Source organism: Aulonocara sp. 'chitande type north' Nkhata Bay, linkage group LG13, assembly GCF_057382095.1.
Source record: "Aulonocara sp. 'chitande type north' Nkhata Bay isolate Kocher_YH1m ecotype deep benthic linkage group LG13, A_spYH_male_GT1.1, whole genome shotgun sequence".
In the NCBI taxonomy this organism is placed as follows: domain Eukaryota; kingdom Metazoa; phylum Chordata; class Actinopteri; order Cichliformes; family Cichlidae; genus Aulonocara; species Aulonocara sp. 'chitande type north' Nkhata Bay.
In genome coordinates, this window is record NC_141356.1 from 2,257,197 (window position 1) to 2,327,953 (window position 70,757).

The 70,757-nt window shown below is 40.1% G+C and overlaps 5 protein-coding genes and 2 long non-coding RNA genes across 8 annotated transcripts in view; 1 reads left to right on the forward strand and 6 right to left on the reverse strand.

Annotated features, from left to right (window-relative positions):
- Positions 1 to 13,545: 13,545 nt before the first annotated feature.
- On the reverse strand, positions 13,546 to 18,006 carry LOC147315432 (uncharacterized). The gene is made up of 3 exons (XR_015124307.1): positions 17,928 to 18,006; positions 15,259 to 15,418; positions 13,546 to 15,066 (listed from the first exon to the last, which is right to left on the reverse strand). It is a non-coding gene; the product is annotated as an uncharacterized LOC147315432 (long non-coding RNA).
- Positions 18,007 to 22,145: 4,139 nt separating this feature from the next.
- On the reverse strand, positions 22,146 to 23,674 carry LOC147315433 (uncharacterized). The gene is made up of 4 exons (XM_086257993.1): positions 23,632 to 23,674; positions 23,334 to 23,427; positions 23,060 to 23,147; positions 22,146 to 22,946 (listed from the first exon to the last, which is right to left on the reverse strand). Exons 1-4 carry the CDS (start codon positions 23,672 to 23,674, stop codon positions 22,563 to 22,565), a joined length of 609 nt encoding a protein of 202 aa, XP_086114119.1. The 3' UTR covers positions 22,146 to 22,562.
- A 1,812-nt stretch (positions 23,675 to 25,486) lies between these two features.
- On the reverse strand, positions 25,487 to 34,280 carry LOC147315434 (uncharacterized). 2 transcript variants are annotated; one of them, XM_086258245.1, is made up of 5 exons: positions 32,826 to 34,265; positions 28,226 to 29,241; positions 27,828 to 27,983; positions 27,437 to 27,529; positions 25,487 to 27,003 (listed from the first exon to the last, which is right to left on the reverse strand). In XM_086258245.1, the coding sequence occupies exons 2-5, from the start codon at positions 28,397 to 28,399 to the stop codon at positions 26,680 to 26,682; spliced, it is 747 nt and encodes a 248-aa protein (XP_086114371.1). In that variant the 5' UTR covers positions 28,400 to 29,241; positions 32,826 to 34,265; the 3' UTR covers positions 25,487 to 26,679. The 2 variants fall into 2 exon arrangements, 1 of the variants encoding a protein (XP_086114371.1); XR_015124347.1 differs by lacking the exons at positions 25,487 to 27,003; positions 27,437 to 27,529; positions 27,828 to 27,983 and adding exons at positions 29,768 to 30,238; positions 30,360 to 32,456 and having other exon boundaries at positions 28,402 to 29,241; positions 32,826 to 34,280.
- A 1,493-nt stretch (positions 34,281 to 35,773) lies between these two features.
- Positions 35,774 to 37,193, reverse strand: LOC147315435 (uncharacterized). The gene is made up of 2 exons (XR_015124348.1): positions 36,879 to 37,193; positions 35,774 to 36,042 (listed from the first exon to the last, which is right to left on the reverse strand). It is a non-coding gene; the product is annotated as an uncharacterized LOC147315435 (long non-coding RNA).
- Positions 37,194 to 40,754: 3,561 nt separating this feature from the next.
- LOC147315436 (protein TANC1-like) lies at positions 40,755 to 58,197 on the forward strand. The gene is made up of 7 exons (XM_086260157.1): positions 40,755 to 40,831; positions 41,300 to 41,742; positions 50,304 to 50,426; positions 52,839 to 53,120; positions 53,412 to 53,566; positions 57,589 to 57,820; positions 57,931 to 58,197. The coding sequence occupies exons 1-7, from the start codon at positions 40,755 to 40,757 to the stop codon at positions 58,113 to 58,115; spliced, it is 1,497 nt and encodes a 498-aa protein (XP_086116283.1). The 3' UTR covers positions 58,116 to 58,197.
- Positions 58,198 to 64,874: 6,677 nt separating this feature from the next.
- On the reverse strand, positions 64,875 to 67,675 carry LOC147315437 (uncharacterized). The gene has a single exon (XM_086258246.1). It carries the CDS (start codon positions 66,337 to 66,339, stop codon positions 65,122 to 65,124), a length of 1,218 nt encoding a protein of 405 aa, XP_086114372.1. The 5' UTR covers positions 66,340 to 67,675; the 3' UTR covers positions 64,875 to 65,121.
- A 1,849-nt stretch (positions 67,676 to 69,524) lies between these two features.
- LOC147315438 (uncharacterized) overlaps positions 69,525 to 70,757 on the reverse strand; it is a 2,209-nt gene continuing 976 nt past the window's right edge. Inside the window, exon 1 of the mRNA XM_086258248.1 lies at positions 69,525 to 70,757. This exon is cut by the window's right edge and continues 976 nt beyond it. Coding sequence (XP_086114374.1) covers positions 69,841 to 70,757 — 917 coding nt within the window. The 3' untranslated portion in view covers positions 69,525 to 69,840.

Sequence of the window (70,757 nt, forward strand, 5' to 3'; positions counted from 1 at the left end):
TTGTAAAAATGTCTTAATTGAAAATACCTAAATAAATCTGATTTATCCAGTCCAAATTGTCTCTGTAGATTCTCGAAGGATTTGAATGTTGTCCCGTCTATTAATGTACACATTGCTGTAATTCCTTTATTGACCCATCTTAAAAATGTACTGTCCCATTGTCCACTTTGGAATTTTCGAGAATATGCAGGCCAAATCAGCAATTTACAGTCTTCTATAATTCTATATTTCTTCACTATAATCCACCAGAGTTTAATAGTGAATTCAGTAATAAGATTTGTGTTCGTAGACTGGATAGTTTCTTCTCCCAATCTTGCTTGTGGATGACATGATAAGCAATAATTTATCTCCATATGCTTCCATTTTGAGGTGTAATCCGGTGAACACCAGTAAACAATATATCTCAGCTGGGCTGCATAGAAATATTCCTTGAAATTCGGGAGGGCAACTCCTCCTTTTTCTTTTCTTAATTGGAGTATTTTAAATCTTATTCTTGGCTTTGTCCCTTTCCAAATAAATCTACTAACTAATTTATCCCATCTACCAAATTGTGCATCTGGTATATGGACTGGCAATGAAGTGAACAGATACAGTAGTCGGGGAAGGACATTCATTTTTATTACCTCTATTCTTGAGCTAAGGTCCATGACAAGCGGAGCCCATTTAATCAAATCTTTTTGGATTGTATTACTAATCTTTACATAATTTGCCTCGTATAGTGTACTTATTTCACTAGTTAGAGAGACACCTAAATATTTGATCTTATTTGAGTCCCATTTTAGTTTATTGTGTGGATGCTTTAAGAGAGGCATATTCGAATCGTCATATCTCCTTAACGAAGCAAAGTTAAGACATGAGGCTTGTCCCAGTATATCTTCAGACACTCCTGACGCTCACAATTCAAGAATTTCTTTCTCACCTATTACCGTTCTGAAATGAGTTGGACTTGTTTGAGGGTACGAAATTCGTCCTTCGCTCAGATTTCTTCAGATTTCAAACTCTGGAAATGAACCACTTTTTTCTCTCGTCATAACTTTTTGTTGGATTTCCACAGAGACCTGAAAATTTCCATGACTGTTCACCAAAGCCTGCTGTCTCTTACGGTGAAAGAATGATATCGATACTCCAAATAGATTTAGAGTTACAAAGCGTTGTTTGAGGGCAAGTCAAGGCAGTTTTTGCTTCGCTCTACTCAGTTATGGTGCATTAGAAGTCAAATATCTTTAATAATTCATATTTTAATGATAAATTGTCAACAGTGGAAGATTCCCCCATCTCTTCTGAACAAAATGGTGTAAGAATGACCGCTCTAGCCCCTGCGGTTAGGAAATTATAGTCATTTGTTTGAAGGGAGTCCTCACTATGAGAAATAGACTGCAAAAATCCTGTGTCTCTCTGTACATGCACCTGTTTTGGCGGGAAAAAGTACACAGGCTCTCTGATTGGTGGATTCAAATTCAGCAGCTCCCAGGCTGACCTAGAAACTTACTTCTCTCTCCCTGTCTGTGTGTGTGTGTGTGACAGAGAAAGAGAGAGAGAGAGCCTTTTTATGGGATGATTTGTGCTTAATATAGTATTTCTGCTTTTTATAGGATTTGTGCTTAATATAATATTTCTGCTTTTTATAGGATTTGTGCTTAATATAATATTTCTGCTTTTTATAGGATTTGTGCTTAATATAGTATTTCTGCTTTTTATAGGATTTGTGCTTAATATAGTAATTCTGCTTTTTATAGGATTTGTGCTTAATATAATATTTCTGCTTTTTATAGGATTTGTGCTTAATATAGGATTTGTGCTTAATATAATATTTCTGCTTTTTATAGGATTTGTGCTTAATATAGGATTTGTGCTTAATATAATATTTCTGCTTTTTATAGGATTTGTGCTTAATATAGGATTTGTGCTTAATATAGTATTTCTGCTTTTTATAGGATTTGTGCTTAATATAGTATTTCTGCTTTTTATAGGATTTGTGCTTAATATAATATTTCTGCTTTTTATAGGATTTGTGCTTAATATAGGATTTGTGCTAAATATAATATTTCTGCTTTTTATAGGATTTGTGCTTAATATAATATTTCTGCTTTTTATAGGATTTCTGCTTTTCATAGGATTTGTGCTTAATATAGTATTTCTGCTTTTTATAGGATTTGTGCTTAATATAGGATTTCTGCTTTTTATAGGATTTGTGCTTAATATAATATTTCTGCTTTTTATAGGATTTGTGCTTAATATAGGATTTGTGCTTAATATAATATTTCTGCTTTTTATAGGATTTCTGCTTTTCATAGGATTTGTGCTTAATATAGTATTTCTGCTTTTTATAGGATTTGTGCTTAATATAGTATTTCTGCTTTTTATAGGATTTGTGCTTAATATAGGATTTCTGCTTTTTATAGGATTTCTGCTTTTTATAGGATTTCTGCTTTTCATAGGATTTGTGCTTAATATAATATTTCTGCTTTTTATAGGATTTGTGCTTAATATAATATTTCTGCTTTTCATAGGATTTGTGCTTAATATAGGATTTGTGCTTAATATAATATTTCTGCTTTTTATAGGATTTCTGCTTTTCATAGGATTTGTGCTTAATATAGTATTTCTGCTTTTTATAGGATTTGTGCTTAATATAGGATTTCTGCTTTTTATAGGATTTGTGCTTAATCATAATATTTCTGCTTTTTATAGGATTTGTGCTTAATATAGTATTTCTGCTTTTCATAAGATTTGTGCTTAGTATAGTATTTCTGCTTTTCATAGGATTTGTGCTTAATATAATATTTCTGCTTTTTATAGGATTTGTGCTTAATATAGTATTTCTGCTTTTCATAGGATTTGTGCTTAATATAGGATTTGTGCTTAATATAATATTTCTGCTTTTTATAGGATTTGTGCTTAATATAATATTTCTGCTTTTTATAGGATTTCTGCTTTTCATAGGATTTGTGCTTAATATAGTATTTCTGCTTTTTATAGGATTTGTGCTTAATATAGTATTTCTGCTAAATGTAGTATTTATGCTTAATCATAATATTTTTGCCAAATCATGGTTTTTGTGCCAAATCATAACATTTGTCTTATGTTATAGTATTACTACTAAGTGGAGGAATTTCTGTCATGTTACAGTATATGTGCTGATTACAGTATTTCTGCTAAATCATAGTATTTCTACTATATTATATTTTTCTTTCTAAATACAGCATTTCTGCTATATAATTGTATTTCTGCTATGTTATAATATTTGTGCTAAACCAGAGTATTTGTGCTGAAACATAGTATTTCTGCCAAATTATAGTATTTCTGTCAAATGATAGTATTTGTGCTAAAACATAGTATTAATTTAAAATTACAATATTCATAGTTCATCACAGTGTCTCTGGTAAATCACAGTATTTCTGCTATGTTGTTCTATTTTTCTAAATCATAGTGTTTCCGTAATGTTTAAGTATTTTTGGCTAAATATATAGTTTCTGTTATCTTATACTATTTCTCCTAAATTCTTGTATTTTTGAGAAGTTATCATGTTTCTGGTAAGTTACAATATTTCTGCTAAGTTCTGCTATGCTATCGCATTTCTGCCAAGTATTATGTTTCCTCTAAGATATTGCAGTTCTGCTAAGTTATTCCATTTTAGCAAAGTTCCTTTGCTTCTGCAAAGTTTTTACAATTTCTGCAACTTTTCAGCTTTAAAGCATCCACACTGCATTTTCGCAGGAAATGCAAATTTTTCTAGTATTCGTTTTGAATTGATTCTTTGAAGAAATAATTCAGACAGAGTACTTGAGTCTTTACGATATTTAATTTTTTGCCAAAATATTTTAATGCTTTAATCAACCGAGGAAAGGTCGTGTCAGGATCCTGTAGGTATATAATTATATCATCTGCAAAGAGACCTATTCGTTGTTCAATTTTAGAAACTAAAACCCCTTTTAAGTCTGCACTTTGCCGTATATACTGAGCCAAAGGCTCGATATACAGAGCAAAAAGGGCTGGACTCAGGCAGCAACCCTGCCTGGTTCCTCTGAAGAGCTCAAAACTGTCTGTCAGGTCCCCATTTATTTTAACTCTAGCCAATGGCCTGTGGTACAAGGATTGTATACACTCGATGAAGATACTGTTAAAGCCCATTCTCTTCAAAACAGCAAAAAGAAATATCCAAGAGACTCTATCGAAGGCCTGTTGTCAGCAATACAGACTTGTAATTCTTTTTTAATCTCTTGTACCACAGATTCATTGTTAAGAATACCAGTATTTAATTTCCACAATGATTTCTTATTCTGATTATATAAGTGAATAGTCAAGTGTATGGCGCTGTGATCCGACAGATCAGCTATACCGATATTACACTCTATGACTATGTTTATCGCTTCTATTTATCAAAAAGAAATCTACCCTTGAGTGTACCTTATGGGCTACTGAAAAATGTGTATAGTCCTTCTCCAGAGGGTGTAATTCTCTCCATACATCGCAAAGATCCACTTCCTTTATAAGTAAATTAAGAGCCTTGGATTTATTATTTTTGCGTCTTTTTAAGCTTGTAGTATCTTTAGTATGATTTAATACACAGTTCCAGTCACCCCCACATATCAGAGTCCCTTCACTAAAACTAATAATTTTTTCAGATAGTTTTTGATAGAATTTTGGGTTGCCCTCTGGAGGGGCCTACACATTTATCAGAGATACCACATTATTATTAATCCTCCCTTTAACAGCAACATATGTACCATCCTTGTCACAGATTTCCTCTAGAATTTCAAAATTTACCGTATTAGAAATTAAAGTTATAACTCCTCTTCGTCTGCTAATCTTACATGAGCTGTAAAAGGAATTTACATAGCCAAACTTTTTAAATTTTTCATGTTCTTCTTTTGACATGAGTTTCTTGAATGAATATAATCTGCGCCTTGTGTCGTTTCAATTTAGATAACAACCTACTCCTTTTAACCGGATTCCCCAGACCATCATTGTATTTCTTGGTTTGTTTATTCTTGTGTTTTGTTTGCTCTTGTTTTGGTCCGTTTGTCTCTTCTGTTGTTGTTCGGTTTGGTTTTGCTTTCCCCCTCACGGTGATTAAATTGAATTTGTTGTATATGTTGTATAAATAAGAAAACTAATAAAACATAAATTAAAAAAAAAAAAAAGAAGTGTGTGTTTCTGTCGTCATTATTTTACGAGTCGGGAGTGAGAACGGGTTGATTTCACTCACATGTGCTGTACCAGTGTACCTGCACATGTGATGTGACAATAAGTGATTTGATTTGAGAGTTCAAACTCACTGCTGTAATAACTTATAATGATTAATATAATAACTAGAATATTGGCCACATATATTTACACTGACTTTAGTCTCATGAACAACATTAACTAATTGTTCAGGGCCCTAGAGTGCGACCAAATTTATCAGTGGTGCGACTAAAATAAATATTTGGTCGCACCTGTGCGACCAACTGTTCCGGTAACAAACAAAAAAAATCTCTGCAACTCTCCGTGTGGTCAACAACAGACACACATTATGCCCCTATCGTGGAATAAACCAATCATAGATAGTCAGGGGCGGGACCTCTCTGATTGGCCGTGGTCCAGTTGAAAGTGCAGGTGGAAGAGAGAGGTGAGTAGCTTGAATAAAGCGATATTAATTCATTAACGGATTCCACACAAAGACCTAAACACAGAGCGGACCCGACACATCAGAATCAGCTTTGTCTTTCTCGGCTTTCTCACCCGACGGCCCGAACACGGACACGCTGTCGGAGCTTAGCGATTCTTCGGGTCCGCTCTGTGATAGAGCCATAAAAACCATGAAAAAATGTTGCCGTAATATGAAGCGATAGACTTTTTCATATCGTCATCCATATGTGTCGTTATATCGAACAGCCCTATTTTGAACTCTCCTCATCCTTTGAGTGCGCAGTCGCCTTTGTTATATAGCAAGGTATTTAAAATTAATAAATAGATATCCCGTTCATTTCAATACGCATGATCTGAGCATGCGCGGAATGACACGGAGCTATTCTTTGATCCTTTGATCTTCTCAAAGGGGAGACTGTGACGTGACGGTCGACGTCACCATCTCTGCCACATGAGTCCATAAATAGAGGTGCTTTAACACAGTTTTCCTTGGTGCTTTTCAGACATGGCCCTGCAGCAGTTCCAAAGTGAGTCAATGGAGAGAATAGCTCAGCGTTTAGAGCTTCTCATAGAGCAAAATAGAAGGCTTAATGCTAGGATGGACAACATTCAAAGGGAGTTGAATGAACTAAATGAAGAGACTGAGAATGTGAGGCATGAGAAAGTACCACAGAGTGCTGTTGCCAACTTCGTGCGTTTCGTAGGTCTAGGTCTAGGTCTTGCCATAACGGGCACTATTCTCGGTGCAGTTTGGGGCAAGTTGTCTCATTAACTTTGGGGCAAGTCGTCACATGTGACAACTTGCCCCTGCTATGATCCTGGGCCATGTTGGCCCAGTATTCTTAGTTTCTTGTATTTTGTTCCTTATTTAGGCCATGTTTCCTGAGTTGCCCTGTTGTGTTGTTCCCTAAGTGTTTTCCCTTCGTGACTCTTACCCCCTGTGTGCCCCTCTGTGTATTTATGAGCCCTCGTCTCTCTTTGCGTTTATTCCATGTTTCCCCTGCCCGTTATTTCTATGTTCTCCCTGTGCTCTCTCTCTCTCCTCCTGTCTGAACCCCCGTGTACTTCCTGTTTTACTTTGTGACTCTCGCGCCTGTATACGTCATGTTATGTTCACCCCGCCCTGTCTCGTTATGGTTATCTGTGTCAGCTGTGTCCCCGTGTGTTCCCATTTCCCTCGTTAACCCTCTGTGTATTTATGTGCATGTCTCCCCCAGTCCAGTGTTGCGTCGTCAATGTCTCCTCCCCAAACCTGTGTGGCTTTCTGTTCCCTCGGTCTTCTGTTAATATTTCCGCTTTGGTTCTGTTTCATTACAACTCCTGCAATAAAGCAGTCTTTTGAGTTCAGTTCCTGTCTCCATGAGTTTTGCGTCTGGGTCCTCTTCTGCCTCCACACAGCCAGTTCATGACAGACATGGCCCCTGCAGCAGTTCCAAAGTGAGTCAATGGAGAGAATAGCTCAGCGTTTAGAGCTTCTCATAGAGCAAAATAGAAGGCTTAATGCTACACTGAAAAAAGAAAATAGTTGAACCAACTTAATTTAATTATTTCAATTGGTAACACCAAATTTAATTAAGTTCTTTGAAATGAAGTTAATACATTAGATTAACACAACTGATTTAACTCATTCACTGCCAGCCATTGGCAGTGAATGAGTTAAACCCATTGACTCATTCACTGCCATTGACGGCTATAGACGTCAATGGCAGTGAATGAGTTAAGTTACATGTACTTAATCAATTAATTGTTGTCAAATAAACATTTTGCATTAATCCAACTTAAAATTAAGACATTTCAACTTAAAGTTTTCAGTTTTTCCAACCCAATAATTTGCATAACCCAAAAGTAAAATATTGCTCTTTGCTAACCTAATCAATCAATCAATCAATCTTTATTTATAAAGCACTTTTCATACAGAAAATGTAGCACAAAGTGCTTTACATAGTTAAAAGCAGCCCACCCCACCCTCCAACTCACTCCCCACACTCTCATTAACATAAATGATGTGAATACACACATCTTCCCCCACCCCCCACCCACACACACACACACACACACACACGCGCGCGCACACTTAAAGAGTAAAAATTGGGCTGGGTTCACATGAGCCAAGTGAGGAAACACTATAACAGGGAGCCGTCTGCACCGGGAGCCGGTCACAGACCGCAGCCTCCAGGCTGGGCACACAGCAGGAGGGAGGCAAAGGAGCCCCCCAGCCAGGCTGAGAGGACCCCCAGAGACCCAGCAGCCACGGTCGATCACAGCCCCGGTGCAGAGAGCCCCCTCCGAGGAAACACTGGAGATATGACACAATAGGCTATATACAGGGTAAAATGATAAAATAAATAAGAACGGGATACAATATAAATATAAATAGAGTAAGAAGATTAAAAAAATGGATAAGAATAAAATCAATAAATATTAGGTAAAGCCTAAATTAATAATAAAATAACAGGATAGAATAAATAAGCATAAAATAAATAAACGTTAAGTAAAAGCTAAATTAAAAAGGTGGGTCTTGAGCCTGTTCTTAAAAACATGTACGTTCTCTGCGGCCCAGGGCCCTGTGCTTCGTACGTCGCTTACTACATCCAAGATCAAATGAAACATCCAAGACCAAACCATCGCGCTAACCGTGAGCGCGCTAATCCGGTTCCCCGAACACACCTGCTGTTGACGATTAGTACAGCTGGACGCAGTAATGTGACATCACTGGGTGTCGTAAAAGGGGCTACGCATCGATAGTAGAAACATTGATCGGCAACCCTCTGATTGGTCGGCGAAAATGTCGACGGAGCACGCTCGGCTCAGTATTTTTCGGCAGCAGAGCAAGAACTCTTGAGTGAGGGATTTCAGGAGTTTCAGAGTTTAATCAGAACGCAAGGGAACACTGCAAAGGCTGCAAAAGCAAGGAGAGAGGGCTGGCAGGAAGTTGCTGACAAATTAAACTCGTAAGTAATTCAATAATAACAATAATAATGGAGTGGATTGATATAGCGCTTTTCAAGGCACCCAAAGCGCTTTACAATGCCACTATTCAGTCACTCTCACATTCACACACTGGTGGAGGCAGCTACAGTTGTAGCCACAGCTGCCCTGGGGCAGACTGACAGAAGCCAGGCTGCCATATCGCGCCATCGGCCCCTCTGGCCAACACCAGTAGGCGGTAGGGTAGATTTATTATATTACACTATATTATCCAATATTATATTACATTATATTATAATATGTTATATTTTATCCTCTTTCACATTAGAGCCACGACAGGACCCACTAGAACATGGGAACAGGTAAAAGTGAAATATAAGAATATTCTACAGAATGGTAATATTTATCACTTATATTGCTTTTCGTCTCTTGGAAAGAGACCCTGGAATAATCTGTTTGTTTATAACAGCAACCAAGAAAAGGGCAGAGCAACAAAAGACAGGTGGTGGTCCTGCACCCCCTCGTCAACAAGTTGGTTAAGTAAATAATACCCTCACGGGAAAATCGATATCTCTCTATGAGCACACTGTCGCGCTGAGCTAAAGGATCCTGTCTGTCCCGCAATATACGCTGAATTCTGAGGACTCTCCTTATCAATCTTGCACCTTCCGCAATGGGTGGCTCGCGTATACGGACAGGACATGGCTGCGACAGACTTCCCAAATCCACCTTCGCTTTTATAGCCGTGGTCTCTCATCTTGATTACACGAAGTAATTTACAATTGCTACTCTGAAATATGAATTACATCTGTAATAATCACATACATGTAATAGAATGTTAATAGTACATTTCCCTTTTTTAGGAAATGACCTGTATGTATCTGTGTGACATCAATAAAAGGATCAAGTGCTGCATTATCTTTGGTTACATTGATGTTATTTATTTATGGTGAAACAGTGGTGGAATATCGCTGTTGCTTTCGTATAAATGAAGCGGACATACCTGCGTGGCCGCGATCTAATCCTGTTTACATAAAGTAAACCTGCTCCCCAGCAGGTTTACGCTTACGGCTCTGTTGCTATGACAGCAAGTCCCGGATGAGCTTCGGGGAACCGAACGATCCAGGATCACGCAAAATCGTCAACAATCTAATCCAGCTAACTTACTTAGCGAGGTACGAAGAACAGGCCCCTGAGCTCCTCCGGCAGGCTGTTCCACAGACGAGGACCATACCACTGAAAAGCTGCCTCTCCGTGAGTATGTGTCCTGAATTTAGGGACAATCAAAAGGCCAGTACCAGAGGACCTCAGGGTCCGCGAGGGTTCATATGGTAAAAGCAGATCTGAGAGATAAGAAGGCCCAAGACCATTAAGACATTTAAAAACCAATAAAAGAACTTTAAAATCGATCCTGAAACACACGGGGAGCCAATGCAGCGATTCTAAAACCGGTGTAATGTGGGCCCGCCCTCTGGTCTTCGTCAGCACACGAGCTGCCGAGTTTTGCAAAAGTTGTAAAGTTGAAATATTCTTCTTAGGAAGACCAGAGAGCAGGGCATTACAGTAATCAATGCGACTGGTAATAAAAGCATGCATCAGCATCTCCGTGTTGGCCCGAGAGAGAATAGGGCGGACTCTGGCTATATTTTTTAGATGATAAAATCCAATTTTGGTTACATGTTTAATATGTGGGATAAAACCAAGCTCAGAGTCAAAAATAACACCCAGGTTTTTCACTTGTAGTGAAGGACATAGTGAAAATGCCTCTAATTTAGACAAGAGTTTCTCTCTCTGAGCCTCAGGACCGACGATTAAAACTTCAGTTTTGTCCTGGTTAAGCTGTAAAAAGTTTTCTGCCATCCAAGATTTTATATCTAAAATACAGTTAAAAAGGGCATCCATTGGTCCGGTGTCATCAGGAGACACAGAGATGTACAGCTGCGTGTCATCAGCGTAACTGTGGAAGTTCACTCCATGCCTCCTGATGACACCGCCGAGAGGGAGCATATACAAATTAAAAAGTACAGGGCCTAGAACCGACCCTTGAGGCACACCACATGTCATTTTATGGATCTTAGAGGAGCATGTATCCATGCTCACCATAAAAGTTCTGTCTGAGAGATAGGAAGTGAACCAGTTGTGTACAGCACCAGAGAGGCCCACCATGTGTTTCAGTCTGTTTAAAAGAATAGCGTGGTCTACTGTATCAAAGGCTGCGCTTAGATCCAGTAGCACCAGGACTGAGAGCTTTTGGGCGTCCCAGTTATATCTAAGATCATTTAAAACCTTTAGGAGAGCAGTCTCTGTGCTGTGGTTCACCCTAAATCCAGACTGGAATATCTCCAGGATCTGTCTATCATTTAGAAAGTCATTAATCTGAGTAAAAACAAGTTTTTCTAAGATTTTACTTAAAAATGGTAAGTTGGATACAGGTCTGTAGTTATTAAAATCATTACAATCCAAATTGCTCTTCTTCAGAAGGGGCCTCACCACTGCCATTTTAAAGGCAGCAGGGAAGACACCCAACTGAAGAGAGCAATTCATCATGTATAAAAGCTCAGCTTCAAAAAATCCATAAAGTGTTTTAAAGAGTGAAGAAGGGATTGGATCTAAAAGACATGTGGTGGGTCTCACTGTGGAGAAAACTTTCTGAAGGTTCTCAGGATTAACCAGGACAAAGCTGTCCAGTGTCTCCTCAGGTACAATCGAGCCCTCAGATGTGTTTACAAACATATCGCATATTGCCACACAGCAAGAAGGTCCTGAGTTCAATTCCAACATCAGGCCGGGGTCTTTCTGTGTGGAGTTTGCATGTTCTCCCCGTGTTTGCGTGGGTTCCCTCCGGGTACTCCGGCTTCCTCCCACCGTCCAAAGACATGCAGCTTGAGGGGATAGGTTAATTGGAAAATCCAAATTGCCATTGTGTGAATGGTATGAATGTGCGAGTGAATGTGAGTGCGAATGGTTGTCTGTCCCTGTGTGTTGGCCCTGCGACAGACTGGCGACCTGTCCAGGGTGTACCCCGCCTCTCGCCCTATGACAGCTGGGATAGGCTCCAGCGCCCCCCGCGACCCTGAAAAGGATAAGCAGAAGCGAATGGATGTATGGATGGAAGAAGGGATTGGATCTAAAAGACATGTGGTGGGTCTCACTGTGGAGAAAACTTTCTGAAGGTTCTCAGCATTAACCAGGACAAAGCTGTCCAGTGTCTCCTCAGGTACAATCGAGCCCTCAGATGTGTTTACAAACATATCACGATTAGATAAAATATCAGATCTGATGGCGCTGATCTTTCCCCTGAAGTGGTCTGCAAACTGCTCACAGAGTGAGTCTGTGGGGCTTCTTTGGGAGCTGTTAAAATCAGGGTTAAATAAATGATCTATGGTGGAAAAGAGGACCTTGGGATTATTTTTGTTATTACTGATTATTTTGGCGAAGTATGAATTTCTTGAGTTCCTTAATGTATTATTGTACACTTTAAGTTGCTCGCAAATTATTTGATGGTTGATAGCATTTTTATTTTTCCTCCACCTCCTTTCTGCTGCCCTGCAATTTCTTTTGAGTTTTTTGACTTCTTCGTTCCTCCAGGGTGATACATGTTTTACGTTAATATTTTTGGTGGTGAGTGGAGCAACGGAGTCAAGGCTTTTCTTCAGTTTGCTGTTGAAATGATTAAAAATCAAATCGCAGGGTGCAGGTAAAATCACAGGGGGGCATTCGTCTAAAACCCTGGTAAAATTTGCAGCCACTTCAGAGGTTAGATAGCGCCTCCTCACAGTTCGCACCGAGGTCTCCCGCTGAATAAAACCGGTGATGTTAAAAAACACACAGTAGTGGTCAGAGACAGCCAAGTCAACAACAGAGGACACGCTGGTGGACAGCCCATGGGTGATGACCAGGTCCAGAGTGTGTCCACTGTTGTGAGTCGGCTGTGTGACGTGCTGGGTAAAATCCAAACAGTGAAGAATGTTTAAGAATTCTTTTGATGCAGAGTCAGAAGGATTATCTATGTGCAGGTTAAAATCACCGGTTAAAATTATCATATTATAGTTTGAATGTATGTTTGTTAAAAATTCTGAGAATTCCTTGATAAAAGCAGCGCTGTCTTTAGGTGGTCTATAAACTGTGACAGATAAAACTGAAGGGCTGCTGAAAACAATAGCGTGGAATTCAAAAGTGGTAAAATGATCAAATAAAATTTGTTTGGAGGTGAGTGTGTTGTTGGCTAAAGATGCAGTCCCACCACCTCTCTCACCACTTCTAATAGAAAAAGAGAAATTAAAATTTGGTGGGGAGGCCTCAGTGAGAACAACTGGTGCATCCGAACCCAGCCATGTTTCAGTTAAAAATAAACAGTCAAGTTTATTATCTAAAATTAAATCATTAATAATAAAAGACTTGTTCAACAGAGAGCGGACATTTAAAAGTGCCATACTGATTGAGACTGGTGGATTTTTGACAATAGAGTTGAATGGATGTTGATATTTTTGAAGAGGCCGGAGGTTATTAATGTTTTTGGAGTTACTGGATTTCTGATAATTCTGTTGCTCTCTGTTTGTGATTATGACGGGTATTGTGTTGACTGTGGGAAAGAGAGGTCCGAGTCCAGAGTTTTGTGTATTACTGTTAAAAGTGGAACAAATATAGGAGCTGGAGCCAGGGGAACATCAGTCAGTGGCAGACAGATCTGCAGGTAATGTCAATTTGGGGTAGTGACAGGGCGATGTGCGGGAGTGCTGTACGCCAAATGCCAAATTGGCGGACAGCAAACGGCGTCCCCAGGCGTTGAGGTGGAGCCCGTCTGCCCCAAAAAGATGCCTCCTCTCCCAGAAGGCATCAAAATGTGGTTTAGTGTAAATTACTTTTTGTAGTGACTCTAAAATGAAATTTTAGTTTGTTTAATAAAGCTTAAATCAAAATTTTAAGTTGGCTGAAAATATTTTTCAAAAATTCAAAATCCAATGTTTTTTTTTTTTAAATGCTTTATTGTATAAATGTAATAAAGTATTACCTTTATGGCAACCAACACAGCTTTTGATCAAACACATTACACATTTGTCCTTTTTAAAACACATATGCACAAAATGCAAGTAACGCTTAGTAGGACCACAAAGTTGTCATCAAAGTGTAAAGTGCAACACAGTATTACACAAATATCAATCTCAACACATATAGTGTCAACTATGAAAAAGTGCCCCAAGAGTATACAGAAACTTCTCTTCAGCTATAGCCAATGAATAAATATCTGAACAGTGTAGCTGACCAATGGGGATGAAAAAATATAAACACTCCTTTAGAGTTTTAGAATGTCACAACAGTTTGTTGTATAACTGAGCACATCAAACCTGAAATGCAACCTTTCCCTTGAAACGAAGGCAAATATGTCTGAAAATTTTTTTAAAAATAAATAAAAATACCATACAAAGTATGTATAAAAGCACATTAAATTGGGGTTTGAGGTCTCTTGGAGCATAAAAAAGGCCCAACATCCAAAAGAGACTACATATTTTACATGCTATATGTCCAAACACAGTTGTTCCTTCGCATTATCCCAGCCAACATTTATATGTGGGGCCCATATGGTTTGGAAATGGGCTGAAAAATGGGCCCCATATAGGATTGTCCACGGGTTCCGTAATGGCCCCATGTTAAATGCCCATATAGGTGTTATATTGGTAAAATCTAGGAACTAAATGGGCCCCAACTGGGCAACATACACAAAAACCCACCCAGGCCCCATCTTTCCAGTTTTTGTGGGTACCATGTGGGCATCACATAGGCTAAAAAGTGGGTTTTAAGTGGGATTGTCCACGGGTTCCATAATGGCCCCATTTTATAAGCCCATCTTGGTGTTATATTGGTAAAATCTGGGAACTAAATGGACCCCAACTGGGCAAAGTACTCATAAACCCACCCGGGCCCCATTTTTCAAGTTCTTAGTGTGTACAACATGAGGAAAACATGAGCTAAAAAGTTGGAATGGCATTATCAGTGGGTTCTGTAGTTGCATCTTACTACCTGTTTGAATTAGCTAATTTCTGGCACTGGGTGGGTCCCATGTAGAAAAACAGCCACAAAATCAATTTAACAGACAGCCAATACGGCTTCTGTGACACAAAGACACTAAATATATTAAAGCTGACTGCAAATAGAAATCAAGAGGGGACACAAAACACATTTTGTTCACATTAATTTTGTCACACAACTGTGGGTTTAAGTAACTATTCCAAGGAGTGTGAACTTAAAAAACTCGAAATATCAAACTACATTCAAATTGCTTAGAGTTGGAACTGTAGCAACATGGGAAAAAATAAGAAGGGAAACTCAGAACCTTGACTTGAATCAGCAGAGGTGTCTGTTATGTTTTTTACAGAGCCGTTAGTCTATTTTGTCCCCTAGCAGCCCTCAGTCCTCCTCTGTCTCTAGCTTCAGTGAACCATTTGGAGAGAGCTTTCTCTGCTTCTTGCAGGTTGACTTTTGCAGTCAAAGAATTCTTCTTCAGTGCCTCTGCAAATGAAGAAGAAAAATGGGTAAGCCAAAGTAAAGGTAACCGTAGCTTACTTCCTTTCGGAAAGATTTACAAAGAACAATGTTTATTTCACTTTCTTGCCTCAAATATATAAGATGGCACAATAACCAATCTCACTTACACTTTCAAACACTTTATTAAAAAAAGTGTCTCAAGTGAAATTAACTTACCATACACAACATTAAAGAGGCGCAAATCTCGGAACTTTTTCTTCCCATGTCGGCCAAGCAAGTTGTACTCCACGGCAAGCTCGGGTGATATGAGGAATTTCATCATTCTCCTTGTAGCATCATCTACGCTTGTTCCCCCTATATCTGCTACCATGGCAACCTGAGGGGAACATACAAAAAGGACAGATTAGATCATAAGTGTCAAACTCTGGCCCGCGGGCCAAATTTGGCCCGCAGCCTACTTACATTTGGCCCGCGAAGCCATACCAAATTACTATTAGAGCTGGCCTACTGGTATTATACAGCTAATATATATATATATATATATATATATATATATTGTTTAGTATTAAGCTTTGCTTGTTCCATATTCAGTTTTTCAGCAAAATGTGTTTGAGTCCATAAGAAAAGATTCATTCCTATATCTGGAGGAATAAATATATTTCAATAAAAATTAACGTTAGCCCGGGACTTTGTTCCAGTTTTGAATTTTGGCCCACTGTGTATTTGAGTTTAACACCCCTGGATTAGATACTGGCATCTGGGTAGGATGCCTCCCTGGGGAGGCGTTTTGGGCACATCCAACCAGGAAGAGACCCAGAGGAACACCCAGGACATGCTAAAGGGACTATGTTTCTCTGCTGGCCTGGAAATGCCTTGGGATTCCGCTGGAGGAGCAGGGCCAAGAGACTGGAGAGAGCGAAGTCTGGGCCTCTCTACTTAGTACCGGATTGGGTCACAGGGGGAGCAGCCTAAGCTTAAGATAATGGACCAGGAATGGAGGATAAATGGACGCTTTACATATTACTTAATGTTAATTGTGTGGAGATAAGAAATACTACACAGCAAAATCTCCAGTGTTAAATTAACACTGGAGAGTGTCTATATGGGTCCACATCTCTGAGTGTTAAATACAACACTGTTGAGTGTTAAATTAACACTTTTGACAGTGTTATATGTTTAAAAGTAACCTAGTCAGTTTTGAAGATTAACAATGGTTAACACTGAGCAGTGCTGATTTTCTAATACTGGAAAATAACTCAAAATGTTAGAAATATTCCAGTACCGTCATGGAAAACCACCATGGTGGACAACCAAAACAGCAAAAGTAAGAGGGAATTCATGACGATGTTTACGTGAAGCGAAATTTTCAGTGTAGTTTGGATCTTCTTTTGCTGCTGGTTCAGTCAATATTGTTTTGAGAAAGATAAAACCTGCAGCTTCAGAATCTAGCACAAAAAACACAAAGTGCCGTCGGCTGAGAAAGGCCACATCTCACTGATTCTGATCTGTCGGCGGGTCCGCGCTTTGTGTTTACATCTTTGTGCAGAATGCGTGTCTGCTCTCATTTACTTTCTCCAAACTAAAATAGGTTTTATTTGATAAATATATAATCAAAACCCACCCCTATTCCTTACCCCTTTATCATTTATCCATAATGTTAAGCAGGACACCTGTGAATATTTTGTTGTTTTAGCTGTAAAAGTGTCATAAAATCAGCTGTGAGTGTGTGTGCTTTTATCCCAGACAAATCTTTTTTTACACACACACAAATTCTTTTTACACATACAAATCCTGATTTACAAATACAAAATATTTATGACCACATTTTGAGCCCATACAGTGCACCTAAAACAAAAAATCTGCAGTGATTTACATTTGTTGAATGATCAATTTTGTAAATTAACAGTCTGTTTGTGTGCACAGCTTACAAAACTGTACTGTAAGGCTGATTGCATGGGATGATTGATTTTGATTGCATCTGATCTGATTGCATTCTAAAATGTTGTTGCTTAAAAATAAAATCTGCAATACATGATAATTAAGAACATCAGCATAAAGACTTATTAAAAAGTAGATACACAATTTCTATAGAATGGAAAACAACTCAGTTAATTTTTGTTCCCATGAAGACCAGCATCTTAAACAACTCCAACAACTATGACGAAAAGTGCTTTCCTGCTCCCCTCACCATCCGCTGATTAACACTGAGCTGCTGCTGTCAACACCATCAAACTTATTTAATGTTTAATGTTATGTTATTTTTAAATCTTTACCAAAGCTTAACGACTATGGATGCTCACACCTGGTGTTAAAAAAAACTGTTAGAAATTACAGGAGTAATTTCTTCTTTTTTTTTAAAGCGGCACTGCATTTTTATTGGTTACCATGTTTATTACCACTTTTATCAGTAAAAACCTTCCTATAAAGTATAGATTTCAATTCAATTCACCTTAATGAGCTGCACTACTTTACAGTCCTGTGAGCTCTGGTTACTGACAGCAGGTGTGAATGTTTGGAGTCCTAAACTCAGATAGAGATTAGAATAACAAGGGAATGTAAAATGTTTTGATGCACCTGACAGCAGCAGCTCAGAGAGGACTCCAATTGTGAGGGGAGGAGCAAAACTGTCAGAGTTGTGGGACATGTGAAGAGAGCACTGTTGGCATTATGTTAGCACAAAACATTGAAATTTCAATAGATGTCTAATTGTGAAATTGGTCATTGACTCCTGCAGCTAAATAAACATTTATACCGATTACCAGAAGAAAAAAAATAGTAATGCACTCCTTTCACAGATGTCCCATTAACCATCACTTTTCAAAATAATCCGTGCAAGCTAATGAATATGGCTAATAAGTAATACAAATAATATGAAAATGACTTACATGTCAAAGATGGTGTTTGAGATCCCAAAGAATCTAAATGTCGTAAGGAAATAAAAGAAAGTACATGAGAAAGAAAAAGTTGCAAACGTTTCCATTTTTTCCAGGATAATTCAATATAGGAGATTTACTTACTAATCCACAAAATGAACAGTGTAATTATAAGTTTGAAATGCACTGCAAGTGTTTATATGGTAAACTGATCAACTCCAACAGCAAACACTGGCAGTGCAAAAATGTACCTAACTAGCTGACAGACTTTAAAGTCACGGGAAGATATATATATAAATGGTGACATATCCCAGAACAAATCTGAACATAAAAATATTATTAATTGTCTATCTTCAGCAACTGTGTGCTGTACAAGCACTATAAAATTTTAACATGTTTCATTTACAGTTGAATGACACAAAATCACTTAGGGGGGCACATATGACCTGCAGGCTGCACTTTGGACATCCCTGCAGTAGACTGCTACATAGACTACTTAACTATGCATAGGGGGATATTTAGTGAAAGACTTAATTTTATTAAATAGTTAATTAAGCCATCAATGGGAGTTAGATTTAATACTAGTGTTTTACACAGCATTCAGCTATAGTAAGATGTTCTGCATTTTCCTACATCACCATCTGATCTGAACAGCTGCACTTATTTATTAAATTAATAACTGCCTTGGACATTTTTCAGTAACCAATAACTAGATGGAACAGCACAGTATTTAAGGCTACGTCCACACGTACACCAGTATTTGAAAGCGGAGACTTTTTTGAAACTCATGCAAGGGTGGAGATTTTCAAAAAACGTTTTTGCGTTTAGGTGTGGATGAGGGAAACAGAGGAAACGCAGCATCAAAGGTCTGTGCCTTTTTTGACATCACACCATGTGCCAGGTTATTGCTTCGGTGAAATGAATTTCTACAATGACTTAGAAAAAATACCATTACTGTTAATTTTACTCTATGCAGTGTTAATATGCTTACATACACACAGTTACTGTCCCTCCACACATAGGACTCAGTTCTGCTTCTATGCACCATCTTTGTTTACTCTTTCCCACCCAGGCTTCATGACTTCTGATTGGCCAACATTTCTACACATTAGGAATATATCGCCACCTGCTGCTTTAGCAGCAGCGTTTTGGCTTTTACGAGTGGATGGGATTTTTTTTTTTTTTTTTTAAGGAAAACAGAAAATGTCCGTTTTCAAAATTACCCATGTACGTGTGGACGTAGCCTAAGAGAGTGATCCAGGCAGTGTTTAGGCTGAAAAAGCTGTGTTTGTTCCCCCCCCCCGCCCCCCTTCTTTTTGCATACCATAAATGCATCTGATAACATTACCATTTAAGCTGCAGGCATCTACTGCAGTAATTTAAACAATCATCTCATATTTTACACCCCTATAAAGTGAGCTTGCCACATTGCACATGTATGTCACGTGGTACTGTACGACTAACTGCCATTTTGTTTACTGAGTAGTGCATAATGGCCGCATTACCTGAGCGGGAATCCACTAAAGCACAGTACTAAAAAATAAAAAAATCATTACTTTTTGAATTAATTAAAAATAGCTGGTTGCAGATGCACAGAGGGAGAAAAAACGCGGTGTACATTATATTACGTAAATTCACAAACTGCATAGAGATATTGGTGCGATGGAAACAGAATAAGATAAGATAAAATGTACTTTACTGAGTAGAATATAGGCAGTAGGAGTTTTGTGAGTAACTTTTAATTATATTCGCCAAAGACAATGACAGTAAATTAACCCAGTTTCACCTGCTAGCTAAGGATGTTATATGCCTCTCTCCCTTATACCGTTTAGGACAAGTATAGAAAGCAACTAAAATAACCATTGATGATAACTTATCAAACCTTCAGTATTTACCTTGGTGTTAGTTTTAAATTCCTTTAAATAATCGATGTCCTCCAGGAACCAGCAAGTCAAAAATCTGCTCGCAACTGAGGACAGACCACACTAGTCCATAGGCGGCGCAATCTGCTCCTCCCTCATTTCAACAAAAAAGACTGCGAAGACTGGTTGCCGCTCACTTTAAAAAACAACTTTATTTAAAAAGTTGTTTTTTTCATAGGCGGCGCAATCCGCTCCTCCCTCATTTAAACAAAAAATACCGCGAAGGGCTTTGGAGTTGACGTCACGCCGCAATGCATTGTGGGAGCGCAGCGCCATTTTCGGGGTCTACGAATCAAAACAAACACGCTGGTCGTGTCCAAATTCATGGGCTGCATTCTCCTGAGGACCCGGCCTTCGCGGTCTATGTGGGCCAGGTCCTCAGAAGATCGGGTAGGCCGGAAGTAAACGGCCGTGAAATTGGACGGTCTAGCCTTCTCGATCTACTCCCGCCCTTAATTCAAAGTATTTCCGGTCGTCAGCGCCAGGGCACGAAAATGGACCCCGAAATCTTTCTCCGTTTTTTGTGTTCATTTTTAATTATCAACGATCTAAAAAAACTGTGTCGTGGTCGTCATCGCCGGCATGTTTTGTACTCCAGGCTCATCAGAGAAAATCATATCCAGGTAAAACTAGACGCATTTAGGAATTACTTAGCTAGTTTTATGGATAATTTCAGTGACTGAATGACGGCGGTCATTCAAAATATATGAACAAAATCTCTTAGAAAATGTTCTTCTATAAGTTTACATTTATTTTCAGTTATTCATATGATCTGTTACTTATTTTTGTACATAAAATTGCAGTAAAATTGTCAGAAAGCCAAAAACAGCGTTATTTTTGAGTTCACAAAAAAGCTTAGCTACACAGATGAAATGTATAAAATGTTATTTCTCAGTGTTAGTATATTTTACTCAAGCTTAGTAATCAGAATAATGCTTTGATGTCATAAAATAAATGAAGTCATACCTTTCTATTAAAACTGTTTATGCTGTTCTCCACCTTTTCCTTAACCAGAAAAGGCCGTTGTACTGCAGGATTAACCAAAGTGTACCAGTCCTGGACCATTTTTTTAGCCAGGAGGATCCAAGGCCTGATTTTCGGCTAAGCAGGGAGTCTCTGGCAGTGTTGTTAAATCTCCTGAACCAGGATCGGCGGCATGGATGGGGTGCCACAATTGAGATCCTGGTGTTTCTTTTCTGGTTGGCAAGTGGAGCATCCTACAGGGTGGTCTCAAGAGTGTTTGGGATGCCGCGTTCTACTGTCCACTACATCGTCCACCGAGTCACGAAAGAGGTGTTGGCCATTCGCTACCAGGTCATCCACCTCCCAACAACTCCAGAGGACCTGGAGGTAGTGTCCCGTGGGTTTGCAGGGCTGGCACGCCACAGAGCCTTTATGAAAGCGGTGGGTGCAATCGACGGCTGCCACATACCCATCAAGTGTCCAAGTGGCCCTGATGGTCAGTGCTATAGGAACAGAAAACTGTTTCCATCAATCATCTTGCAGGCGGTTTGTGACCATCGGGGCCGCTTCATCGACACATACGTGGGCTGGCCTGGGTCGGTGCATGATTCCAGGGTGCTCCGCCACAGCCCACTGTACAGACAGTCCGTCTACCCTCCTCCAGGGCATTTCATCCTCGCAGATGGAGGGTACCCATGCCTCGGGCGTCCACTCCCCCTCATCACACCCTACAAGAGGCCAGTCCAAGGTGTGGGAGCCCAGCGCTTTAACAGCCATCATTCCAGGGCACGCTCCATAATAGAGCGTGCTTTTGGGATGATGAAGAACAGGTTCAGGGCCATCTTCCTGCAAGCGCTGGAGGTGCACCACACCTTTGTACCTCATGTAAGTGACCACCCAATGTCAAATTAATTGTGTGTGTGTATATATGTATGTATGTGTGTGTGTATGAAAGAATAATGTGTATATGTATATCATTACAGGTAGTAACAGCATGTGCCATCCTCCACAACATTTGCCTCAGTGCTGGTGACATTGTGGCTCCTGAGGATGAACCTGAGGAAGATGGAGCAGAGGATGATGAGGGGGAGGCTGGATTGGAGGCAGTCAGTGGTGCTCTGTGGCGGGACCAGCTGTCTGCCGAGGTGTCTGCCCTGGAGGAGGTACCACCAGACCATGACTACTGTTAACAGGCAAGTAAACATTTATCTAAGCATCTTTTTTAATACCACTTTTTCAAACTGTTGTCTGCTACAGAGTCACAAGTATTATACTAGTAGTGAATCCACTTTCTCTGGTTTGCATATTTCTGAAAAACCTCTTAGTGGTGTGGCAGCCGTCGATTGAGTCAGCCCTGCAAACCCATGGATGGACGATGCAGTGGACAGAGGGAGGAAGCATCCTAAAACTATTTGCACACCACCCTGTGCCATTCTCCACTTTCTGACCAGAAAAGACAAACCACGGGTCACAGTCGCAGCACCCCATCCATGTCTGATCTTCTTTCGGCAAATCCAGCAACACTGCCAGAGATTTTCTGTTTGTGTGATCTTTAAAGTATATTTGAAAAAAAAAAAAAACGGTCCAGGAACAGGTCACTTTGGTTAATCCTGTGTGAAAATTTGTAAATATTTGTATATATTTATCCTTCTCTGACTAAAATTCATGTTTTAGAAATATTCTTGTTTTATTATTATTTACCTTTGAAGAGTTTTAAATTGACAAATTGACAAGTAAGAACATATCAAAATATATTTTTAACTTATTTCGGAACTAATCTTTCTAGTATGGAAAAAAGTCTGTCCATCCTGTCCCTGCTCTCCCGTTCTCTCCTCTCCTCAGCCTCCCTTTGGTACTGCATGTCCTCTTTGATGAGCTCAAGGAGCTCATCCTGTCTTTCCCTTCTCCTCTTCCTTCCCGTTGCTGCTGGCTGACCTCCTTCCTCATCCGTCTCCCCTACCATCTCGCTTTGGTCATCCACTGCTGTACTTGGCCCTGGAGTGTCCTCAGGGAGAGAGGAAATAAGGACAGGGGGCCTAATGGAAGGCCTCTGTCCCATCACCTCATCCATGAGGCCAAACCAGGGCCAAGTAGCAGCAGTGGGCTTCCCACTGACTCCCTCACCTGACCCTGGACACTTGCAATCCTAAAGGCAGAGGAAATCAGAAATGACAGACAAATGTAAACAATACAACTTTTAGTAAATGTACATTTATTAAATTTCATTCTTAAAAATTATCTTCTTGACAGCACACATACTTTGTATCTTTTCTTTAAGTTGTCCCACTTCTTTTTGGCCTGTAAGGGGGTGACTTTCCCTTGCAGGCCCATCTTCTCAAGAATAGTCCTGATCGCACACAAAAAAATAAGAGAAGAGAGAAAACCATAACAACTATGATAATCCCTAAATCCAAAAGTTTTCACAGCAGAACACAAGAGGAATACGTCTGGACATCACAGGTTCTGTACAGAATGAGGGTTATTGAAACCGTACTCAGATGAATATGATGTGTAAATTGATTTATTCGTGTACCTCCATCCCACAGTCACTGAATTTTTTACCCCGGTGAAGAGGTGATCATTTTCTCCTCTAGTTTTAATAAAGTCTGCCGTTTGCTCTTTGCTCCCTATAAACATATCACAAAAACGTTGATTGGGAAAAATGTAAGCGCCAATGAAAAACCGTGGGACCCACCATACAAGCTAGTTTACGGACACTTTTTATGAAGATTGTTTAAATAAATATTACAAGTCTATGCAAATTCACAACCCTAACAACATAACCGCTATAAAAATTTAATTTTTGTACCACCATATTTTCACATACTTACATTTAAAAGTGTATTCGTCTCCCGGTTTATCTTGTGCCGCCATCGTTACGTGAATGAAGTTGTTCTGGGCTGGCAAGCTATCGAGCCGGTGGGGTGACAGACGTCACCGAAAACGTTCCATGCACTTTTGCAAATATGCAATATCTTGACAAACAAAGCAGATATTTGAAGTTTACACACCCACATTCTCACCTGAAAATATGTTAAAAGTTTATTTTGTGACCCAGAAAGATTAATAAGAGTAATTTTAAAACTTAGTAGCGGCCGCCATTAGCCGGAAACTGGAGCTTGGCTGGGCCGCGCTATGAATTCTGGGATATGGTGGGCCACGAAGGACACACCCGACCCATCCTTCAAATTCGGAAAAAGGAGCACGCATTTGTCGGCTGCATTCGGAGGGGTCTACGAATTTGGACAGCCTTCGGCGCGTCGCTGTGACGTAATCTGTCTACAAATGCGGCCTCAGGAGGATGCAGCCCATGAATTTGGACACGACAACTGTGTTGGAACGACAACTACAAGAAAGATGCTTAAAAGCAGCTCAAAAGAGAATGGACTGTATAGAGACCGAATGCGTCAAGAGGCAAAGCAGCGGTACTTGCAGAAAATAGCGTGCATAGGAAATGTGGAGTCAGCGCGTACAAGTCGTCATTCAAACAAAGGTAAGTCAGCTCGAGTACTGCGTGTGAAATGCGTTTGATTTCCCTGCAAACATTCACATTAGTGCAGCATAAATTCATTCATGAGGGGAAATTACAGTGAGAACATGTGGAGGCTGTTAGAGGGATAACATAGTGAGTTCAGTGCATTGATGAGACATTGTCCTGAAGGATTTAGTTATTCTTTATGGTTAAAGAAATTGCACTAATTTATTCATAAATAATCCTAATTATACATCTTGCTTCCATGTTTGTATCCTGTGTCACTAAAAATACATTTTATTTTAATTTTATACATTGATTAATGACCTGCAGAATCTCCTTATCATATTAAGTGATTCATAATTGTCACTTTATGCTTTCTACATCGCTAAAGTGATGACATCCTTGCATTACATACTTTAGGTTCATTTTCTGCAGCCAGGTTTCTGACAGAGAACAGACAGATTTACACTATAACATGCAGCGTTCTATAGATGGACACATAAAGAAATGAAAAATTACATGTATGTGCTAACTTTCTATACACTTTGTTACATTTATGATAAAGTAGATAAAACACATTTGTGTCGGCCTTGGCTCATTAGTTCTTGTCTTTAAATGAACTTTGTGTGTGTTTCAGGTCCTGCACTCTCAAAGACTGAATGAACCAGCATTGCAGCCATGAGTCACTGTGAGCATCACAGGGAAGGTTGAAGCCGCCCACTGCAGCTGTAAGGCCGGAGTCGCAGAGACCTGCAGCCATGTCGCTGCTCTTCTGTTTAATGTAGAAGCAACAGTGTTGATCCGTGGCACAAGGACTGTTACAGATGAACCTGCATACTGGGTTTTGCTGGGTAATAATACCAAGATACAGCCAGAGGTTGGCCATAAGATAGACTTCTCCTCTTCAGCTGCCTAAAAAAAGACTCTTGATCAAAACATAAACAGACCATCCGTATTGAAAGGTAAAAGGAGCCGTCCTCAAAAAAGAAAAATCCCACCTGCTACTGTGGAGGAGTTGTCACTGCTATTGGATACTTTGCTGGAACACAGTAAAGCTGTGGGTTGTGGGAATGACCCATAATGTTTTATCTAGGGGTCTAGATTTATGCCTGTAGTGCACTGCCGTGTAAATAATTTGCATTTACTGAATATCTACTGACTGAGTCCCACTGTTCAAAAGTTGAATAAAGAAACAAACTAATTTTGCCTCTTTTTTTATTAAAACCACTTTATAGAACATCACATCAGTTACAGTGTAGAATCCATGTCATTTATAGTTTACAAATGACAAAATGTTTACACAAATCATGAGTGTTTACATGATATCACCCACTACTAACATTACTTTATTTACTGTATCTTTTGAAAAAATACAGCAATTTTAACAGCACAAGACTTAAGAATATTTAACAGGAGCAGGCTTCATTCTTCCCTGGTTTTATTATCACACTGTTCACCAAACGCAGCAAACCTTCACCATCTTATCCAGGAGGGTCACCTCTTCACCCTCAGAAGAAGTAATCTGATTGGCATGGTGGTATGTTTGAAGCAGGTCCCTTGTGTAGCGCTGGAACCCAGTCACGATGTTTCTCCAAAGCCCTATAGGAACCGCTCACTTTAAAAAACAACTTTATTTAAAAAGTCATTTTATGCCTGATACAAACATTTTAAAAGGCAAACCATGCACAAGTTAAACAGATAAATTTTAGTTTTGCTTAGTTTTTTAAGTATAGGAATGGTTATTATGTTTTAAAAAATCATATGTAATAATTGTCAAATAACATAAAAATAAAACAACATAATAATAAAAGCATAATTGACAGAATATATCGTAATGATAACAATAGCAACACCTCACTTAAAAGAATCAGAATCAGAAAGGGTTTTATTGCCAAATGTTGAGCAGGTTTACAACATTAGGAAATTGCTGCGGTGCTTGGTGCAAACATACTGTCATAAACGCTTAAATAGATATAAAAATAAGAATAAGAATTAAAAGTGCTAAGTAGATAGATACATGAGTGCAGGTGGTGATCAATGCCAAACATGGAATGATGCAGTTTGCCCCACCTGGGGCACACAAAAACAGCTTTTCTTTAAAAGACTATGTTAGCACATATCTAACCCATGTGAAAAACCCAAGTGGGTCCTACATGTGTTTCCCATTTTGTACCAAGTTAAGTGTTTCCCATGTTTGACCCAGCTAGGACCTACTAAAAGTGCCCACTTGGCATTGCCCACATGGGTTTAATGTGAAGAACCCAAGTAGGCCCCATACAAAAAGACCAGTTTGAGCCCATGCCCATATGGTACCCATCTAGCCCGAGCAAAAACCAGGTGGGGCCCATATATACATGTTGGCTGGGATGGCACAGGGCCATTTGTTGGTCATTGTTCTGTGCCATTACTGGGAGCTTTGAAGTTTGATATACAGATTTTGGACTTTGGGGGACATCTTGTGCTGATCAAGCTGCATGAAGATTTTTTGGAGCACTTCAAAAGTGAAGCGAAAGGGTTTTGGATAAGCTAGGTTGAGTGCATAGATCAAACCTAGAAGCAGGGCACAAGCTGAGGCAACCGAAGTTAGTTCATGCAACACTTCCACACCCTCAATGACAATGCCAATGTCTTCAGGTGGCTCCTGCAGTCCCTCCCCCTCCTTCCAAATCACATACACTGCCATGGTGACCTCCTCCAGGTCCCTCTGAACATCATCTGCTCCACAGTCCTACAGATGGGTACAAGACACAAACACAAATCATCATTAGCCTCACTTCTTACTGTGATTAAGTGTTTGGGTGATGTACCAATATGTGTTATGTGCTGGGCTATTTCTTGGCTGGGTGTCATCACACACCAGAAACAGCAGAGAGAGGTGTATCAATCTGACTCTAAACAAATTGTAAGCAAGAAATATAAGATTTCCCAACATGTCAAACTATTCCTTTGAACTTAAATAATCAAGTAAGCCCGTCTTACTTAAAACAAAGTCAATCCAATATGTAATGTGTTGTTGCTGGGAATTACATAATGTCCAATATGGTCATGATAATAAATACATGTCAGCAATCCAACTAGGGTTCACGTGTTATGTTTGTTCTAACAGTTAACTTTTTTTGTGTCCCTTTGACAAGATGTGCTGACAAACTGTTGAAACTTACAAGGTATTCCTTGATCAGGCCATCTGCATCTTCTCCCAGGAAGATGGTGAGGGCTTTCAGCACACATTCCCTCCGATGATTAATGTCCACAGTCTAGAACAACAAATGTTGATTAATTTTAAACTCTAAATTTCATAAGACAGACATTCTTACTCTTATTGCTTAACTTACATGTACTTTATTTAAAAACAGTAATTCACAAGCCCAGAGATTCATTACAGAAAGAAAAGGGGATGAGTTCAGTGGTGTATTTTTTGAGTCGCTAAAAACATTCATGCATATGAAAGCCATGATTAGCACTGGCCTGCCCATATTGTCTTTATGAAGGATTCAGATATATTTTGACAGCCCTCTTAGTTACGAAGTATCTTGTTTGATGGTACAGATTTACCTGGTCCAATGTATCCATGATGTTCGCAATCTTTTGGCGTGTTGCTCCTCCTTTGGCACGTATGACTTTGATCAGCTGACTTGAGTGCATGTCTAACTGGGCCATGAACTTCCACTCAAGAGGAACAGCCATGAGCCTCTGGAACTCTGTATTTATCTAAAAACAAAACACAAATGACAGTAGATATTGTATTATGGAACAAAATGCTGAAACTGATTGTATGCCAAAATGTCTATATCCCAAAAAGTATAACATATATGGGAATTCAAAATGTAAATTCTTTCATTAAGTTCAGTGTTATAAAATCTCAACCACATCAAGTTATGACCGATTCATGAAAGTTAACTGCAATAAATCCTGAAGCATACAGACTTCGATCACTTCAGTTCCATTCTTACCTCTTTCTGTGTGAAGAGTGCAGGCCATCTGTCCTTCAGTTCCTGAATGCTTGGTTCTTGGTTTACCACCTCATGTCGTCTGTAGGCAAACGTGTTAGCCATTTTGTCTGCGATGACCCTTTCATTATCCCTTATCCCGATCTCTGTCAGAAGTTCTAGTCTCACTTTTTCCATGCTGTCCAGAGTCTCACCAGTAGGAAAGGATGGATAAAAGTTAGCTTCAGAACGTTTTGGCTTCTTCACTTAGGGAAAGCATCTGTAGTAGCTTTAGATTTCAGTGAGTTTACACACAGCTCTGGACACCCCTGTAATTTGAGCTGGGTCCTGTAGTTTGCCATTTTGTACTTCAGTCGTTGTTTCCAACCGTAGCAGCCATTGAATGATCCAGGTTCTTTCAAACATGGGTGCTTTTTGATAAGGGCCTCTGCAGCTGCGCAGAAATGTGCATCCTCTGGATAGGCCTTGTAACGGTAAATTTCTTCTGCAACTCTTTTCAGGATATCAGACAGCATTCGGGCGCTTAAAGTCAACATTTTTTGGCTCACACGGTACTCAGTATTCCCCCTCTCTAGCTGTAGCTCTGTGTCATATGAAAATTGGGGAATTGCAAAGTCTTCTGGCCACTGTTGTGTTCGAGATGACATAGATTCAGGGGATGAGAGGATAATTGTGTCATTTGATGCCACCGAAATACCGTCATCAGACTCAAATGAAAGAGACAGAGATGAAGTGGACTGATCGGCACTGATCAAAGGTGGATTTGTTTGCTGGTGGATCACTTTGATTGTCCCCAAATTCCGAAGTTCGGTGGTAGAATTCAGATTGAAGAAGTCGTTGCCAAAGTCTTGGTCCACGTATTGCAGTCTGAAGTTACCTTTTAACCCAAAGGTAGTCTTTATCGTGCTGAGAAGGTCTTCAAGTGACTCTGGGATGCCATTTGGAAGAGTCAGCTTTTCAATGTTGTTCTCTCCTAAAATCACCTTCAGTCTTGCAGGTGTTGAATCAGCCATGGTGGTCTGAGAACAAAGCACAAGCACAGTTAGTGAGGATCAACATGTAAACCACTGACATTTCCAATTAGGAGAATTTAATGTCAAACTAGAGGAAAAGAGAGAAGGCAAAGAGAGGAGGAAAGGGGAGGAGAAAATGAAGAGGAGAGGTGGAGATCAGCTGAGGCAGCGAGGAGAGAAGGCAAACCGAAGAGGAGAAGGGAGGAGAAGAGAGATGGCGAGAATATGGGAGACATTGAAGAGAAGAGAGAAGGAGAGGAGGTGAGGAGAATATAGGAGACAACAAGGAGAGGAAAGAAGAAAAAGAGAAGAGAAGCAGAAGGGGGGAAGAGCATAGGATTAGCATTCACTGACTGGAATCCAGCAACCTGCATTAAAAAAATGACATAACTGATGAATTGCCAATGACATCATCACACCACTTTGGCTTGCAGTATAAAATAAATATGTTCTGAGAACACATTAGTATTGTATGGGTCTGGGTTTTGTTTTCCCACTTAAGAAAATACTTTATCATATTTTGAGGCCTCACCCTTTAAACATGGACATATCTTTTCAAGGTGACAAGACGCATCCCTCTAATTTTGTAGTCTGCCAGTGGGTAGGTATCATGCAGTTCTTGTGGCTCAACAAGTTCCACTTCTTTGCTTGGTGATGTTTTGAGATCATAAGCTCTGTAGTGTTCCATATACCATCCGCTAAGCTTTTTCAGAATGAAGATTAGTTTGTCCTGCAGTATCACCTTTTGGATGATTTCACCAAACTCTGGCAGTCCTCCCAGTGAGCCGTGGATCAAGATCATCCCACACTTGTAGATTAGTCCATTATATGCTACACTTTTAGCCAAGCACACATTGTCCATATCTGGAGACTTCTGTCTCAGTGCATTTGAGATGTCCTTGTTAAGAACATCAATGTGAACAGTGGAAACATCTGTTACTTCCAGTGGGGGTTTGGCAAAGCTAATTGCATGCAAATGATATGCAATCTGATACTGATGTCTCTGTGAAAGGGAAAGAAGTACATTTTTGAAGCATCTGATGTTCCTTACAACTCTTTTAAAAAAAAACTATGCTTTGCTTCGAATCGCATAGTCCATAGTGCAACCAGTGGCCCAAACTTACGGATCAAGTATGGATAATGTTCCAAGTAGTGGTGCTTTGGTTTAAGATTAACATCTGGGAAAACCTCTTGAAACTTGATTCTGTGCTCGGAGATCTTAAAACCAAGATATGCAATGGAGTCCTCAGTATGAACAGGACTGACAACAAGATCAACAATGTCCTTCAAGTCTGTTAAGATGTGCCAAGCAGGCTCCTCACAGGGTACACTCTGCCCAACGAACAAAGGCAAAAATCTGGTAAGACTCCAGTTCTCGTGTGCATTCCCTCCTACACTTTTTTTGGATGCAAAACTGAGAGCCACAGGATGAGGTCGATTTGTTTTGTCAGCCCACTTAAAGTTGAAAGATGATATTGCTTCATTCAATGTACATAATGTGAAATACTTTTTTTTGATTAACAAATTGAGGCAAAGCGCAAGTTCAAAAGGAACAATTCCCTCAAAAAGATCATGTACAACATCAGGTGGAAACCCAGTGGTAACATCAAAATGTGAGAGGTGCTTTGACAAAATACACTTTGATTTCACACCATAATAACTGGGCCATTTGTTTTCCTCGATAATTCGTAAATGATCTGCATGAATGTCTTTTGTTCTTAAAGTAAAGACTTCACTTCTGACTTCAATAGTCTGGAACTCTGATGTTTCTGCAGTGCAAAATCTACATACGTATGTCCCTGAGAAATTTTCAAAGAATCCAGCAATACTGTGTGCACCAAGGTTGTCGGCAACAACACACTGAACAGTGCCTTTTACTGTTCTGCCCAACTTTGACAGAAATATCCCACTCTGTTCCAAAATTACAAGATCATTAATTACAGGTTTTAACACTTTCTCATACCCATAGCACTTCAGATCATTACTTTTGATTAAAGCAGCCAAATAGATTGAGGTTAAAGCAGAATTACAGCCTGGTGGCAAATTACCCAAAACCCAGTACAATCCACAAATTTTATGCTTCCTCCGTGATGTACCAAGGGGATTACATATTTCGAATTCATCAATGTATAATATCAATGAAATGCTTTCCTGCTTGGACAACAGTCCATTTTCATGGAAGAAGTCACCATCGAAGATAGTTTTGTAGTGCACAGAAGTTTTTTGAGGCTGATTATCTACAGTATTCAAATTAACAGCCTGATCCAAGATTGTCTGGCAGTCAAGAATATGCTGCAAAGACTTTAAAATTGAAATATATTGGAATGACTTGTTATTTTTTCGGTCAAGTATATATTCCACTGGTTCCACTACTTTAAAGTGGCTCTTATAGTATGCTTTTCGTCTCCAAGGACTGGAAAGTGGACCTTTATCTCCAATTGCTTTTTTTACAGGGTTTGTCTCACAGAGTACACTGGCTAGCTTTTCAACAACTGACTGGTCAAATTGGCATCCGTTGTCTTGTAATACTTGGCTAATAGTCTTTTGGGTAATCGCCACAGAAACAGAACCAATCAAATAGTTTAACTCCTGCAAAAGCTCATCTACAGCTGCATTAGACACAAGAAAGATGTGTTCCAACTTAAGGAGCACTGAAGCAATTTTAAGCTCAATATCCTTCTCTAAGTTATCAGAATACCCATTGTCAAAAGCAGAATTTAAATTTACATCACTCTCTATAATTTCCACATCTGAAATATCACTGGCAACACTGGCACAAGATTCATCAACAGAACTTATTCCAGGCTTAAATGTGTTCACTGTACCAGAGTGTTTTCTGTATTTATGACTTTTGAAGTTCTCATAGACATTGGTTTTATATTCACAGTTTTGGAACACACATGTTACAGTCTCCTTATTTTTAAGATGCTGATAGATATGTTGAAAATATTCTCTTTCTGTGGAGAGTTGATTATGGCCACAAATATGGCAAGTGAATGTGGACGTAGCTTTGGAGACTGCTTGTTGGGCAGGGTGATTTCTTGATAGATGGCTCAGTAGGGCGTTCCAAGTCTTGAACCTACATGCACAATTTAAATAAGTGCATGGATATGAGTGGCCTCGTCCGTAATGCCTATGAATCAGTTTGTAGTGTTTGAGCAATTCAGATCTTTTTGTTAATGTTGTCCCACAGTCCTCGCATCTCCACATGAAGCATAGCACTGGAGAAACAAAGAGACACGCTTTACTGGGTGTATATAAATAATTTGAGAAAACACAGAGGGAGAGTTGGGCAATATTACAATATATCAATATGGTGATATGAGACTAGATCTCATCTCAGCTTTTTGCCACATTGCCCAACACAAAGCAAATCATTTAAACACAAAATGTATTCATCAAATGTAGCCAGCCCTCTCTAATTAGATTTTAAAGGGATAAGTTCAAAACAAAAGTTTAAAAACAAAACCCAAATGCCCATAGGTACATTTTTTTTTTTTTTGCAATTGTTTTATATATAAAGCCGATTCCTGTTCAGTGTAAAACTGAATTAAGTTTAAATGAGACATTACTATTTTGAACTTGCATACCTTTGTTGTTGATGAAGTGAAAGTACGCAAGTTCACAGGTAAAACGAGCTGCTTGGCACGCCTCCACACAGGAATGCCCCTCTTGAAGTAGTCACAGAGCTGAGAAGAAGTTAGGTCAGAAGGTGGCGATGGGGCATCACATTGGACACCAAGCCAAAGGTTGTGGCACTGTCCAGGGTTCCAACCAGAGGTGATGTAATCTTTCTGCCATCAGCAGACACCCCTCTAGAGAGGTTGACAGGAAGGAAAGGAAGCGCTACCTAAAGATCCTAAAGATTAAAGATATGTTCGAGTTAGTCTGTCGATCTTTCATCATGTTTACAGTGTTCATCTGCATCTATGTACTTATATATGTATTCAGACACAGACCAGAAGTGTGCTAGGTCTACAAGAAATCTGATGGCTGTATTTTCTGTGTTCAATAGTGTAATACTTTCTTCTATGATTTCTAATTTTGATTTTCTGCCGCACACCATCTCCTTCTCACACGGCTGATCCGTGCGTGTACGAGCGCTGCACGCACCCTTTCTCCTCGCCTTCTTAACGTCATGTACATTGAAAGCAATGCAAGCGGCAGTAAATGCATGCTTCCTGGAGCCACCACAGCTAAACTTTACCTCCTACATCACCCGTGGCCGTGACCGCATTAACTATTCGCGCCGACAGGCATACTGCGAACAACCACTCGTGTATAAATGCGCGCGCCCGAAGTAGTCTGAAGAGAACCGCGGCCCAGCTTGCCGCTATAATGTGCTAATGCTAATGAATAACTAACAGTAAGCCAACACCGACACACTGCATGAATACACAACTTTAAGCTAGCATTACGATATTAAAACAAGAGAGTACCGCCGGAAAACTACTAACTTAACCTACATGTCCAAGCACAAACTACCAACAGGTCTGACATTTCGCTAATGTTAGCAGGGCTGAATGATAGCGGTTTGGTCAGGTCAGTTTACTAAACACTTAACAAACTTAACAATGCAGTTGGAATATTTTTATATCTAATATATTAAAATATGTGTTCTACATTTGACTTACCTTCAAGGACTATGGAAAAAGTAATATCTTCGTTACCTTATTGACCAAATTGTTCACGAGGTCCTGCCTGCAGCCAAGTGCCTCTCAAATTGTTGTTCTCAACCGCAAGTAGAAAATTCTGGAGAAGGCGGAGACGTCATGACATCAGACTGCGTCACGAGAAACCTAATTGATGCAGGTTGACTCTAATGAGAATAGCAGGTTACATGTGTACTGAGGGAACAACACGTAATAACAAGTTGATATACTCCACAAATTTAGACTGGCTCCACTAAAGCAGAAATCTTAATGAAACTGACTCTGAACTTTACATAACTTCAACTACTGCTGAAATTCACTTTTTAGAGTGTAGACACCAATTACAGGTGCTCAATCCCACCTGCAGAGCGCCTGTCCGTCTGCCTGAGGTTAGTAAAAGTGTTTAATACGGTAGTCCTTTATTGATACCTGTGCTAATATATGCTAAACCATCCAGTTATACACGGCTAACATGGATGTGCTATGCTAACAGTGAATGCTGTCGGTGTTTGCTGAAAGCAAACTGTGGTACAGAGACGATTGTTTATAATATTTCTAGTGATACTCAGAAGGTCTCATCAAGCCCCGATTTAATTCGATTTATGCTGTTATCAGTGTTTGCGATGATAGCATGGCTGTGGTGTCACATCAATGTATGCGCTCGGTGTTTGCTGATAGCAAACTGTAGCATTAGGACCACTGAGTTAACCTTTGTAGTGATACTCACTCCTTTTTATTTAGACCTGGTTTAATTCTGGGATAGTTGAATATTTGTATATAATCCCTGCAGCTGTCAGACTCTATAGCAGGGGTCACAGCCTTTATTAAAACAGAGTTAGATAAAACTGTGAACAGTTTGGTTCATCTCTAGTTACATGGTTCTATCTTGATAAGCTGTCTTATCACAGATTAATTTTTCAAAAATATTAATGATTTAAGCAAGGAAAGGGCTACATGTCAACATACAACTCTTTATTTCTATTAATGTCTCACTTCATTCCTACCTGATTGACATGTTTAGGAATTATGAGTGATTGGCTCACTGTAGTGGCAAAAGTTGCTACCAATCAAATTATGATATGTTAAAGTTAAAACAAAACACAACTGTTTTAGATATTATCTAATATACATTTTGTAATTATCCTTATAATTACAAAATGTTTTATGTAAGATTCATGTTTTGTGATTTAAATCTGACATCACAAAAGTATTTTGGAATTTGAATAATGTATTTTGTAACTGCAGTACACATAATACTGATTTTGAACAATTTTGTCCAGGTTCCTTGTCACCGGGGACTCCTTCAGGACCATCGCGTTCAGTTTCAGAGTCGGTGTGTCCACGGTGAGCCAGATCACCCCCCAGGCAGCGACGTCCATCTGGGACTGTCTAGTGGACGACTTCATGGCTGTGCCTTCACCTGGAGACTGGCGGTCCATCACAGAGGGATTCCAGGAGCGCTGGAACTTTCCTCTGTGCTGTGCAGCTCTGGATGGGAAGCACATCCAGACAAAGGCACCCCATATATCATATAGGAGACACACACATTGATATACACTAAATATTCATTTCATTTCTTTTTTGTGGTGCCCAAATTGATGCACCTGCTTGATTTTGTTTAAACAATTATTGCACACTTTCTGTAAATCCAGTAAACTTCTTTTCACTTCTCAAATATCACTGTGTGTGTCTCCTGTATGATATTTAACTGACATTTTTTATTGTAACAACCAACGATTTATACAGGAAAATAATGTCTATTAACAAGGTTGCCCAAACCTTTGCATCCCACTGTATTAGTATATTTTGTCATTAGTATAATATGAAATAAATTCTACATGTGTCAAGTTGTGTGCCAACATTTGCTGTGTAGTAGAACTGAGACATTAGTCATTATAAACATTTATTTGAAATAATATTAAAAGTCTCAAACAGAAAAACATTAAACATAAATATATAAAATATAAGAATTTACAGAGAGACAGGAATAAAAAGGACCAGCTGCTCTCCAGAGCAGGAACAAGGCTGAGGAGGAAATGCTCCATTGGAGACTGGTGTGGCCTCTTCAGGGACTCCAGGATGGCCAGCTCCACCGCCGATGGACCGTCCTGGGACCCGTCCCTCATCTGCCTCGGAGCCGTCCTCCTCTGTGGGCCTGTAAAACAGCACAAAACACAAAGAAATGAGAAGGCTGCTACTAGATTTTAATTTCAACATTGAAAAAAAAAAAAAAACAATAACAGGATATAATCAGATTGGTTGTAGATATTTAGTAAAGGTGATCACAAGGGAATCCCACCGACTAAAAAGGTATCAGTGCTTGCTGTACATATCTGTGGGTGCAGCAGCAGGAGCTCAGGGACTGGGGATGCTCTGCTGCAGAATCAGTTGGTTCTATCAATACAGTATTAAATGTTAACAGGTTGGATATAATAATCGTAGAGTAGACAGTGGTCCCTCATTTATTGCAGGGGTTCTCAGAATAACTAGCCCCTGGTCACAGTTCTCACAATTGATTCTCAAAGTGCAAACCTTTGTAGATTGCAAAACGTAAAAGTATTATTATGCCGCGGTTTGTCTTCATCTGCCCGCCACTTTCGTGCGCCTTTTTCCCTCACGGTGCAGGTGTCTATTTCCGAATGAGGCTCATAGTTATGGGTGTTTTTGTGCTGTTTTTTCTATTGGACGCGATGGTTATCAAAACCAAACGTGATAAATTTGGCAAGCGCAGGAGATTTGTCAATCAGGCTGCAGAATGCAATGCTGTACTGTGCAATAAAAAATCAGCGAAAAAGCAAAGCAGTGACGGATGAACAGCGGGACCACTGTGTGCTGTTTATTAATAAACAATAAAATATATTCCTAAATGACAACATGCATAAAAGCAGAACGGTATTTGTACGTCAGTGGGAAAATAGCGGTGGCTTGCTAGCTTTTGTGCGGCTTCCCCGGGTCAGTGAAAACTTTCAAAAGAGAAATGAATGAACTTACCAGGTTGCCCGATCTCTTCACATATCTTCCTCCAAGCTCGGTCCTTTTTATTCCTGTCTCGGTACTGAAAGCAGCTGGTGTTGTACAGCTCCGAGTTGTTTGCTACCACATTGATTAGCCTTCCCCTCCATTGAAGTATGAAAGGCTTTGGCTGGATCTGCCCCTTTGACCTAGGTAACAGCCACGTCACCAGGCTCCTGATTGGTTGTCGCGGCGCGATTTGACGCTGGAGTTCAGATTTTTCCAACTCGAGCGGTAGACGCGAAACGCGCGTATGCACAAAATGCAACACAAAAACTCACGCGCGTGGTTTTATTCGCGACTCAAACGCGCCAGACGCGCTACACTGACGCGCGTTTCACGCGTTTTGGCATTTTCGCGACGCAAATCTGCTTCCGAATTTTCGCGGGACCCGCAATCGCGCGTCATCGCGCCTTTCCATTGACTTTACATGTAAACCTGACGCTCTATTCGCGTCCATCGCGTTCGGTGTGAACACACCGTTAAAGATGACTGGTTTTTTAAGGAAGCAAAAGAAGATCAGATCAGATGAGCATGATGTGTCTATTGGAAACAAGTTCAAAGAATTGTCTAATAATGAGTTGCTGTGCATCCACACTGCCTGACATATTTTACCTTTACAAATAAAGCAGGTACAACAGATTCATATACCAAAACAAATGTCAGGAACTTCACCAGATCACAGGGCATTGATCCTTTCTCTCTCTCGCTTTTTTTTTTTTTACTCATCTCTGGAATTTTTCTTTTGTGTTGATCTTTACTCATACCAAGGCTGCTGGCTTGGGGCTGGCTATGAGCTCTGGATAGCTTTAACTTTAACAACATCTTCTTCTTCCTTACCTTCTTTAAAATATTCAATGTTCAGCTGGGTGAGGGTGATTTAAGGGTCTGTGGAGTTTGATGTTGGAAACACAGTGAGGCGGTTTGCCTCTAACAACAGGTTAGTGTGTGTCTGTGAGTGTGTGTGCCTATATGTCTGTGGCACTGTGCACATATATGAAACTAGCTGGCTTGTAATCAGACATACTGGAAGCTGATCAGCCAGTCACTACTCCATGTCGAGAAGTTGAATATCGTCTGATTCCGATCCCTGGCCAGTTGATCGGTCCATTTGTACTTTGTACTAAGGATCTGACAGATTAAACAACATTTAATGTCGACTTTGAAGGATATTTGAATACTCTTTACGGGGTAATGTGTGCAGAAGTTCAGGGTTGCGCTGTATGCATTTAAAAATGTCTTACTTTGTTCATAATCTAGCAGCTATACACAGGTCAGAGGTGGAAGTAGGTGGCACTTAAATTTCATTTAAATGAATGGTCTTTGATTAAACTGTTACTTTTCACATCATCTCTTTTAATCCAAATTACATAAATCTAAAAAAGAAATTTTCAGTGAAAATAATTTCTTTTGTGCATAGCTCAGAAATATGGCCTCACCATTGCCTCCTCATTTAGTTTGCATGGACCTGTGCAAATTAGTCCCCACCTCACCCTTTCAACCATGTGTCCTGCATGACTGAGCAGCTTGGTGCGAGATGCACTAGTAGCACAGCTCATAGCAATGACAAAAATGTAACACCAGCCTCCAATTTATCACTTGTAGCTTACCAGTGCCTGCACTGGTTTCTGGGTTTGATGAGAACATTAATAATACCAACAGCTCTGCTGATTCCTTAGTAGTCTATTAGTTTGCACTTTAGCATGGACACCCAGTCCCCTTTGCAGCATTGCTTATAATCACTAATCACTTCCTGTGAAGCTCTTCTAATTTTAATTTGCAATCTGACTTGCTTCATCTGCACTATGAGTTAGAACAAAGAAAACACAGCTGTGCAGTGTCAGTCACTACTCGTTGTGTGAAACCTTTTGGGATCGAATACCATCTGTGTCACATTATATTCATCCTTCCCCATGTACGTCATTGGGTTTAGACAGAGCTGTATCGGCATGAGACGGCGTTAAGGTGACAGTTGCCACAGTGTGACGTTGTGCTGTATCTGTAGTAATAGCCCTAAAAGACGTCAGGGGATTTACTCAAGCTGACAGGAAGATGGCATAGTCTATTGATGCATTAATTCAACTGCCGTTTCTACTCACAAAGCCTCCAGTGCCTATAAAAATGCTGGGATTCCATTCTGAGTGAGGAATGAATAGCAAATTGTAACTCTATGATGCTGTATTTATCCACTGTTGAACCCCCCCCCCCCCCCCTTTTTTTTTTTTTTTCCCTGACTGCACTCCTAGACTAGAGGACAGGGTGCCAGATTTTAAACTTTTCCCTTGCCCTTATATTTGTCTGATATTCTTGAACTAATAAGAATATCGGACTTGCTGATGAAAATTATAGTTATGCAGGAGAAAGTAATGCATGCCAAAGCAAGATCCAACACAACAATTTGGATTTCCAATACTCCAGAGTTGACATAAATGATTACCATGATTCAGTCATTCTGCCCCCCAAAGCAATATCATTGCTAACGTGCTGAATAATTTATGTAAGCTGCGATATAGTATCTTCCAGCTTGCAGCTTTGACACCACCCAGGATAAGATGTGCACTGGTGCCAAATGTGTTGCTGTCAGTTGCACGCAATTACGTTACTTTAGTTAACTCAAAATGAGTTTTGTGAGAGAATGCCATCTCTGCAAGTGTGGTTGTTAACTTCAGTAAGCAGGTTTCAGGAAAGTTAGCGAAACGAGCTGGTATGAAGTAAAGTCATGCTGCATAAAACCCAGTTCTTAATGGAAATCGGTGCCTCCGTCTCTCTCAGCTCTTTGCTGTGGTCACAGACAGATTGCTGGGAGGGTGCATTAGCTGCTCAAACCCACAGACCCACACAGACATGCAGAAAGTAACACTAGTTGTGCATCAAAATCTGTCAGTAATGAAGACGTTATGAGCAACTATCAAACACCTGAACTTTGAAACGGACAGAACACAGTTTTGCAGAAATGCAGCATGTGCTATAACTATGGTCAGCTTGTTTTCCTTTCTTGATCCCTAATTCTACGACCCCTTTATTGTACACCCATTACAAACTATGAAATGCCATGTGCATGTAATTTTCGAGTCTAATTAGCTGTGTTTAGCTATCCTTTGAAGCTGTGACTGACTGGCTGCTTCACTGCTAACAGCAGATTCTTGAGCTGTATCTGCAGCAGAGGGCTTTTAAATCTGCAGCAGAGTGATGTTAAATTAAATTGTTACATCGGTGACTATGGCATGCTAGTCTGCTATGTACTTGAGTGGGCGGGTGGAGTGTTTTTGGGAAGGGGGTGTAAAGTACCACTGGTCTACAACATCCCACCCACACTCCTTAATAAAATTGTGCAGGAAGGAAAAGAAAGAACAAAGTCACAGTGCGTCCACAAGTCAGACTGATGCCTGTGATTAATGTTCTCTGTTCTTTGAAGTTTCACTTTGACTCTGATTTCAGAAGCACATTAATTTGGCTTTGTTTTGCATTAAAAGCTCCTTGATGGAATTAGTGAGACTTTGCAATGTCTTAACATTTACAAAACAGCTCCCTCAGAAGGTCCTTCACGAGGGGCCTGGACTTGACTGCATGTAGTTGTTTATAAAATAAAAATTCAAATTTTCACTAAGCTTGAATAAATAATTACATATTCTTCTTAGCAAGGTCCTGTAGTTTAGCCAGTCAGATCACGATGACTTTTAATGCCGTGGTCCGAGCAGGGTTTATCGTGACTGCTGCCATGAGAGGACTTCATGTTTGCCCAGGAAACCAGCGCAGGAATCACAGGGTCCAAGATGTGTTTGTTGTATTAATATTAGTGGTGATGCAACGTGCTGCGCCATTATGAAATCCAGATTAGTAGTGTGTGATGCAAACATGGCCAGCTGGCTGGCCGGCTCCAGTCCACTAACAGTGCTGATGTTCCTGTATCCAGCTGCCTGTCATCATGGAGAGTTAGTCCTTTCCTTTGCTTTTAAGATTGTGGTAGGTCGCTGTGTTGGCTCGAGGGGAGATTAAAGGAGTTCTTCTTCTAGAAGAGACACCTGTCTAAACTGAAGGGGTAAAAAAAAAATGTCCATGTTTGGTTTTATATTGTTATTCCTGCTCTTTTGCATTTTCCCCTCCGACTAGTTGTTGCAGTTGCAGTTGCTGTTTGCACTGGATGATTCCAAATCATTCAAACGCTGATTCTTAACAATAACAATACATTACGTTCTATAAATCTGTGCAATATTACTTTCCGAGTTTCACGAGTATAGGAAGACGATCGCTGTAAATATAAAATGAGCTTCTGAGAACTGTTGATAGGGCAATCAGCAAAACCACCAAGCCACTCAAAGCTGAAAGTTCCATTACAGCTCGGTGTTTCACTAGAGATTAAGACGGATAAATGTTCATCGCACATAAAGACCATTACTCAGATATATCTTGTGCCTCTTCCCCTCATTTCACCTCCCTCACTTGCTGAAAATCCCTTCTCTCTCTCTCTCTCTCTCTCTCTTTTTTTTTTTTTTTTTAAATTTAAATCTGCTCTCAGCCACCATCACTAGTTCTTCAGAGAATGATGACCGCAGCGGCTCCAGCCTGGAGTGGAGTAAAGATGGCAGCCTAAGAGGCAGCGGTCGCCATGGCCTGGCACAGAGCGTGCGGGCGGACACCTGCTCTCCTGTGGCCGAAGAAGACTCCAGCAGTGCCACAGCAACACCTGCAGACACCCCATCCAGGACAGACCAGCAGCACCCTAACATATCTGCGGGTGCTCCAGGGCCACCACACCCTCCAAGTCACTCACCTGAGGGACCCATTGCGTACCCGCCACAGACATCAGCTTCCCTCATGATGCCGAGGCCAAACTCTGTAGCAGGTAAGACTCCTTGGTTTTTGAGGTCTTGACATCTGGAGCTCAAGAAGTATACAGGAAATGCTCTGTATACTTTTCATCTGTGACTGCATTGTGTTGCCTGTCAAGATCGTAACCGTGAGATACGACCTGTGCCAGAGGCTGACATGTGGCGTGCCAGAGGCTGACATGTGGCATGTCAGTTTAATCCAAGCGAGTGATAGACACCGAAGAGTGAGAGCATCTGTAGTAGGTTTAGAAGAAATAAGAAGTCAATAGTTCAAAGAACGGACTGTGCTTTTCAGAACAGGAGTATCAAGGCAGAAGTTTGGGATTAGACAGCTGCTGTGTGGTGTGGCTCGCCACTGCCTCGCCATGTCAAACCTAAGCACACGCTCCGGTCTGGCTGATCTGTTCTGCATTCCTGCCCTGGAGCCTCCCTGTTGTGGTTCAGCTTACCATATCCACACAGCTGTCACAGTTGTTGATATTTCCCCCTTCACCCCCTTTTCCCTTATGTCTTTTCACCCATACTATTCCCAGGTCTCCTCATACCTTATTGCTTTTGACCTCGGCCTATTTTTGGTGAATCAAACAGCAGTACGTTTAGCATTTTCCTATATATAATTTTGCCTAAATGCAGTTTGTAGCTAAGCTGACAGTATGAGTCATGTACAGCTTTTATCATCCACTCACTCACCCACCTCCCTTCTTTACTCCTTATCCCATTCAGGGTTGGAGGCGTTGCCTGCAGTTTATCCTAGTGGGGTACGCCCTGGACAGGTTTGACTAGAGATGCGCAGGACCCCCCCCCAAAAATTACCTTTCAAATGCAAAATATTATTTTTTATTACAAAAGACATGATCAAACTTTCCCTCAAGCTGCAGTAAGTTGCAAGATCTTCTCACACTTAGTTGAAAATAAAGTGCTCTGCTATTGCAAAGAGGCACAAAGAATTATACCCAGCTTTCCCTGACATACTTCACACTAGCAACATATTAGCATGTAGCTGTAAGTTTGATTGCGACTATTTGCCTGCACCGCCGTGTACATGTTCCGCATGGACATAGACTCGGTGCATCTGTATTTTGACACGTAAGTGAATCTTGAACTAATCAGGAGTATATTTTATGGCTCAAATGTTAATGCAAGCTTATGCTAATGATTTTACTCCATAATTAGCAGGGCTGCCCATGCTTGTTGATAGAATGAATGTACACTTGAATAAACGTTGACGGACCAGAGTGGTATGTTAACTGTAAGGCTGTAGAAACAAAAGAGTGAGACTACATTAGAGTCCAACTCAAAGGAGCAAACAGAAAGAGAAGAAAAGACAAACAGTTTAGAGCACAGATGAAATGTTTGTTACATTGAATTTTGAAAGCAGACAATTCTGCCAGTGAGGGAAAATCACAGCAGGGGCAACCTGGGCTGAGCTGTGAAAAGAAGCATAAAAACATGAGTGACTCAGGTCAAACACCTGGCCTAGACAGAGACGACTCAAAGTTTAAAAGACCTCATGAGACTTTTTCCTCTAGAATCTTCCTTGAATATGTTGTTTTGCTTTACCTCTTTAGTCTGTATGTAGCAGCTGCCAATGTTTTGAAGTTCAGATACTTGACTCCTGCCTCCCTTGGGTTTATTCTTGATGAAATATAGTAACAGTTCCCGTGTGTCTACTTCTAGACTGTTTTCTCTCTTTGATAAAATCTAGTCCCAGTTCCTATTCAACATACCAGAGAAATGCAACTGTGTAATGTCCACTCTAGGCCCTTACAATTAGAAGCAGGTAAGCAATTTAACTTGTGAAGGCAGTAATGGAGTAAGATGGGATGAGGACAAGCTATAGAAGAAGTAAGGAGTAGTACATGGTAGGCTCACGGTACTGATATTTCCTTGCATACCATAGCTCATAGCTTGCGCATGTATTTTACACAGTGGCCACTGCTTTGATATTTTCTGCAGCCCACAGTTGGATGTGTTGTTCCCTGATGATTCTATTGTTCCAAGAGTCCGTACCATTTTTACATCTCATCATTATTGTGTGTGACATAAACCTGGACGGTCCAGGCGCACAGTGGCTCATAAAGCTTAACAGACCAGAAAATGTTTGGCTGTTTATGTGTGTTGGTTTGCGTGTGAGCACCGGTGTGCTTGTGTCTGTCTGTCCTCCCAGAGTTTATGGGCTGATGTCATAGTTATGCAGTGTTGCCCTCTGAGACCGGCAGAACACGCACCTTAGATTGGTTCAGGCCATAAATGAAGTTGTCTCATCGCGTCCTTGATGCTCTCTCCCAGGGTTTCGTCACACAGTGTAAAATCTTTCTTGGGGTCACAGCATAGCAGAGACGGCACTTCTGTTCAAGGAAATTGTATTCGGTAAAAACCCCCAAAAAGTAACGAGTCTAAAGAAGCAATGAGAGAAAAGAAGCTACCACGGCGAAACATAATATGTATTCATCATTAGTGCATTCATTCTGTGCCAGAACCTTGGTGACTATTGTTTGTCCTGTGTTTGTGAAACAGCATCTGAGATAATGAGCTGTCTGGTTAATCTATAAATTTCTCTTTATTTTATTGATAGATATTAAATAGGAGCACAGAGATTAAAGGCAGAAGCAAACAAATAATCATGAGTTCATTTAGGGCATAATTGCTTCATGCTACAGTATTGCTATTAGTTTTTAATTTTATCTTATGATTATCAACAACTAAGCTGTAGTGCCTCTGCACCTCACTGTACAATACCTTGTGCAATACTTTTTGTAAATAGTCAACAGTGCAATAGACTCAATACTTGAAATGTGCAATTCACTTGTATTTTTATTTTTTATTCCTATTTATTCTATTTATCCCCTTTGTATATTTTATTTATATTTGTCTCTGTATTTATATGTGTGTGTGTATATATATATATATAACAGTTCTGTAACTGTAACTTCGGTCGTTGCTGTGCTTTTTTTGGAAGTGGAATTTCCCAGAGGAACCCACCCGAGGGATTAATAAAGTTCTATCTTATCTTATCTCTCTTATCTTATCTCCACCAAAAAGACAAGGTGCTGGAAACATTCCTCAGAGTGATTGAAATTATGGCATGATATAGTTGCTGCTCATCCATGATGTGAATCTCCTGTTTCACTACATCCCAAAGGTGCTCTATTGGATTGAGATCTGGTGACTGTGGAGGTAGAGTGAGTACTGTAAACTCGTTTTTATAGACAGAAGATGAGTACACTTTGGACACAAGGGATCGACATGGTTAGCAACAATACCCAGGTGGCCTGTGGCATTTAAAACCATGTTCAGTTGGTACTAACAGGCTAAAAAGTGCAGAGAAACACCACCAAGAATGGATCAATGCTTTCATGTTGTTTAAGCTAAATTCTCACCTTAAGCATTCAAGTGTCACAGCAGAAATCAAGACTCACCAGACAGTTGTTTGTAAAATGGCTTGTTGTTGGACAAAGGTCACACTTTCTTAGTGTCAGAGTGTATTTTGGCCATCTGTCTGATGCCGATCAACAGATGCATTGCTGGGCCTCTTGAAGTCTCCGTAATTATGTAGAAGGAATGTCTGCATATTGCTGAGAACTGTCGTTTGCACTGCCTTGATGTTGCATGTAGCGTGGGTGTCCCTAGGTTTTGGTGGGAGCGCCACTTTTTGGTGCCAACATGTCCTGTGACAAATTGCACAAATGTTACAAGAACAACATGAATTCATTTAGATTTGTCTTTAGCAGAGCTTTATATTAGGGATTGTATATTACTGTCCACCTCCTAAAGGAAACTGCTGCTGAGGCAGATTTAAAAGGTTGTTAAAATTGTTACTGATTTTCATCTGGCATCGAAATATTGCATTTAAAGATCTAATACGTGAAATAATCTACGTGTAATCATGTTTACAACAGCTGTTCATGAAATCTAACAAACGTGGCAGGTCCATTGGGTGTAAGATGCACTAAGAGCCTGAAATAAATGGGAACAGCTTTTTCCCGGGCTTCCAGGTGCTTTGTGAACTTCTCTATATCAGTTTCTGTGAAAGTGAAGCCAGTCTGCCCTGTTTCCCCCAAATAGTTCCATCAAACCAAAAAGCAGTGCTGTGGTAAATTAAACTTGATGTCAAATTTCAGCATCAGGATTAGTAATAAGCACTTGTAAATTAACTCTATGCTCTGGTGTTTTCTTTGTTTTATTATTTGCAATCCACTATTTACATCTATCTGTCGCCTCTATTGTAAGATCTTCTGTATAAACTAGAGTTGTTGATGGAATTTCACCTCCTCTCTGAGGTGATATACTCAGTTTATAAGAATCCTAATTTTGAGTAATTGGAGTTGAGCTTTTTTCTTTTTTCCTCTATAAAGGCTTACAGAGTCAAAGGGCCATATTAGTGTTGGCCACTGGAATTCCATGGTTTTGAAATCTTAGCCTGAGCTGCTTGTGGTTGGGTTTCTCAGACAGGGAGATTTGAGTGAGGGTCACCGTGGCGGAGGAATGGTGCTACAATGCTTGTGTGGTGTTTAGCTATTCAGCAGAGCTTTGTAGTTTGAGACAAAGTCAGGTATGGCGCACTCATTGCTCGCTTGTACTCCAAAGTCATACATTCCTCTGGCAAAGCTCGTGCGCCGGGCTCTCTTCACGAATGATAACGGAGCCAAGACTGTGGACTGCTGACAGGCAAATTCGAGGATATGTTGTTTGTCTACTAAAACACTGATGAGGTAACATCTGAATGCTTTTGTGTTTTATTAGAACGACTAAAATCATCTTAACCTTTTCCACATAAATACAACCTATGATTTAAAGATGTTTGCAAAGGTCACACAGTAATTACAAACTCATAAAGTGGCGTAGCCCTTAAATTTAATAATCTCACACTGATTTATCTCATTTGCTCTCATTTGCTGTCTTTCCCGGTAGTTTCTGAGACCATGTGGTCTATTGTATTGTTTTAGGCTGTGTGATCATGTTTAAAGACATGCCAACAGTGTGTGCGATGTCTCCAGGTAGACACGGGAGTCACTTCTGCTTCTGGCTTCATGTATATATTGATCTGTTTAGTGCAGAGTTTAAAATGAAAACAAAAAGAGGAAAGAAAGCCCATTCATTTTCTCGAGCATGAAAAGGTCACAGAGACATCTTCTAACGTGCCCTTTTTTCAGAGAATTGTTTGGTCCAGCTGTCACAGCAGGAGAAAAATAAAATCTGTTACAGATCAATCCGTTTGAAAGCCCCTTTTAAAATTGTGCTCGGCACTCCATTGACAGATTAGGGCTTATCAAATGCCCAATCTTAAAAGGAACAGAGCGTTAGCTAACCACAGAGGCATTTATATATATGAAATAGCTTATGGAGCAGTTACAGTGGTGGTTTGTTTTTTTTAAAGTAAATGTTGTTGATCTTAGCATAAGGCTATGCAATTATTACAATAATAATTATCCCTTAATATTTACCACATCACATTTTGGGTTATTTAGACCAAAATACTCAATTCTGCTCTACAAGGGCCTGATATCCACTTATGAGGACATTATACTGCTACTGTTCTCTCAAAATTTTAAACTAATATCCTCATATGTGGCTCTTATTTTTCAAAAAAAACAAAAATAAGGTTAAAAAGAAAATCTGGTAATTCTTTGTTTTTACATTCATCGGGCCCCAATGTGACCAAATATCAAAGAGAAATTAAAAATGCATGCCGTGGAAGAGTTCGGGTCTTAGGAGTAATAGGCAGACAAATGGACCAAACATCAGTGCGTGCTGATATCAGCCTCTTTGCAAATAAAACAACGTTTATCGATATGAGGGATCAGATTTTCTCATTTGTGTCTGAATGTTCAAACGTTCGTCATGAAAAGCTATTAAGGCGTGTTTATACCAGCAAAATCAAACCAAATAAAAGGAAAATGGGTATTTGCATTGGCTATAAGCCGAGAACAGCCAAGAACTGATTTATTCATACAAAATCACAAAATGGGTAAAGTGTAACTGGCTACTATAAAAACAGGAAGATATGTGAAGGGAGTATTTGACTCCCTTCTCCTCTTTAGTAGATTCACCTTGTAAGGAGGCGAGAGGGAGTCAAGTTGGGGAGGGAGGGTGGGGGTGGTTAGAGCAAAGGAGCTCAGTCCTCTTCTCTGTTCTGTCATGGGAAACACAGAACAGGGGGTTTTCAAAGGGCAGATCTGCCCGAGGAAAAAAGAATCCCATTTTCATCAGAATACAGTCTTGACACATTTGTGCAGCTTCAAAGTGACTGCAAGTGCAGACTTCAAGGTATCATATGTATGTTTTATCAATGAGTAGAGGTGAGGAAGAATAGGAGGGAACTCGGGAGTAAAAAGAGGAGAAGAAATGAAGGGGAGGATTTGAGGGATGAGGAGGAATCGTGTGGGAAATCTTGGCCTTGGGAAAAAATGTTGATAACGACTCAACAAAAGAGAAATGTAGTTATGGTGCTGGGTGCGCTGTCTTCCACGGACGTGAATCAAGGAGTCTATGCAGCTATGCAGCTCCTTTAGCAAGTCAAATTCGGTATTACGTGTCTGTTGAATAAAGCTCTACTGTGCTATTTCTTTTATTCCATGCAAAACAAAGAAGGAAGGGGGGAAAATAGACTGACATCTTGCGGCCCTCCTATGTCAGCATGAGGATTTAGTGGCGATTTGTTGCATAAAGCTGATTTTTCTCTTTATTCTCTTTTGAGTCTTGTCCATACCTCCCACAAAATCCACGTGATACTCTTTGTTGCACTCATTTATGAGTCTGCTGCTTTTTCGCCTTCATTTTTTTCCACATTCCCCTCTTTTAACCCCATCTCTGTGCAGTCTGGATTGTTGATTAATACTGCAGCCGTTGGATAACAAACTTTAATCAACCACTGCGAAGTGAATCTCTTGGTTTTCCGTTTATATTTCCTCTAATATTCTCAATTTCCCCCTCTGCTGCTTGCATACCGAGTTATTTATGTGTGTGTGTGTACGTGCAGCATGTGGACAGAGATGATGTACGCATACGTGTTAAAATTGTAGAGAGGGTGATGCTCTGTTGGAAGGCAGCGCGTTCATTTAGCAAGTGCCTAATGCTGTGGGTGCTGTGACTGACTGAACACTAGAGAGGAAGCAGCCAAGCACTCGGCTCGGCTCCCAGAGTGCCGGCATGGGAGCACCGGGGTGGAGGAATCGCTTTTGTGCCCTCGTCCACTGGGAACACTCTCCAGAGATTTAGCTGTGAGTTTACACCCTGCCTACTTGACTGTATGCCTGCCCAAGTATCTTGTCACTGGGGAGATAGAGAGGGCTTTGAGAATTCCCACCATCCTTCCTTGCTTTGGTCTTAGATGTAAGTAGTTGTAGCTGATGAAAAGTGGCATTTGCTTTACAGCAAAAGGTCTTCCAGGTCATGCGCGTTTGCTTTTATTGTTTTCTTTTCTCTTTGTTTGCAATTCCTTAAGCTTTATCCAGTGTAGATGTTTGTGTATGCACAATGCACTGCAGTAAAAGTAACATCAGGCCCTTCTCCTGTTCCAGTCAAAGTTGCGTTGATGGCAGCTTCCTCAGTTCCCTTTGCCAGCAGACCGGTTTTAATTAGCGGGACATTCCGGAGAGTAAGTTAGCGACCGAGTGAGGGAGTGAAGTGAGCGTTAGTGACAGTCTTTCCCAGCTGATATTGATAAAGAAGAAGAAGAGAGGCTTTGATTCTGCTCTTCACTAAGCCCAGGAGAGCGTGGATCGCAACGGCGATAGCATAGTTGAAAAACGAGCAGCAGTTGGAGGAGAGGCCTCGCCGCACTAATGCACATTTTTATTATGTTAACAGACCGTGTCTTAGACTTCAAATTAAAAGCTGAGTTGTAATCACTGGCTCATCAAGTGGTTTTAATCTGTAGACTAGTAGTTTCAGGAGATATCCTGTGTTTGGGGATGGAAATCATTGCCTGCTTTGAGACTTGTTCTCTCGCTGCTTCAAAATGAAGCTAAATCCTAATGAAATCTCAGTAGATTTGAACTCCATAACAACTCAAGTTGTGATCTGGTTTTAATTAATTTTATTATTTCATTTCACGTCAAATGACTTACAGATATTGTAGTTTGTAGTACACAAAAGTCCTGAGATTACACCTGTGCGTCCTGTAGATTGACAGTGATGAGTGCCAAACCCGCGGTGAAGCATTTCTATAACTCGTTGTAGTTTTATGAAAGGTAAAGGTAATCTGCCCTCTCCGTACAGCCTAGCAGGCGTGCTTGTGGGGATGGACCTCTCATTGCTATATCGTGTCCAGCTGTCAGCTCAAATCAAAGAGAATCGGTGCATATTGCTCTTGACTTTAGAATACTGCTATTCTTCCTGCCACAGTATATGCTGGTAGCTGCTCACACTGCCCCTGCAAATGTCAGAGCGCACTGGCTTTGTTCTTTCCTCACTCATCCACCCTCAGACATGGCATAAGTGCCACAAGGTTTTACTCTAGTGTGTGTTTCTGTCTTTCTCTTTATAGTTGTGATGACAAATGTACTCGGGAGGTACTAGACTGTCAGCTTCACTCTTTGTGTGTGTGTGTGTATGTCTTCTCTCTTGTCTACAGCCACCAGTTCCACAAAGCTTGAAGACCTGAGCTTTCTTGATGAAAAGCGCAATACCCCCCTCCGGACATCCATTCGCCTACCCTGGCATAATACAGGAGGAAGGCCCCCTCAGGACGCTAAAGGTGACTGGGCTATTCATACTACTGCTGTAGGCACTCAGGGGAGATATTTGTAAAATAAACATGTAAAATATCGCAGTACATAGGATAATGTTATGTGGTATGACTCTGAAAAACCCTGAAGTTAATAGGCAGCCAACGGTAGTTCTGAAGTTTCCAAAGTACCACGTCTGAGTGCAGAGCCAACAACAAAACTGTGCAAATACTTGAACACTGCAATGTAAACAATGCAGCACTTATGGGTATTAACATTATCCTCAAAAGCCTTTTTTTGGCTTTTAAATCATGCCTTTTTTCCCAGCTAACTTTTATCTTGGTTATGTGTTTTGAATCCTCTGAGAGATCCTGCAGATTAAATATTTCATGGGAACATGAATTACTGAATAAGTCATCACTGGATATATACTCAGACTATTTAGTCTTCCTTTTGAAAATGTCCTCTTTCATTTTCACTCAGTCTCAAACATGAAGCTGATACATAAGCATATGGTCAGTGGTTCTGAGCAGGTTTTTTCTACATGAATTCGTACATACGCAACAATCTTAAACAATTGGATTCTTTTCTATAAATTTTATGGGAGATTCAGTTCAACTCAATTCAGTATTATTTATGCAGCGCCAAATCACAACAACAGTCGCATCAAGGCACTTTGTACTGTAAGGTAGACCCTACAATAACGCATACAGATGAAAACCCAACAATCATATGACCCTCTATGAGCAAGCACTTTGGAAATAGTGGGAAGGAAAAACTCCCTTTTATCAGGAACAAACCTCTGGCAGAACCAGGCTCAGGGAGGGGCGGCCATCTGTAGCAACCGGTTGGAGAGAGAGAAGGAAGACAGGATAACATACATGCTGTTGAAGAGAGCCAGAGATTAATAACAAGTATGATTCAGTGCAGAGAGGTCTATTAACACATCTTGAGGGAGAAAGGTGACTGAAGAAGAAATATTCAATGCATCATGGGAATCCCCCAGCAGCCTACACCTATTGCAGCATACCTAAGGGAGGATTCAGGGTCAGCTGATCCAGCCCTATCTATATGATTTATGGTATTTGTTTTTCAGATTTGGGTGTGATGGCACCACCTTTACCTAAATTTTGCAACAGTAGGTCAACATTTCAGTGCAGTTCATTGCAGTTGTATTCATATATTGCAAAAATCCCAACATGTGCCATCTTAGGAAACTCAACCTAGTACGCTGAGGACCTTACAGTTCTGATTTGAGCAACATTTAGTGACTTCCTTTTTGACTGGGCGAACCCTCCGACAGAACTAGACTCGGGATGAGCAGCACTCGTTTGATTGCCATGAGAGGAGAGTGAAAAGAAAGGGGGGAAAAAAGATGAGAAGGAGAAAAGCTTCAACTGTGGGAGAGAGAATACACAAACTGACATGCATGAACAATGAAATGGAGAAGAGGTGAGGATGTCGGTGCACCATGTGAGGCCTCCTGAAAGCAAAGGCCTGTCGCAGCATAATAAGTAAGGGGTGATTCAGACGTTAGCTGAGCGAGCTTTAACTATAAATCTATGAAAGGTTTTGAGGCTAATCTTAAAATTAGAGATTGGGTTTGGCTCCCAACCCTAAACAGCCAGCTGGTTCCACAGGAGCGAAGCAGCTTTAGCCTCTGCTTGTCATTCCGGCTTAGGATACTGAAAAAGCAAGTCATGGTCATTAGGGGCTTTATATTCAAGAAGATGGATTTGAAATCTAAGGGGATCCAATAAAGAGAGGTTAATAAAAGATAACTCTTTTTCTAGTTCCCGTCGATACTCCTTTTGCTCAAGTTAGAGTTTTTCAAGCACTGTACTTATTTTGCTGGTATAGTAGAAGGTGGTGATCATTTCAAGTGTCTCAGAACCAGCTCGTTCGCTTTTTGGTTTCATTGTAGGGCACTAGAAACATAAACAGACCTACACCTGCCAATATAAACACTCTCAACTGCCCCTCCAATTACAATAGGCTTTTGTGAACACAGGCAAACTCGCAAGGTGAAAACACTAGCAGCTAACAGCAGTGATAGTTGTAATGTTGAAAGGTGCATTAGCACTAAAGGTAGCAGTCATTTAGTGATGTTAGTTAACAAGTGTTATGAGATCTAATTAGTGCTGAAGTAGACCAGATAAGAGTCCTCTTTCAGGTCTTCACTCTGATTCCACTTAATTGAAAATGTATCCTCTACAGTGTTCAGGGTTTTTCATGTATGTGGCTCCTTCTGGGAAGAAGAATGCGGGAGATGCTCAAAGCATGTTTGTAGGTTAACTGCAACGGAAAACGATTTATTACAGTAAAGTTTCCAGCATTTAAAAGAAGTAATCATTTGTTAACTTCCCGGAGACATGGGGGAAAAAAATAGAAGTAGTGTAAACAATTTTAATCTGTTTCATTTCTTTTCCCGTTTCCTTCAGCGCGTTTTGCTCCCTACAAACCCGTGGACATCATGCTCAAACCTTTGCTGTTCGAGGTTCCCAGCATCACCACAGATTCTGTGTTTGTGGGCCGAGATTGGCTCTTTCAGCATCTGGAAGATGTCCTGAAGGCCGGCGAGTCCACAGAGAACCACGGTGCTGTGGTGGTGGGCAGCGTGGGGTATGGGAAGACGGCCATCATCTCCCGACTTGTGGCGCTGAGCTGCCATGGAGGACGCATGCGTCAGATCGCCTCCAACAGTCCCAGCGCCTCCCCGAAAAGTAATTAGTTTTAGTATTTGCCTTTGGATGTGAGCACTACATTAACTGCTCGTGTTTAGCTAATGTTATTATAATTTCATTTCAACATTAGCTTGCAAAGTGTGGGAGGGAAGTAATTATATATTCGTTGGCAATATAAAATCAAGTTGACTAATATTACATTTACCTTACAAAAGAATGCCCTCACACACAACTAATGTTATTAATGCTAGCATATACATATATAGAGAGATGTTAGTTTATATTAATGTAATAACTTTATATATTGGTGACCATGTGCATGTCTTCCAGCTGGCCCAGGACAAAGCACAGAACTTCCTCTCAGCCAGCCTCCACAGCCCACTCCACCATCCAGTGCTGCCAACACACTGAGGACCAGCAGTTGCCCAGGAACTCCCGAGATGCAGCGGCACAGGGAGGAGGCTGTCAAACGCCTGGCTGCAAAGGTGCGCCTTTCAACATCTAAGAGAGCTCACAGTAACAAAGAAGCAGGAATCAAAGAAGCTGAAAAAAGATTGCACTAGTTATGGTGGTGTTTACTCAGGGAAAAAATGTTTGGTGTGTGCACTGGATCAAAAAAAGTAATTTTAACAATTTTCAACAGTGAGTAGATTATTTTTTGTTTTTGATGGATGGATTTGTTGTTTCTTCCTTTCTTTTTAAAAAAAAAAAAAAAAAAAAAAAGGAAAAAGAAGGAAAATCGACCAAAAAGCATCTCAGGTTTTACCAAGTACTTCTACAACAGCTTCAGTCTGACTTCTGAAAACTCCTCTTTAATAGTGACCACAGATAATTGTGATATATTCTGTTGAATGATGCATAAAATTATACATAACAATAAGGGTAGGTTGCAGTTTACTAGTCAGTGATTAGAACCTCCTCAGGGAGCAACAACCCACAGCGAGCCCTGTCAGCCATGACCTGAGAGCACAGAATGTAAACACACACCAACGTCAAACAGAGCCAGCTTCATCAATATTAGACGTCATTTAGGAATTTACAAACATCAACACACGTTTCAAATAGCAACACCATTTATCTAGGCGGCTATCAGTTATACCGACATGTATGGCACTACTACTGCTTAATTACTGGTTGGTATCCGTTCCTGTGTCAACTTCTTTTTTTTTTTTTTTTTTTTTTTTTTTTTTTCTTTTTAAATGACATCAGAAACAGCAGTATGCGACATTACGTGATGGCAGAGCTTCAGTTCATCCTTTGTCATTTTTTTTTTTTTTTTTTTTTTTAATAAATAGGACAGGGGGAATGAATGAGAGAGAGAGGGGGAGAGAAAGAAAGAAAACCCAAGGGGAGAAGAGACGGTGAGAAGGGGGGGGAAGAGAGACAAAAAAAAAACAAAAAAAACTCCTGGGTCACCTGTATGGAGAAAAAACAAACAAACAAACAAACAAACAAACAGAGGAGACAGCAAACAACAAAGAGCAACATAATAATAGAGAAAACAAAGCACCATCACAATAAACTAGCTAGTCATAGATATCAGTATTTACTAAGTAATAAACGATATTGTGCAGCACGCAAGATAGACAGCGCACAGTGTGCTTTGAGGCAGCAGCCAAGAAAGCTTTAGTCCGCGTCTGTGAATACCCATGTGTGCATACCTGTGTGGATCAGCATGCTTGCATTCCAAAGGTTTCTCCATGTAATGATCTGCTAGGGAGTGTGGGGGGGCCACAGCCCCATCCTCCAGGGTGTGAAGCGGGTATGGAGGAGATCAAAACTCCAGACATCCAGAGGCCCCCAGAACACAAGAGACCATGGAAGACCAACAGAGGGGCAGCCGCGCCACTGTTCCAGTAAGAGCTGAGGAGAGTCCCAGATGAGGGCTCCTGTGTCAACTTCAAATAGGTGCTTAAATATATTGTAAGGCCGCCTGTTCAAGTGTTGAACTGGGATGTTTGAACATGATAAGGATCCTCAAAATTCCATGAAGCGGAGCAACACTGACTACTGAGGACAGTGCTTACTTTTTTGACAGATGAATATTCCATCTGTTGATTTTTCTGGCGTTACAAGGATCGCAAAATAAAGTCTAAATACTGCCTCTCTGGGAAGTTTACGTGTCAGCGCTGTTGAGCAGAAGATTAAGTGTTTTCTTGTATAAGCTTGTCAACATTTTTCACAAGATATAAAGTACTGCACGGTAACAGCTTTACATGTGTTCTGTTACTCCCCCACACCGTCAGTAACATTGTTAACCACTTGTCTGTGACCGAACCCCGCCCCCCCCCCCCCCCCCCCAAACATGCATACCAGACACTGAGCATATTTCTGCACATCTTTCTCTTTCAGACTTGTGAAGTGGACAGACAAGTCCTCGATGTTTCACTTTAAAATGTTCCTCTCTCGATGCACGCCGACTAAGCAGTGTGCGGTTTTTGCCTATGACTCTTTTATTTTAGTTTTGGAATTGTTCGCTCTGTTTCCACTGAAATTTCTCTGTCGATTTTTCACTCCCGCATCTTTACTCGCACCACCTCTTCTTGTGTTGCTGAGGGTTCAGTCACATAGCAGGTGCACGTTCACTACATTTTGGAAATACTGCTTGCTAAAAGCACCATTTGATGACTTTGGCACTGCTATTGCCTTGTAGCAGGTCTAATAAAGATGATTGGGGGCCACCGGGATTCAGAGAAGATTTGTGATCCACTGTTGTAGTCAGTTGAGTTTGAATAGTGCTGTGATGGTAGGTTGTAAGGTAATTTAATAGGTGGCAGCTTTGTGAAGGACTTTCTCAGTGGATGTGACGTCTCCTACTGATTCTGCTGCGTTTAATGGTACTGATTACAACCTGTTGTCCTTCTAACACCTTTAGAATTTAATACTCTTATCCTGTCAGGGAGGCCTCCTAATTAGTGACCCTGTCAAAGGGGACAGTTCATGCACCAGACAGCTAGGGTAATGCAGTGAGCTTCATGTAAATGTCTGTGAAACTCAAGCAGTATCTCTTGAGCCAATTATGGTGAAAAGTGTTTCCAATAGGCGCCTTCACAGGGGCTCTGTTCCTGTGATGTGTGATGCAACGCTGAGCAGCTTCTGTCAGATTCTGCCAGTGCTTTTTTAATCATTGATTTAAAAGTGGTCTCATAACAGGAGCACTGAGGCTACTACCCTTTCTGCTTTATTCTTATTATCGAGACGTGCCTTTAGGTAACATTTCTGAAAATGCATTTATTGTTTTGCCAGCAGATGAGCTACCGAGGTTTGACTGCAGAGCCTTGCATCATCGTGTGTCGAGATTCGTATTGCTCATTGATGAGTCTGCGTGACTTGTATGCTAAATTAAATCATCACTGCAGTAGGGGGCTTATTAAGAGTTGTGTTCATGCACACAGCAGGTTACTTGACTTTGTACAATAATAGGCATTCAATATATCAGTTTCCCTCTTTGTTATGTCACATTTGTGATGAAGCTCAAAAAACGCGTGACGCAAAAATGACAGAAAGGAGTGTTCGGACTTCTCTCAGACGTTTGCTGCTTTTAGGGTAAAGCATAACATCAGAGAAAAATTCTGGTGGTCGTGATTTTTGACAGTTTCTGGAGAAGATGTGAATCAGTGGTTGTGTTATTGTTTCAGTTGGTCCATCTTCTGACTGGATGTCACATGTTTTCCTTACTAAAGATGGGTTATATACATCCAGGGAGTTCAGCTATAATTTTTAAAATCTTACCTCCCTCTTTTCTAATTTGCGCTAGCTTTAATTGTGCCTTTATTGGCATGTGAGTTATATGTTATTATTTGAAAAAGAAAGAACCATAAATATGCATTTAGATCTGTGCTGTGGGGAGAAGTTTGGGTCCAAAACATTTATTGATGCTAAATGTTAAAAAAAAAAGTCTCATATCTTGAGGCTTTAGTCATTTTTCTAGAAGCTGGTCATCGGTTTTCTGTGGAGAACTAAACAGCAACAGCTGAGGTTGAGCCGTCAGAGGAACCGATCACCTGCTCCTCCTCCTGTGGGCCTGGAAGTGTGTCAGCTCCTCCAGGTTGGACTGTAATTAGTACAGTCATCTTCCTTCTTCTCCACCTCTGTCCCTACATTTTCCTTTTAAATCAGACCTCCTTTGAATGCTGCGGAAACCTGCTCAGGTACAGAAGATTCTACCTTTAGATATCCACCTGGGATCTACTCACTTCTTTTTATAGCTTTTCATCCGTTGCCCAATCTCTTCATCATCCCTTCTGTGTGAAATAATGAAAGGATAAAATCATGTCTTTGACATTGTAGAGATAATATGTAGTTTTATGGAGGCTTGTTGGTATCAAAAGCCTCACTTACTTACTTTGTCATGGTAGTTTTTCAGTCACCAGAGATGTTGGTGTTTGTAAACGCTTTAAAGTTATCAAATGTACCCATCAGTCAGTGAATCATATTTTTAATTCTTCCTGATTCTCAAAAAGCAATGGCTTCACTCGCGTTTGTTCTCGTTCCTTTTGTCTTCCAGGTGGTGGCTTATCATTATTGCCAGGCAGATAACACGTACACTTGCTTGGTCCCAGAATTTGTGCACAGCATCGCAGCCCTTCTGTGCAGAGCTCATCAACTGAGTGCGTACCGGGAGCTGTTGTTGAAAGAGCCCCACCTCCAGAGCATGCTCAGTCTGCGCTCCTGTGTCCAATACCCCATGGCTGCTTTCCGGAGAGGAGTCCTGGAACCGTTGGCCAACCTTCGGAAAGGTAAAACACTGTAGTTGTATATTGCACTATTTCATTTTCATCGTGTATGAGACCACTAATCTCATTTCATAGTATTTTAATATTTAGTTTATTTGTAAATGTCTTTGCAGAGCGAAGGATTCCAGAGGAAGATTACATAATCTTAATAGACGGGCTGAATGAAGCGGAGTTCCACAAACCAGACTATGGAGACACCATTGCATCCTTCGTCACAAAAATCATTGCCAAGTTCCCCTCCTGGCTAAAACTGGTTGTCACTGTTCGAATCAACTTGGTGGTAAGAAAGAACTTATAAAGCATGGCTCTGAGTTCACTCAGATGACAAAATATTCACTGTTATAATCACCTCGAGTCAGAATTACAGATGTCACATTATACTGGTGATGAGTTTTAGTTTTAAAAAGTTTATCACTCTTTCTTCCCTCTCGGTAACTACTCTGCTTATCCGCACACTTTACGGCTGATTAAAGTAACTACTGCTAATGGCATTCACTCTTCTGTTGCTGCAGCTGCTTCTCTCACACACTCAGAGACTCGCTTCCCACAATGAACTCACACAGGTGCAGTTTGGCTGTTACACTGTTGAGTGAAGTACTGGATACAGGCAAGCTGTTAAGGGCTTGATTCTTAACTTAATTACCAGTTTCGTGTCTGCTCTTATCCTCTACTATCTGCTTTCCAAGCGCTCTGAGCTGAAGCTTATCAAAAAGTTTGAACACTCAAGACTTCTGTTGTTATATTTTTTTATACAAATTGAATGAAATTTGCACAGGCTGGTTTAACTAAGCATCTTTAACTAAGTGCTTTTACAGTCTTACCTTTTAATATATTTTAATGTTATTAGTGCTAGCTTTCACTTACTTAATATACTGTATTTTTCGGACCATAAGGCGCACCGGATTATAAGGCGCATTAAGCGAAACAAAACAGTCAGATAAGTCAACTCATTTTTCTTGCTTCCTCCAATCCACATTGATTCATAAATGCTGAATTCTCTTGCAGCTGCTCTATTCCCATGTTGTTGCAGCATATTAATGACTAACCTTTGTATTGTGGATGGATTACCTCAGTTGTTCTCCTGATTGAAGTTTGGTCCGTTTACAGCATCCCGCCATGCGATTGCATTTGTCCCTAACCCTCGGGAACCCTCACATTAACTTTTATGAGTGAAAAAAAGTTAGCCTTCATCCTCTAGCTTCACTGTGTTTATGTTATGCTAACATAGCTGTGTCGCTAGCATATCATTTTATACCAGCTAGCCAAGCTTCAGTAACCCTATAAATGTCACTGCTGTTTAGTTTTCTGTCTTCATTTATGTCGAAAGGGACGGCAGAGCTGTACATTTAAATTTTTTCAGAAATCTCTTAGTCATGTATATCATGTTTAGGTGAGCTAGTGAGCTAACTTCTAACTCCGTTAAATTTAATAAATTTTCTTTTCATGGATGCTTGGATGTTGAACTTAATAGTTACACCTGATAAAGCATCAACGCTGTCGATTTTTGAGAAAATTAAAGGATTTTAAGTGCGGCTTATAGTGCAGAAAAAAAAAGTATGCCGGTTGTAGCCAACAGTCCTCCTGCACTTACAGTTCACACTGGCCCTGTTTCCCAATCCATAAAACACTGTAAAACACATTTATTGATTTGTTGACCAGAACATTTCATATCCTAAATCGGAAAATCTAACACTGTGGCAACCCTAGAAAAGAAATGAATCAAAATTCTCTCATTTTAACAAATGTCTAGCTGGACATGCCGTCACCTCTCTAGGCACTCACTCACTGTCACCAGACCCTGCACATTTTTACATTTTGACAAGTGTTTCCTGAGCTGCTCCCGCTTGTTATTCTACTCTTTACAGAGTCAGGCATATCCAGCAACATTCAGGAAAGAATTGAGACACATGACCTGCAGGGCAGGAGAGAGATGAGTCAGTCACTTTGAGCTGACACTAGGTTGACCAGTTCCAGAAATGCTATGGACTTGGATTAAATTCACGCTGCTGACAACTGAGGCTTTGACACTACTGATGAACTACATGAAAACTTATTTTCCTTGCTGGGGGAAAAAAGAAAGCACTGAGCCTTGGATAATAATGTGGTTTTTGATTGACATCTGGAATTTGAGTTATTATTGCTCAGTCAGAAGCCAGGGTCGAGTGTTGTCCATCAGTGTGGGCTGTACTATATAGTGAATTCAGCCTAGCTATTAAGAATTCAGGCAAGGCCCTGTCAGTGTGGTGAATCAATATATTGTAGCGCTGATATTTTGTATTCACCTCTTATGCTCTTCTATTAATGCATTAGAATTGGTTTTTTGACGTGGAAAGATGTTCCAGGTGACTGCACTTAAAGTAATACATTTCGACTACACTGCAACATCCATCCATCCATCCATCCATAAGCAGAAGACTGCAACATATGTGTTGTAATGTCTTCTGACAAAGTGAAACAGTGTTTAATGAGAGGGAGTTACTGTTTGTGTGAATTTGCTAGGGTGACGTTTTTAGCCACCTGGAGGCTGGCAAAGCAAGAACAGCAACAACAACAAGGTTGCAGTCGGTTATCGGAGATGTGTTTTTGTTGTCCGTGTGGTAGATTTCATAGTAACAACTGTGCTGGAAAGGAAACGTGTGGTTTAAGGCATATGTAACAGTAGCTGTTTTTTTTATAACCTCTGTTAGTGAATCCTGTGCACATGCTGGTCTGTGGCAAAGGATAGCACATTGTTAACCATGCCATATGTGTCTTTTACTTTCTTGTAATCATATTTTTCTTGTTATATTTCTGTTTTGTTCACATTCCCACTGTAACCACTTAGCAGTTGTCTGCAGTAATGAATCGAATGGCACTGTTGTTTTAATGGGAGCTATATGACGACTTCGCATGTGAAAACCTCGGAGTCGGTTTGACAATGTTTTTGTAAATCAGGCTCCTATGATGTTCAGTAAGTTCCCTTTAAGTGCAATGGAAAGGCTGTTAGTCACTGACTGAAAATGTCTAATTTTCCAAAAATGTAACAGAAGTCAGTTAAATAGTTTTTAAGAGAGTTGGCAGTCTTTTGCAGAAAAACCCTGTATGTCCTCTCTTTTTATTGTTTATTTTTTTGGGGGGGGGGGGGGGGGGGCTACGAGTCCACATATTTGGGTAAGATGCAGGAAATGGTTGCAAAATCACAAAGAAATTCCAAAATTAAATTCTCTATGTCTGGTGGGACGTGATGAGAAATATTACAAAAGCAGAATTCAAAATGAAAACAATGAACAAACAGGGCTGCGTACAACCACATGCCATGACACATAACGACAGCACAATGCTTAATAACAGAATTAATGATAAACTGAAGATATTCTACGATAACTGGACCATGCACAGCATTCAAAATAAAATAAATAGAGAAATAAATACAGTAAATAAAGAAAATGTATATAAAATGTTGTTTGGACATGATGGTTGTCAGTCCTGCTCCATGCAATAGACTATAATGACCATACACTTGCATTACTCAAAGGTTCTTGAAACTGAAATATGAGCTAATGATGATGGTTCCTACTTCCTTCAAAAGTTTTTAGAGCAAGTTCCTACAAAAGATCAAAAGCACAAACTGTACGCTCCATGCTGTATTCTCATACCGTTTCCCCTAACATTAAAGCTCTGGACACAGCAGTCAGCAGCATTGCCATTCAGTGCAGACAGTGGTTACATTCGGCTTTGTAAGTTATCTGAACCATTTGGCCATCATTAATATGCAAAAGCCATCGGTAAACCTGCGTCTGTGTGTGTATGGCTTTGCTATCTAAGCTTTCGGCTACAAGTTCAGAAACTCTGCAGCTTAGTGTTTGTATAAGCTGCAATTTAGCTTGAAATTGGAAGCACTAAATGATCGACTTTAAAGCATTATCACTTCATACTTGTAATATTATGCGTGTACATTTGTACTTGTCGCTTGTACTCAGGTGTCTCTTGCAAAAAACCCCTCAGTGAATAAATAAAGCTTATCTGCTTTACTGCCCGACTAACTCGGGGCATAGCAAAAATGAATCATGGAAGAATAATCAAGATAGCATTGTTAAGACAAGAAAATATGAAGGCATGAAATGTTTCTTATTTGCAGACAGAATCAGAGTTGTGCATAGAGATGAAATTGTCACGCTATTGTTTTGTGCTTTGAACAGACAAATAGCATCTCACCTCGGAGGAAGGGTTCAATATATTGGCCCTTGCCTGCTAGACTAATATCTGGACAATCTCTGAGGTGTTGTTTGCACCCCCTCCCCCCAATCTTGTGGATTGTGTTCGGTATGTTTTATTGAGCGTGTGCATACATGTGCTTGTGTGTGTTTGTCTGTTTGCGCTGCCTTCTCATGATGAGGGAGAGGAAAAATGTTATCTTGCGGAGGCAATGTTTCTCTAGCCTCAGACAGGCAGAGGATTGGAGGATTAAGGTGCATTGATTTCTCCAACCCCTGGGACACAGATTGAAATGTGAGCCCTAGTTCAGACCTCTGCTTGCCCGCTAGCTACCATCCCATCCATTTGCGTCCAGTGTCACCTCGGTCACCAGGAAATTGTCTCACTGCTGCTCGAGTTCGGCGCCAGCGTGGATGTTGTTTCAGAAAACGGCATGAGCCCCCTCTGCTTCTCAGCTGCTGCAGGACACTTGGGACAAGTCATGCTGCTCTGTAAAAAGGAGGCTAAGGTGAGGACTTTTCATATTGTGACTACTTGACAACTCTACTGATGTAGTTTTCTTGTGATCATAGACATTTGGTTTCATTTGGCCATCTTTCTGGATTTCTGGCTTTTTCATATGCAGGGTTTGTATGGGTGCTTGAAATCATTAAAAAAGGCTTGAATTTAAATATTGTCTTTTCAAGGTTTGAATAGTGCTTGAATTTTAGATGTGGTGCTTAAACGTGGTTGAAACCATATTTCATTCACCACAAATAACTGAATGAGTCACAAAGTGTGAAAGCAAAATTTCTCCATCTGGTCTGCCTTGCACCTCTGCGTGCCAGTCTGTTTCAATGTGTGACCCCGCCCTCCCCCTGGGGATGAGTGCACTAACTTGACGTTGCTGTTTTAATGAGTGTTTGATGGAAAACGACACTGGTGGAATTTGCACTCTGAGTCACATGACAGGTGAGTCCTAGTAAATAATTTTCGAGTATGTGTACATAACACATGCTAATTTTAAAACTATTATTATTATTTTGCTAGCTATCAAACGTGCTGGAGAAATGCACTGAGTGTGATAGTACAGTAGTTGGTTATGGCATGGTGATTTATGGTATATGCTGTAAACATAGCTAACATTACTTAGCAGTAGCAGTAATGTGAGTTACTTCACTCAAGTAAAAGCTTTAAACGTTAGTCTGATACTTAACTAGCCAACTTGAGGCTTAAGGGAATAATGGTAATAAGAGGGACTGATCCATATGGGCACAGAGAATAGCCACTTTTTGTGGTACTGAAGTTCCCGGGCTTTCATTCAAAATCTGTTTATCGTGAGCACCCACCCATTAAACATAAAAATTATAAATAGCTTCAAGCTATTTCAAGCTATTGATGCCTGTGGGCACTATCAGCCACTGAGACAACAGACAAATTTTAGTGTTTTAATGAATGAATATTTCATACATTAAGGCTGCCTGTTTATTTAAGAGAGGTGAACAATACATTATAATTATACATAATAATATCACAGATGATAGACTAAATAAATAGATTTTACTTAGATGCTTGTTCATTCTTAAAGTCTTATATGTTGAATTGAACTGAATGTCATCTGTTCAAAGGCTCTCCCAGTCAGTGCTGTTCTCCATGCCTGTCTTACTGTACATGATGTTATTAGCACAAACACTTTAAAAGTTACTGTGACTCAAACATAGAAAAATAGATTTTTTATTTCCCTCACCTAATTTTTAAAAGTATTTTATAGCATATAACACGTTTGAAAATATGCTTTGGTTCACATTTAACTCCAGAAAATCATAAATCAAAATAGGGATATTACCTGTCCACAGATTCATGGTGCAGTAACTGCTCTTTTAACTGTCTGGTGTCTTTGCTCTTTGTTTGGTGTTTGTAGACATGGTTTACATGAGTTTTTAGCTGAGATTCAGAGGTTTCTGTGGGCACTACTCATGTCAGCACTTATATTTCTGACCTCGTGTTATAATCGATTAAACGTGGTCTCCTCTCTTTTGCCCCCATTTTTGATGTTGTGGGTGCAAATGATCAGGCGTGACATTCTCATAATAAATCAGATAAAATACTGCAAAGAATTAATCCTGCATTTGTGTGATTGAAATGTGTGCGCAGTGACACTGTTTAAAGATTTGGCCTAAATAATTCTGGAGTGAATGAGCCTAAACATGATGACCGGACTAGTGACACCATATCACCTGTGACACTCACACACGCACGTATGACTTTGCCAGTTTCAGCTGAAACAATTTCAGTGTTTCAAACCATGTTCCAGAGTTTTTAGTTCACCGTTCATGAGGTTTCAAGAAGAAAATGAAAGACAGATCTGAATGTTTGAAAGTGTTTTGGAAAAACTCTGTAAAGAATAGATGAACAATACTCAAAGGATAAATTCAACTGTTTTATTTTGTTAGATAAGTTGAAAAAAAAGTTAAACAAGCAAGTAAATAACGAAACAAGGTTAAATGAAGTAAGAGCAAAAAGTTAACAAGTAAATAACGAAACAAGGTTAAATGAGGTAAGAGCAAAAAGTTAACAAGTAAATAACGAAACAAGGTTAAATGAAGTAAGAGCAAAAAGTTAACAAGTAAATAACGAAACAAGGTTAAATGAAGTAAGAGCAAAAAGTTAACAAGTAAATAACGAAACAAGGTTAAATGAGCTAAGAGCAAAAAGTTAACAAGTAAATAACGAAACAAGGTTAAATGAGGTAAGAGCAAAAAGTTAACAAGTAAATAAAGAAACAAGGTTAAATGAAGTAAGAGCAAAAAGTTAACAAGTTAATAAAGAAACAAGGTTAAATGAGCTAAGAGCAAAAAGTTAACAAGTAAATAACAAAACAAGGTTAAATGAGGTAAGAGCAAAAAGTTAACAAGTAAATAACGAAACAAGGTAGAGGAGAGAAAACCCCAACAATCCCCTCTGAGCAAGCACTAGGCGACAGTGGGGAGGAAAAACTGCCTTTAAACGGGCAGAAACCTCCGGCAGAACCAGGCTCAGGAGGGGGCAGTCAACTGCCGGGACTGGTTGGGGGGGTGAACAGAGGTGGAGCAAGACGAGGCTACATCAGTTGAAGAAGCAGTATTGTCCCTCTACCGGAAAAAGCTGAAGAATCTTTTCTTCTTTTTCATGGACTTTTCCACAAGCGCCTTTTTGTCCAGGATGAGGGTTCTCAACTCATCGATGGTTTCTGTGTTTTGCCTCTCTAGTTTCTTGCATGTTTGTTCCACCTGTTCTAATGTTGCTTGTGTTTCTTCAAGCTTTTCTTTGAGGTCTTTGGATGTTGCCTCCTGTGTCAGCTTTGCCTTCTGCAGGTCTGCATTTCTCACTTGATCTTCTTTGTGCAGGCCTTCTAGCTGCTCATTTCTTTTCTGGATATCGCGGAGCGTACACTGCAGGTCCTCATGCGTTTTGTCTTGTTTTTGCTTTTGGGCCTGCATTTCTGTGTTTTCCCGCTTCAAGTTGTTGAATTCCAACAATATCCCCTTAATGAGCTCTGAGTTGTTTTTGGCCATGTGATCAATCTTTTTCTGCATGTGTGAGCATCGTTTTTCTAGTGTTTCCTTTTCTGCCTCCAGCTCACTTGTTTTGACCTTCAGTTCATCACAGAATCCTTGCAACTTTTGATTTTTACTCTCAAAGTCCTTGATAATGCACTTTTCTTCTGGCAGTCTTTCTTTCTGTTGCTCTTTCTCTTGAAGGAGGTCTTTATTTTGGACCAATGTTTGTTCCAACTCTGCCTTCACCATTCTGTACTTTTCCTGCATGCCTTGGAGCTCGCGCTGCAGGTCTTTTTGCTTTGTGTCCTGTTGTTCCTTCTGTTGGAGGACTTCTTTATTTTTTTCTTCAGCTTCATCAAGCTTTCTTTGGAGCAGGTGATTCATTTGGTCCATGTATTGCAGATCCCACTCCATTTGATCAATCGTCGCTTTCCTGCCTTGAAGCTGCTCGGACATTTCTTTAACTTCAGCGCTCTTTTTCTTGTTTTCTTTGATGAGGGATACAATCTGCTCTCTGGCTTGAGCAAACTTGATCCCCCAGCCCTCATTAATAATGTTGATGTCGGGCTGGCGCTGTAGTGTTTCTTCCAGGTGTTTGTTTTGTGCTTCCATCTGTAAGCACTTCTTCTCCAGGTGACGTTTTTCTTCTTCAATTTGTCGAATTTTGTTCTGGAGATGGTTGTTTTCATTCCTACTCTCCTGTAATGCCCTTTGGATGGATAAGAGGCCATTTGGAGAAATTGGCCGGCCACGCGTGGAAGGAGAGGCGGCGAAATCTTTTTGTCTCGGTTGCCGTAATCTTGGATACATGTTGGCGTTTGTATCCGATGACTCTGAGAGGTTTCCAAATTTTTCTGTAGTCAACGTTTGAAGGCTGCAAACACAAAGGCTGCGAAGAAACGAACTGAAAATTGCTGTTTCTCACCCCTATTTATAGAAAAACTTCAAAGGATCCTTGTGACATCCTTGTGACATCCTTGTGACTAGAGATGGCACGATACCACTTTTTTATGTCCGATACCGATACCGATATCATAAATTTGGATATCTGCCGATACCGATATGAATCCGATATAGTGTTTTTTAATCAACAAAACTGTTTTTTAAAATATCTTGCTGCATTTTGCAAGTCTGCAAGTTCATACTCAAGTTTAAAACAACAACTACACTAAAGCTATTCTGTTATACCTGTATACAAAAAAAAATTTCATAGTTCAGCAATACTGATCAATCTAATAAACTTAGACCTACACCATCCTCCCTATTCTGGTATTTTAAAGAGTACTTAGCGTAAATATTAAGCAACCTAACTAATAGGGTTCCAACTCCCAGCAACAACAAAATTAAATAAATAAAAAATAGGGAACCACCCCTCACGCTCCACCTCATGATGCTTAATCGACGTAATCAACCTTAATTTGATGCAGTGTGAAAAAAAATGCACAGAAATCAATTATTTTTCAAGAAATATTAAATAGATTCAACATCTTTCTTCAACAAAATTGCAGACTGCACAGATGGTACCTTCCCAAAGGAAAAAGTACTATAGCTTACTAGGGTATATATATTAGACTTAATAGTCACTATGTACAGTAATTGACTTCTATTCATTTTACATCAAATTAAAACTTTGGGTGTCAGATAATTATTTATTAAAAGCTAGACATTTTAAATGAGAATAAGAAAGAAAAGTATGTCTTTGTGCCCCCTTTTCCCAGTTAATGCCCTATCAGCCCCCCTGGCTAAACTTTGCTAGATCCGCCCCTGCACAGTTACCAGCCGTCAGCTACGTAGAAAAAGATCCTGGTGTAGAAATTAATATTAAATAAATTCTAACAACAGCTTATCAAGCTTAAACGTGCTGCTGTTGTTCAGCCGCTGGTTTGCTCTTTCTGGCGCAAAGTGGACCAAAAACAAACGAGAGACAGACTCACGACAGAAAAGCCGATCAGCTGATTTAAGCAGTTTCACGATTGAAGTAGCAGCCGGAGAGCGAGAGGCAGTCGCTTGTTAAGCTTAACGTGGGAATGCTTTACAAACATTCAGAGATGGACTTACACACTTGCTTTACTTCTCTCGGGGATAACTTTGTCGGAGATGAAATGCCGGGTTGCTAGCGAAGCTCCACATGCTATCCAGACCACTGACAGGTCGGGCATGCCACAGCTGCTCTATCACGTGATGCATACGTTCTGAGGTGAGTTACGGCGTGTTGCAAGTTTTGTGAGGTGCTTTCGTGATATTTAATGGATCGGGTTACATTTTTTATTTTTCTCCGATATCCGATCCAGTAATTTAGGTCAGTATCGGACCGATACCGATACGTAATATCGGATCGGTCCATCTCTACTTGTGACATCATCACTCCTAAGCCAATCAGATTGTCACATGACATTTTGGAATGTGGAATGGGGATATGTTTTTTTTTAAACAGTTTTCAAATGTAACTTAATATTTAAGTGTTTCTTACTTGACCCGCTTAGTCGATTAAAAAGTTAATTGCCACGAACACCCCTAATGTTATATAACAGACCACAGAAAAAAGACAGGTTTTTTTCTACGTGACAGAGCTATAATAAATGTTTTGTTTTTTTAATTATCCTACTTTTTCTAAAAGGGAACATTATTTAAAGAATATGTATTTAATTAAAAACTCTGTATTCATCTAAAGGGTATACCAAGAAGGGTGAGCTTCCTGCTTGAAAAGGAAATGACCAAAATAAATGTATTTCTCTGCAATTACAAACTCTGTGTAAACAGTCTTGGTGTCAAAATAAAGCTAACACTGGTGAGATGTCATCAGAGCTGTAAATATTACTGCAGATGTTACTATGTCAAAGTTACTGTGACTCAAACATAGAAAAAATGATTTTTTATTTCCCTCACCTAATTTTTAAAAGTATTTTATAGCATATAACACGTTTGAAAATATGCTTTGGTTCACATTTAACTCCAGAAAATCATAAATCAAAATAGGGATATTACCTGTCCACAGATTCATGGTGCAGTAACTGCTCTTTTAACTGTCTGGTGTCTTTGCTTTGTTTGGTGTTTGTAGACATGGTTTACATGAGTTTTTAGCTGAGATTCAGAGGTTTCTGTGGACACTACTCATGTCAGCACTTATATTTCTGACCTCGTGTTATAATCGATTAAACGTGGTCTCCTCTCTTTTGCCCCCATTTTTGATGTTGTGGGTGCAAATGATCAGGCGTGACATTCTCATAATAAATCAGATAAAATACTGCAAAGAATTAATCCTGCATTTGTGTGATTGAAATGTGTGTGCAGTGACACTGTTTTAAAGATTTGGCCTAAATAATTCTGGAGTGAATGAGCCTAAACATGATGACCGGACTAATGACACCATATCACCTGTGACACTCACACACGCACGTATGACTTTGCCAGTTTCAGCTGAAACAATTTCAGTGTTTCAAACCATGTTCCAGAGTTTTTAGTTCACCGTTCATGAGGTTTCAAGAAGAAAATGAAAGACAGATCTGAATGTTTGAAAGTGTTTTGGAAAAACTCTGTAAAGATTAGATGAACAATACTCAAAGGATAAATTCAACTGTTTTATTTTGTTAGATAAGTTGAAAAAAAAGTTAAACAAGCAAGTAAATAACGAAACAAGGTTAAATGAAGTAAGAGCAAAAAGTTAACAAGTAAATAACGAAACAGCAAAAAGTTAACAAGTAAATAACGAAACAAGGTTAAATGAGGTAAGAGCAAAAAGTTAACAAGTAAATAACGAAACAGCAAAAAGTTAACAAGTAAATAACGAAACAAGGTTAAATGAGGTAAGAGCAAAAAGTTAACAAGTAAATAACGAAACAAGGTTAAATGAAGTAAGAGCAAAAAGTTAACAAGTAAATAACGAAACAGCAAAAAGTTAACAAGTAAATAACGAAACAAGGTTAAATGAGGTAAGAGCAAAAAGTTAACAAGTAAATAACGAAACAAGGTTAAATGAGGTAAGAGCAAAAAGTTAACAAGTAAATAACGAAACAAGGTTAAATGAGGTAAGAGCAAAAAGTTAACAAGTAAATAACGAAACAAGGTTAAATGAAGTAAGAGCAAAAAGTTAACAAGTAAATAACGAAACAAGGTAGAGGAGAGAAAACCCCAACAATCCCCTCTGAGCAAGCACTAGGCGACAGTGGGGAGGAAAAACTGCCTTTAAACGGGCAGAAACCTCCGGCAGAACCAGGCTCAGGAGGGGGCAGTCAACTGCCGGGACTGGTTGGGGGGGTGAACAGAGGTGGAGCAAGACGAGGCTACATCAGTTGAAGAAGCAGTATTGTCCCTCTACCGGAAAAAGCTGAAGAATCTTTTCTTCTTTTTCATGGACTTTTCCACGAGCGCCTTTTTGTCCAGGATGAGGGTTCTCAACTCATCGATGGTTTCTGTGTTTTGCCTCTCTAGTTTCTTGCATGTTTGTTCCACCTGTTCTAATGTTGCTTGTGTTTCTTCAAGCTTTTCTTTGAGGTCTTTGGATGTTGCCTCCTGTGTCAGCTTTGCCTTCTGCAGGTCTGCATTTCTCACTTGATCTTCTTTGTGCAGGCCTTCTAGCTGCTCATTTCTTTTCTGGATATCGCGGAGCGTACACTGCAGGTCCTCATGCGTTTTGTCTTGTTTTTGCTTTTGGGCCTGCATTTCTGTGTTTTCCCGCTTCAAGTTGTTGAATTCCAACAATATCCCCTTAATGAGCTCTGAGTTGTTTTTGGCCATGTGATCAATCTTTTTCAGCATGTGTGAGCATCGTTTTTCTAGTGTTTCCTTTTCTCCCTCCAGCTCACTTGTTTTGACCTTCAGTTCATCACAGAATCCTTGCAACTTTTGATTTTTACTCTCAAAGTCCTTGATAATGCACTTTTCTTCTGGCAGTCTTTCTTTCTGTTGCTCTCTCTCTTGAAGGAGGTCTTTATTTTGGACCAATGTTTGTTCCAACTCTGCCTTCACCATTCTGTACTTTTCCTGCATGCCTTGGAGCTCGCGCTGCAGGTCTTTTTGCTTTGTGTCCTGTTGTTCCTTCTGTTGGAGGACTTCTTTATTTTTTTCTTCAGCTTCATCAAGCTTTCTTTGGAGCAGGTGATTCATTTGGTCCATGTATTGCAGATCCCACTCCATTTGATCAATCGTCGCTTTCCTGCCTTGAAGCTGCTCGGACATTTCTTTAACTTCAGCGCTCTTTTTCTTGTTTTCTTTGATGAGGGATACAATCT

Coding starts and splice junctions, on each gene's coding strand:
- LOC147315433 (XM_086257993.1), bottom strand. CDS start 23,674: ATGGCGGCACAAGATAAACCGGGAGACGAATACACTTTTAAAT. Junction 23,428..23,631: donor AGACGAATACACTTTTAAAT/GTAAGTATGTGA, acceptor ATATGTTTATAG/GGAGCAAAGAGCAAACGGCA. Junction 23,148..23,333: donor TCAGTGACTGTGGGATGGAG/GTACACGAATAA, acceptor GTGTGCGATCAG/GACTATTCTTGAGAAGATGG.
- LOC147315437 (XM_086258246.1), bottom strand. CDS start 66,339: ATGTATCCAAGATTACGGCAACCGAGACAAAAAGATTTCGCCGCCTCT.
- LOC147315434 (XM_086258245.1), bottom strand. CDS start 28,399: ATGGAAAAAGTGAGACTAGAACTTCTGACAGAGATCGGGATAAGGGAT. Junction 27,530..27,827: donor TCATGGATACATTGGACCAG/GTAAATCTGTAC, acceptor TTGTTGTTCTAG/ACTGTGGACATTAATCATCG. Junction 27,004..27,436: donor GCCTGATCAAGGAATACCTT/GTAAGTTTCAAC, acceptor ACCCATCTGTAG/GACTGTGGAGCAGATGATGT.
- LOC147315436 (XM_086260157.1), top strand. CDS start 40,755: ATGGCCAGCTGGCTGGCCGGCTCCAGTCCACTAACAGTGCTGATGTTC. Junction 41,743..50,303: donor GAGGCCAAACTCTGTAGCAG/GTAAGACTCCTT, acceptor TCTTGTCTACAG/CCACCAGTTCCACAAAGCTT. Junction 50,427..52,838: donor GCCCCCTCAGGACGCTAAAG/GTGACTGGGCTA, acceptor CGTTTCCTTCAG/CGCGTTTTGCTCCCTACAAA.